The sequence below is a fragment of the Pongo abelii genome, chromosome 19 (assembly GCF_028885655.2).
Source record: "Pongo abelii isolate AG06213 chromosome 19, NHGRI_mPonAbe1-v2.0_pri, whole genome shotgun sequence".
Lineage (NCBI taxonomy): Eukaryota > Metazoa > Chordata > Mammalia > Primates > Hominidae > Pongo > Pongo abelii.
Window position 1 is genome coordinate 30,476,226 of NC_072004.2, and position 72,089 is coordinate 30,548,314.

At 41.0% G+C, this 72,089-nt stretch overlaps 1 long non-coding RNA gene across 7 annotated transcripts; it reads left to right on the forward strand.

The window, feature by feature from the left end:
* Positions 1-37,741: 37,741 nt before the first annotated feature.
* On the forward strand, positions 37,742-46,031 carry LOC129051053 (uncharacterized). Of its 7 annotated transcripts, none has more exons than XR_010138187.1 (3): positions 37,752-38,201; positions 38,566-38,868; positions 40,650-46,031. It is a non-coding gene; the product is annotated as an uncharacterized LOC129051053 (long non-coding RNA). The 7 variants fall into 7 exon arrangements; XR_010138188.1 differs by having other exon boundaries at positions 37,753-38,201; positions 38,566-38,852; positions 40,646-46,031; XR_010138186.1 differs by having other exon boundaries at positions 37,753-38,201; positions 38,566-38,852.
* The last annotated feature ends 26,058 nt before the right edge of the window (positions 46,032-72,089 follow it).

Consider the following 72,089-nt stretch of genomic DNA (forward strand, 5'->3'; position numbering starts at 1 on the left):
CTTAAAATATTATAAATGGAAATATATACAAATGGCTATTAAAATAAGCGTGGTTTTAAATTTCAAAGGAAAGTAAAGTGAAATGCAAGAAAAGCAGGAATCTTGTAGACTATCTTGTGGCAGATACCACCATTATTTCTATTTTAGAGATAAAGAAATAAAAACATAAAGTAATATATATAAAGATATGAAGCTAATCAGTACCAAATACTAGCAAGAATGATTTAAAAAACCCTATCAATATCAGAAATGTAAAATATCAATTTCTGTCTAAAAGCATATCTTTGTTTATGTCTAATACATATCCAAGATATAAGAAATAGAGAAAACTAAATAAAGCGAAATATTGTAATAAAATAATCTTTATATATAAAAAAGATACAATTCAGTTGGAAATATATAAAAAAATTCAAGCTATGGAAAACTTTCCATTGTGGATTTATCTTCAATTTTTAGATATGTATCAAGAAATAATTTATAACCTTAGAGTCTTGCTTAACTGAGGCATGATATTTTAAATGTAAAGGTAAAAAAAAATTATGTGGATCCAGAGTTAAATATTATTATGTTAATTGCACAATCTTACGAGAATTAAGAAACTCAGGAAATGAGTGTTAAATTGAACTATGGCATATAGTCAAGCTTTTAATTAATGTTTCTCTCACAATTCTCATTAAGAATTAGAGCTGGTCTGGCTTTTTACAAATCATCAACATTGCCAAGATGGTTTGGAATAGTGCAGTGTTTCAGGGCAGAGAGGTTCATAAAGTTTTATTAGGTCCCATGGGAGAACATCAACTTGTTCTATTCTCCCCCAAGAAACAAACAAATTCACTCAGTGAAAAATCCTCTGTGAGTGGATCTTTGCACACTGATAAGGAGATGGTACAATAGTTGGCATTATAGAACTTTGATGATGTGGAAGAAACACATGGAAGTCATACTTTCTGGGTAAATCAACAAGGTTAGTTAGACACAAACAAAGATATTTTTCCCTGCGAAACTAATTTTGTAGAATTTAAATTCCACTTGTAATTATAGGGAAAAAAGTGGCAAAATATACACTGTCTGCATTTATTCTTGACCAAGAAAATCCTGAAAAGTATAATACTAAAAAATCGAAAAGGAAATGCTCACGCGATGTAAATATTAGGAAGTTTCCAACTCGGGAATTGAGGTATTACAGAAAGACTAGGAAGCAGATACCTACATCAAATATCATTAATTAGGTTAATGAGGAACCTTCAGTGGACTGGTTCTTATGCTTCTGAGGGGAAATGATATAGATGGAGTTGGAAAGGCCATGGGAAGCTCAAAGGTTTCAGCTGTAGATTTGTTCTTTTAGTCAAGCAAGCTGAAGGAAAGTATTTACCAACCTTTGGTGAATGTCTTGAAAGCTACTGTTTCGCATATGTTGTCCGGTGTTTTAGTTTTGGCAGAACGGCCACTATGGTTTGGGCTGGCATTGGAAGTTTAGAGCAATTTGTCTTAAAATATTTTCATTTGCAAAATTCAACGACACTGAAAGATGCTACAAAATGTAGCTTAGTCCCAGATGCTTATCAAAAATGCTTACTGAATAGCATTGGAGCTAATATAAATTACTAATTTCAATTATCAATAAGTATTAAGATGTAGTAAGAGTTTAATACAAGGTGATTACACCTTTCCAAATCAAACTAAGAACCTCTTAATCATCTTTGGGTAACATTTTTGAATAATTTTTTGTAACATTTTCCAAGAATGGCTAATAGCGTGTTTGCTTCATTTTCATAGTCAGATACCTGTGATTCATGTGAAGAATTCTCATACATTTAGTCAGAGTTTTATCTTATTTTATTTGAAAATAAATAAACATTTATTTGCCCTGGAATTATGTTTAATCTTGGCTCCAGGAGTTATGTAATAAACCATTGGTATATTTGAAGACTTCAACACTGGTCTTCCTATTTCATGTATCTTAGAGTTACTAGTTCCTTCTCACTTTTGAAGAAATTTTTTTTTTTTTGGACGGAGTCTCATGCTGTTGCCAGGCTGGAGTGTGGTGGCATGATCTTTGGTTACTGCAACCTCCAACTCCCTGGTTCAAGTGATTCTCCTACCTCAGCCTACCGAGTAGCTGGGATTACATGCACCTACCACTACACCCGGCTAATTTTTTTTATTTTTTTATTTTTAGTAGAGATGGGGTTTCACCATGTTGGCCAGAATGGTCTTGATCTCCTGACCTCATGATCCACCTGCCTCAGCCTCCCAAAGTGCTGGGATTACAGGCATTAGTCACCACCCCTGGCCACTTTTGACAGATTTTTAAAATTTCTATATGACTTTAATCATCCAAATTTTAACTCAAATGCACTCATGTGTGCATTTGTTAACATTTTGTTTTTTATTTTTGTGGCTACATAATAGGTATTTATATCTGTGGCATATGTGAGACATTTTCATATAAGTATACAATGCACCAAAATCACATCAGGACAAATGGAATATCCATCACCTCAAGCATTCATTCTTTTTTGTGTTACAAGCAGTCTGATTATACTCTTTTAGTTATTTAAAAATGTACAATGAATTATTGCTGACTGTATTCACCGTGTTGTGCTATCAAATTACAATGATCAGAATAACTTCTTAACCTATCTCCATATTTTACACTGACATTGAAAAGTCAGTTCCATAGAAAGCAATATTTCAATTCAAATAATAAATTATAGTCTTGTTAACTGTTATTTAAAATGTTACAGTGAAGAATATGAAGAAATTACATAAAATTTTCCCCTGGTTTAAAATAACACTCAAATGCCTAAATATATCAGAGCTATTTCTAATGATGTATTTAAGTTTGTATATCTTTACTCACAAATATTATTTGAAAAATAAGACAATCTTCTATTCCTTTATACATATTTACATATGTAAGCCATTACCTATTAGCTGGCAATTTTTAAAAAAACATAATAGGAATATATACCTTTTAACTTTATCATTCATTGATACTATTGACTACAAGAATAAAAATATATAAGTAAAAATATAGATTTTATATAACCAACACCAAATTATATGTGCATTTATCAAACTTTTGGAGGCTTTTACGTGAGAGGGCTATTACAATCACTCAAAAAATTTTAGAATATAAAAACTCCCTAATTTCAAGGAATGTAAATCTTTTAAGAGGCAAGCAAGTGAAAAGTTGAATCAAATTCATCAGAGGAAGGCCTATATCAAAATAATGGATAATTATTGAATTTTGAGAATTTTTTATTAGAAATATTACTTGAAACTTTGTCTCTGTCTATGGCTTAATTTTTTGTTATGTTTTTTGAAAAGCATGTTTTTTTTTTTTTAATTTAAACAATATAAGTACAAATTATAAAACCCTTCCATTGGCTAAAGTTATTAATTTATTTTTAATTATTATGGGTACATAATAGTGTCTATATTAATGGGGTACATGTGATGTTTTGATAGTGATATACAATGTGTAATTATCAAAACAGGGTAACTGGGATATTAATCACTTCAATTATTTATTATTTCTTTGTGTTAGGAACATTCCAAGTCTACTTTTTCAGTTATTTTAAAATATACAGCAAACAACTGTTATCTACAGTCACTCTATTGTGCTACTGTATACTAGATCTTATTCATTCTAATTGTATTTTTTTGTGCCCACTAACCATTTCCCCTCTATCCGCTTGTTCTGCTACCCTTCTCAGCCACTGAAAACCATCTTTCTAATTTCTATCTCCATGAGTTTATTTTTTCAGCTTCCACATATGAGTGAAGAGGTATAATATTTGTCTTTCTGAGCCTAATTTATTTCACTTAACATAATGTTCTTCAGTTCCATTCATGTTGTTGCAAATGACAGGATCTCATTCATTTCTATGGCTGAATAGTGCTCCATTGTGTATATATACTAAACTCTCTTTGTCCGTTCATCTATTGATGGAAAATTAAGCCAATTTCATACCTTGCTATTGTGAATATTGCTGCAATAAACAATTGCTGCAATATTATTGCTGCAATAAACAATTGCTGCAATATTATTGCTGCAATAAACAATTGCTGCAATATTATTGCTGCAATAAACAATTGCTGCAATATTATTGCTGCAATAAACAATTGCTGCAATATTATTGCTGCAATAAACAATTGCTGCAATATTATTGCTGCAATAAACAATTGCTGCAATATTATTGCTGCAATAAACAATTGCTGCAATATTATTGCTGCAGTAAACATGGAAGTATAGATATCTCTCTGATACACTGACTTACTTTCTTTAGGATGTACACCCATTAGTGGTATTGCAGGATGATATGGTAGTTCTATTTTTAGTTTTTTTAAAAACCTCCAAGCTGTTCATAGTAGTAATACTACTTCACATTCCAACCAATGGTGTATGAGATGATTCTATTCTCCAAATCCTTACCGGCATTCTTTATTGCCTATCTTTTGCATACAAGTCATTTTAACTGGGATGAGGTGATACAACTTAAAATGACCATGAGAAAACCGTACATATTATTGGAACTAAAATCAACAAAATTGATCGTAGCCCGTGTTGCTGTGGATGGAGAACAAATAAAATTCTCACACATTTGGGTAAAAAATCAAACTTTATAACCACCTTGGAAAATAGTTTGGCAGCATCTTCATACATTGAATATAATACCTGCCAGCTATTTCATCCTTAGATATTAACAAGAAATAAATGATAATATATGTCCATACAAAAACTTGTACACTAATCTCCATAACTAATTTTTTCCTAGTAGCCCAATACTGGAAACAACTCAAATGTCTATGAATAGGGGAATGGTGAAAAAAATGGACATATCCATACAATGGAAGAGTATTTGTCAATAAGAGAAAAACTCTTCATACATGCAACAAAATTGATAAATCTCAAGAATTATACTGAGTAAAAGAAGTCAAGCTATTACCTGCCTCCAAAAAAGACAATATTAAATGGTTTCATGTAGGTAACATTATAGAGAATACAAACTATTCCATACTGACAAAAATCAGGGCAATGCTTCCTTGGGGATGAAAACTAGGCAGCATTAGGAGAGTGAGACTGAAAGGAACATGAGAAAACATTTGAAGGTAATGGATTTGTTCACTGTATTAATACAATGCATTTTTACGTATAAGACTTACCAACTTCTATAATTTAAATATGCACAGTTAATTGTAAAAAAAGTATGAGTAAATAGAAAAGAAGCCACAAAGTCACTTAACACTGAATACATTTTTCAAAAAAGTTATTGTAGAAAAGGCAAAGCCTTATCTATGCTGTAAAAGTTAAAGGACATGCCACTAGACTAGATGCATAACGTGGGAGGGAGGGGAGAGCATTCTAGGCAAAGGAAGCAAATGAAGAATAAAGCATTAATGCCAAGAAGTGTTGAGAAGGAAATGATAACACTGGGATGAAAAACTACAACAGGGTGAAGAGCAGCTGTGAACATAACATTGGTAGATAGATTTATCCTCTAAGGGATGGCAATACAGTAAAGATTTCCAAAAAGGCTCATATAATAAAATGAGTGTCGTTGTTAGTGAAACAAAAGTCCTGGCAGAGAGTAAGACTGGAGGGAGAAAACATTAAGACAAACAAGAATATGCAACTTTAAATAAGATAAATATAAATATTTTATTGTTATAACGCTTTATACCCTATTGACCTTATGAACTTTAAAAACATGTAAAATATAAATCAAGAATATTCTGTATGGTGAGATTATAGAATCAAATAGCAATTCAAAGACCCCAGATTCCAAAATGTATTCTAAGTAGTATAATTTTTTTTGTTAGTAAGTGTAAAATCTATTTCAATCATATCTAATCAGCTTGCTCATTAGAAATAGCGTATAGTGTTTTCAGCTAGTAAATGAGTCTGTCACATTTCATTATTATTATTATTAAAGTATTATTAGTATCTACTTCTTTCCCTCAAAGTCATAACAGCCTATTCACTAGATAAAATCAGCTAATTTTTCCAACATTACACTTAAAACAAGTCTTTTTTCTGAATTGTTTGATGGTGACTTTTGAAAAGAACTTTCATGAGGTAGACAAAAATAAACTACAAAATACACATTTATAAAACCTAATTAAAACACAATGATATATGAATCTGGAATTAGAGAAAATAATCAGCATATAAATAGAATATGAGAAGAAATATCACCCTTGAAAATAATGATTGTATCATTTGTAATATATGTAATACTCATAACATTCATCTTGTGGGTTTTTTTTTTGCTTTTAAACAAACAGACAGTTTTGGATTTTGTTGTTTCATTTTACTTATAAGTGACACATATTTGTACATATTTGTGAGTTAAAGTATCATGTTTCAGTAATGTGTACATTATATAATGATTGAATCAGTGTGATTAGCTTATCCTTAACATTAAACATTTACCATTTCTTTGAGATGATAGCATTCCAGATCATCTCTTCTAGTTATCCTGAAACATACAAAGCATTATTGTCAGCTATTGTCACCTACCATGTGATAAAACACTAGAAGTTATTCTTCCTGTCTAACTGTAACTTTGTACCTAATATTCAGATAGGCAAGTAACTTTGTCATGTATGTAACCTGGTCTAAATGAACAGTAAACAGTGATTGGCCTTGGTTTATTATGTTGACTAATAGAGAGATCAATGGTCATAATAATCTTTTTTCAAATATGTTTCCATGTGTAAAAAATTTTATTTATAATTTGAAAGTGCTCAGCTCTGCTTTTCTATATCGTTTTGATACCATTGTCCACAGTTGTATGCTTTCGATGCAAATATTTCAGATTATTTAAAAGTCTTAGTAATGAAGGTTAAAATTACTACATATTAATACATTATCTGCCATGTTTATTATAACCAAATAAAAAAGTTTGTCTTTTGATAGAATTTTAAACACAAGTGAGTTGTTCTTGTATTTTATGAAAAATGCTCATTTCAAGAGAACACATTTTGTCATTTTTATCAAATATATTATTTAATTAAAATTATAATGTCATTTCAAACTTTATTCAAACCTAATTCTCAACCTCTAGCCTGCTAGTCATGATAGTCTGAAATAATAATGACATAAAATACTCTGATGGGACAAATAAATTACTCTCACCTTTCTTGGGGAATGAGAAAGACAAAACACAGAAAAATCAGTAAAAGATATAAAAGCAGTTTTCTGGAGCTTATTGGTTATAGTTACTTGTTACAATTATCTGTGTTCATCTTAGTCGGTAATTACATAGCTGACTCTCTGAAAAGGGAACACAGTGATGAAAAGACAAAACTTGAATTTACACAATTAATTGCAAACTCTTTCTCCTAAGGCTGTATATTACACCTAAGAGAGCCTGAGCTTAAAGGTTATACTACTAATTCTCTTTTCAAATGGTACTTTTATTAGCCATTAAATATCACTCAGTGTGTGATTATTTTTACCCTTGTCTTAGAAATTGTGAACCTGAGACACTAAAATGGGTTAATGGCTCTAAATCAGACAATATATAAAAATCCCAACTAATTGGTTTTTATAAATTGTTTGGCTCGAGATATATGCAAAAAAAAATGAGTACAGAGCTTCAGGGAAAAACACATTAAATAAACGTGTGCTGTACAATAGGTAAATTATAAAATATCAGCTTTTGTACTCATCTTCTGTTCAACATCTTTATCTTTAGAATGAGTTGGCTACTTGTGTAATGAGGAAAACTCCCAGTAGTTAATCTGTTGCTACTCATATATATATATATATATATATATATATGCCATCATATATATATATGCCATCATATATATATGATGCCATCATATATATATGTATGCCATCAGACTCCTGAAATTTTAGATATATTATTTTATTTTATAGAGCATATTTATGTTAGACAATATTAAAAAATGGGGCTATCCATTGGCTTGTTAAAATAAAGAATAAAATCCAAACAGTACTGCAATGAAAGTTGCCCGCTTAGTAGGGGCGTGTTTTTCTCACTTTTATAAATTCAGAGTTTGAATATAATACGGGCCAATACATTGATACTGCATATAAAATAATTAAAAAAGGAGCATATCATCAGGCAGTATACAAATCTTCCGGGATACGTAGTATTGGGTGTAGGCAGAAGCTACAGAAGAACTTAGGAAGTACAGTGGGTCAGGGACAGATGGTACAAAAAGAGTTATCACAAAATTTGCATTTCATATTTGGGTCCAAACACATACACATACACACACACACATACACACACACACACACACACACTCTTATACAACTGGATTTGATAGTTTTTGATACTTTTTATAAACATTTTTAGGAATGTGCCCTTAAACCACGGACACAAAAGACCTCGCTCAAGTTAACTCAACTTGTCATTACAAGCAGAAGAAAGCAAAGCGTTGTGGTAGTGCATCTTGGAAATATCTGTAAGGTCTTTATCTGATCAGTTGGCTTCTTTTTATGTTTTTAAAACAAAATAGAATTTGGAAAATGCAAGCTGTATATTATATTTGTAATGAATTTTATCCTTCAAAAATGAAAGTGAGTGACTTCCCAGTAGTAAATATTTAAATACTTCAACAATTCTAATACTTAAATAGTGGATTGTAAATTTATTACTGAACTAAATAAATACTTCAAAGGTATTTTATTTACTCTGTAAAATATTGTCAGTTACCTAGCTTTATAATTTAAGGAGTTTTTCTTCATCTATAATAAAAATTTTAGTCTCTGAAACTATTATCATAATAGTATAGTTGTATGTGTTTGATTTTCTAGAGGAGCATATACTCACCAAAAAGTGTTTTACATCATCAAGAAGACTAAAGGAATAATAAAATTATTACCATATTGTAGAGTTGCTACAAATAATATGCTATGCTGCTGTTTCAACAAAACTGTCTATAATTTTTTTAGGCAAGTAACTCATTTCTGATATATCACATTAATGATTATGAAAACTGTAAATATATAAAGCAGGTATGAAGCAATAATTTTTTTTCTAATTCTTAAACTCTGGAAACATCTTTGTATCAGGAAATGTCTTTACTCTTAGTGATGTTTAGAATAGCCACACTTTTTAGTAATGCAAAAGGGATGAAAATGCCTTTTACCTCATGACTTATTTCACTTAGGTCACCATTTTTATACTTGTTTGATATAAGTTATTTAATTTTTTATTTTAATTTTATAATATTGCATGTTCTCACTTATATGTGAAAGCTAAGAAGGTTAAAATCTTGAATAAAGAATAGAATAATGGTTTCCAGAGGCTGGAAGTGTTGTGGAGAGGAGAAGATGAGAAGATATTGGTTAATGGGTAAAAAATAAAGTTAGAATCAATACAACCTAGTGTTCTGGCACAATAGGGTGACTATAGTTAATAATAGTTTATTGTATATTTCAAAATAACTAAAAGAATGAAATGGGAATGTTTCTAATAAAAAGAAATTATAAATGCATGAGGTGATATATATCCCAGTGACTCCAATTTGATCACGATAATGCATTACATTGTAAGCTTGATTTTTAAACATACATACATTTTGAAGAATCAAATAACCTACAAAATTTATCTATTACAAAAAAAAACACACACAGTAGCCAACCCTAGCTCTGTTTTAATGACAAAAACAGAAAAACCAAGGAGCAATGAGTGTATAAGCATGACATTTAGAAATATAGGGATTATATACAAAAGTACATAGCTATCCCAAGGTACGGTGAGTGGCCAGCTCCTCCCTTCAGCTAAGGCACTCTCAAAAGGCTGGCAGCTCAGGGCTGTTTGCAGGTGGCCCTCCCAGCACTGGGAGTAACACATAATCCTGTAGTGAAGGAGGATCTTGACAGTGTCACGTGGCTTCTACCCATTCCCTACTTTGGTGCTGGATCACCTTTTGTTCAGAATTGCATATTATTTCCTTTCTTGGTATCTCCTTTGTTTTGTTGTATGCTCTACTGTAGTTTCCTAAAGAAAAGTCCATAGGAGTTAAGATTTCTGAGACCTTGTACATCTGAAATCTACACTTAACTTTCAAATAATTGTCAGCATGGGACATAATTTAAGTTTGGAAATCAAATTTGCTTCAGAAGTTAAAGTCATTGCATCATTCTCCCTCAGCTTCAGAGATGCTGTTGAGAAATCCAGTGTCAATTTAACTTTTTATCATTACTATATTAGCTTTTCCTCTTTGAATTCACCTAGGATATTCTCTTTTTTCCCAAGTAATCTTAAATTTCATGCTTATTTGCCCCAGGATGGGTCTATTTTTATCCATTTTTTGTCTCTCAATGGGGCCTTGCAACTTAGAAATTTAAATTATTTGTTCAATGATTGTCTACTCTCTATTATATCTATGTTCTTTTTAAGTATTATATTATTAAATTAAATTTACAATAATTAACTATATATTCAATAATATATTAAAATACATATTAACATTATTATCAATGCATATATATTATGCATTACATTATTATATTCTATATAATATACATCGGGGTATTTTATTAAATGTATATTAAAATTGTGATGTATAACATATATCTAAATATATATATGTTTGTTATACAATGTATATGTATACATATACATATATGTATAACATGTATATACGTGTGTGTGTGTGTGCATATATGTGTACATATATGTAGTTAAAGTAAAATGGAGACCAGAACTGGAGAACCCCTGAGTAGACAAACCCATTAAGGCCTCATTAGTGATATTATATTAATCTTGCTATTAAGGCCTCATTAGTGATATTATATTAATCTTGCTTGGTTTGTAAACATAATTTAACTTGAGCTATCTCTCCAACATACCCATATTAAAGAAAACTAATATTTAAGGCTAACCAATCAAAAGTCATCAGTTAATTATAGTTAATTATGAATGTCGCAGCAGGATAGACCTAATAAGGCCTTATTGGTCTATTTTTGTATTGATGATAATGTTAATATATTTGACTTTAATGAGTCAGAAATTGTCGTTACTTGACTTCCATGTTCTCTGTGTAAAAGCCTTCCCCTGGCATTCCTTCAGCACAGCCACTTTTGGTTTAGAGCAGCCTTATTCATGAATCACTGCTTGCTACAATTAAGTGTAGTGTTATTGTGCTTTTCTTTACACTTTAACAGACAAATTTTATATATAGTTATATATAAGCATATATCAATATACATATACTTATCATGTATAATTTGTCTATATTATATATGTATATATGGTCTACAAAAGTTCTGGTTTGGTTTGCAATTTTAAGTTTCACTTTTGTTCTTAGAGTGTCACAACAATATCTTTCAGTTTTTCCACTAAATTTCATTTCTCTGCTTAAATTCTTTTGTCTTCTGAGTATTTATGTAGTACCATAATATTGTTTCACAGACATGATAGCATTTCTTTTATCTCGGAAATGGTGATGAAAGTTTTTGCTTTTTTCTGTTTCTATTTTATTTTTAGTTACCTCCCTTCATAGTCTCTGCTTTTTCCAAGTGGCTTTCTTTAAGTGTCTCTGTTTAATATTAGAACATTCATTTCGTGTCTGTGATCTTGACTCATGTTTCAGAGAGAGTAATTAAATCTTATTTGAGAATATGTACACAGGCATGCTGTTTGGGGATTGCACATGTGGTGACCTAGCTAGACAATATTACTGCAAAATACCCAGAGTCAATGTATCAGGTCATTTTTGAGGGAATAATCAGGTTTCTGAAAATATAAATATTTCACTCTTTAGCTGCCCCTACTTCCTATTTTGGTGTGGTATTCTTCCTCTCAATTGTGGTAGAACTGTGGCCAGAAACATTGTGTTCCAGATACTTTTTCTACCTGATTGGGTAATAAATTTCAATTTTCTAAGATGATGAGAGACAGCCTCTTCTGATTGTTTGAAGTAGAAAATCCAACTTTCAAGCGATCTTCCAAGTTTCACCCTTTCTCCTAACCTACCCCATGTTGCCAGTTACTGAACCCTGTAAATGTTCCACAGTGCACGTCACTTTGCTGCTCAGTTGTCCATGCTGCCACTTTAGGATTTTACTTATTATGGCCAATTGACAGTTACCATTAGGCTGTTTTTTCTTTGCTTAAAATACTTTTGCTATTATTTCCCCTTCTAACTCTCAGAAGAAACAGATGCAAATGTTTGTGTTTAAAGCAACGGCTTCAAACTGGAAATTCACATTTACTAAAATTACCTGATTTAGCTCATTAAAAATAGAGAACAATTTAATTTATTTATATTATTATGTATTTGCAGTAACACTTTAAACTCCTTTATAACATGTGTATGACTGAATTCCAGTTATCTCAGCATCATTTATTGAGAAGGGAGTCCTTTCCCCATTGCTTGTTTTTGTTAGCCTCATTGAAGATCAGATGGTTATAGGTGTGTGGTTTTATTTCTGATTTTTCTATTCTGTTCCATTCATTTGTGTGTCTATTTTTGTACCAACATCAAGCTATTTTGGTTACCGTGGCTTCATAGTACGATGTGAGGTCGAGTAATGTGATGTTTCTGGCTTTGTTCTTTTGGCTTAGCATTGTTTTGGTTATTTGGGCTCTTTTCTAGTGCCTTATGAATTTTAAAATCATTTTTTTCTAATTCCATGTATAATGACATTGGTAGTTTGATAGGAATAGCAATGCAAATTGCTTTAGGCACTGTGGCCATTTTTATGATATTGATTCTTCCAATCCATGAGCATGGAATGTTTTTTCTATTTATTTGTGTTACCTCTGATTTCTTTCAGCAGCGTTTCATAGTTCTCCTTGTAGAGATCTTTCACCTCCTTGGTTAGCTGTATTCCTAGGTATTTCATTTTCTTTGAGTCCATTGTAAGTGGAATTGTGTTCTTGATTTCACTCTTAGCATAGATGTTGTTGGTGTATGGAAATGCTACTTATTTTTACACATCGATTTTGTATCCTGAAACTTTACTTATATTGATTATCAATTCTAGGAGCCTTTTGGTAGATTCTTTAGCATTTTGTAATAGAATCATGTCATCAGCAAAGAGAGTTTGAATTCTTCTTTTCCTATTTGGGTATCTTTTATTTCTTGTTCTTGCCTGATTGCTGTGTTTAGAATTTCTAGTACTACATTGAATAGGAGTGGTTAGAGTGGACATCCTTGTCTTGTTCCCAGTTCTCAAGGGGAGTGTTTCCAGTTTTTGCCCATTCTGTATGGGGTTGGCTGTGGATTTGCCATAGATAGCTCTTATTATTTTGAGATATGTTCCTTTAATGCCTAACTTTTTGAGGGTATTTAATATTGTTTTTGAATTTTATCAAAAGTCCTTTTTGTGTCTTTTGAGATAATCATGTGGTTTTTATATTTATTTCTATTTATCTAATAAATCTCATTTATTAATTTTTATATATTGAAGAAACCTAGGATTCCAGGAATAAAGCTGGTGGATTAGTTTTTTAATATGCTACTGGTTATTTTCATCTCTCTAGGTGTGATTTTAGGTTGTCAATTTCAGATCTCTAACTTTTTCATATGGGTGCTTTCCACTATAACCTTTCAAATTAACATGGCTTTAGCTGTGTCCCAAAGATTTTGGTATGTTGCATCTTTGTTTTCATTTGTTTCAAATATTTTTTTTATTTCTGCCTTAATTTAAATTTTCCCCAAAGTCATTCAGGAGCAGGTTGTTTAATTTGCATGTAATTATATGGTTTTGAAAGAGATTCTTGGTATAAATTTCTATTTTATTGCAATGTGGTTTGAGAGTGTGGTTGATATAATGGGTTCCTTAAGGATCCTTGCAAGGCTGGTCTGGTGGTAATGAATTCCCTTGGCATTTGCAAATCTGAAAAGGATTTTATTTCCCCTTCACTTTCGAAGCTTAGTTTGGCAGGATGTGAAATTCTCGGTTGGATTTTTCTCTTTAAAAATGCTAAATATAGGTTCCCAATCTCTTCTGGGTGGCAGAGTTTCTACTGAAAGGTCTGCTGTGGTCTGATGGGGTTCCCTTTGTAAGTAACCTAACCCTTTTCTGCAGCTGCTTTAATATTTTTTCTTTCACATTGATCTTGATGAATCTGGTGATTATGCGTTTTGGGGATGGTTGTCTTTTCCACTGTCTGACAGGAGTTCTCTGAATTGCCTGAATTTGAATGTCAACCTCTCTAGCAAGTTTGGGGAAATTTCTTTGTAGATCAAAGAACTATATGTTTAAAAAACACATAGCCGGGTGTGGTGGCTCATGCCTATAATCCCAGTACTTTGGGAGGTTGAGGTGGATGGATCACAAGGTCAGGAGTTTGAGACCAGCCTGGCCAGCATGGTGAAACCCCGTCTCTACTAAAAATACAAAAAATTAGCCAGTCATGGTGGCATGTGCCTGTAGTCCCACCTACTTAGGAGGCTGAGGCAGGAGAATTGCTTGAATACAGCAGGTGGAGGTTACAGTGAGCTGAGATTGCACCACTGCACTCTAGACCGGGCAACAGAGGGAGACTCCATCTTAAACAAACAAACAAACAAAACCAATAAACAAACAAAAGTCTGTAAAAGTAGTAGAAGAAAATACAAGTAAATATGTTTACAAGCTTGGGTAAGGAAGAATTTTTTTTTTTTTTTTTTTTTTTGAGACAGGGTCTTGCTCTGTCTCCTAGGCTGAAGTCCAGTGTCTTGATCACAGCTCACTGCAGCCTTGAATTCCTTGGCTCAAGCTATCATCCCACCTCAGCGTCCTGCATAGCTAGGACTCAGGCATGTGCCACACTAAGCTAATTTTTTATTTATTTTTTAAATTAATTAATTAATTTTTTTTTTGAGATGGAGTTTCGCTCTTATTGCCGAGGCTGGAGTACAATGGTGCAATCTTGGCTCACTGCACCCTCTGCCTCCCGGGTTCAAGCAATTCTCCTGCCTCAGCCTCCCGAGTAGTTGAGATTACAGACATGTACTATCACGCCAGGCTAATTTTGTATTTTTAGTAGAGACAGGGTTTCTCCGTGTTGGTCAGGCTGGTCTCGAACTCCTGACCTCAGGTGATCCACCCGCCTCAGCTTCCCAAAGTGCTGGGATTACAGGCGTGAGCCGTTGCGCTGCTAAGCTAATTTTTTTTTTTTTTTTTTTTGAGGCAGAGTCTCGCTCTGTTGTCTGGGCTGGGGTGCAGTGGCAGGATCTCGGCTCACTGCAAGCTCCACTTCCTGGGTTCATGCCATTCTCCTGCCTCAGCTTCCCAAGTAGTTGGGACTACAGAAGCCCGCCACCACTCCCGGCTAATTTTTTTGTATTTTTAGTAGAGACGGGCTTTCACCATGTTTGCTAGGATGGTCTGATTCTCCTGACTTCGTGATCAGCCTGCCTCGGCCTCCCGAAGTGCTGGGATTACAGGCATGAGCAACTGCACCCGGCCCTGCTAAGCTAATTTTTTAAATGTTTTTGCAAATATGAGATCTCCCTGTATTGCCCAGTTTGGTCTCAAACTCCTGGCCTCAAGTGGCTTTCCTCATGTGGCATCCCAAAGTGCTGGGATTACAAGTGTGAACCACCACACCTAGTCCAGAAAGATATTTTCAAACAAGAAATAAATCACAGCCAGATGCGGTGGCTCACACCTGTAATCCCAGCACTTTGGGAGGCCTGAGGCTGAAGGATCACCTGAGGTCAGGAATTTAAGACCAGCCTGGCCAACATGGTGAAAACCTGTCTCTACTGAAATACAAAAATTAGCCGGGCGTGGTGGCCAAGCCTTTAATCCCAGCTACTCAGGAGGCTGAGGCAGGAGAGTTGCTTGAACCCAGGAGATGGAGGTTGCAATGAACCGAGATCATGCCATTGTACTCCAGCCTGGGCAACAGAGACAAACTCCATCTCAAAAAAAAAAAAAAAGAAAAAAAGAAAAGAAAAAAGAAATAAATCACAAAAAACCCAGAAAACCCAAGTCAGAGAGCCATTAAGACAAAAAAAAAAAAAAAAGACTAATAAATTTGACTCCATCAAAAATTAAAACTTGTCGAGGCATGGTGGCTCATGCCTGTAATCCCAGCACTTTGAGAGGCTGAGGTGGGTGGATCATGAGTTCAGGAGTTGGAGACCAGCCTGGCCAACATAGTGAAACCCTGTCTCTACCAAAAATACAAAAAAATTAGCTGGGCGTGGTGGCGGGTGTCTGTAATCCCAGCTACTTGGGAGGCTGAGGCTGGAGAATCATCGGTTGAACTAGGGAGGCAGAGGTTTCAGTGAGCCAAGTCACGCCATTGCACCCCAGCCTGGGCAACAAGAGCGAAACTCCATCTCAAAAAAAAATGCATATCTTTCAACTCAGCAATCCCACTTCTCTATTCTCAAATAATACACATATGTATGTATAAAGAGGTATGTACAAGAATGTTCATTGTCAACACTCTTGGTAATAGCAAAAAACTGGAAACAATCATAATTTCCATGAAAAAAAGAATAGCTAAATAAACTATACCCTCACTATGCTATTCTACATAACAGTTAATAATGAGGATATGTATGGTGACCTGCCTGGAATCACAGTGGCCTCTGCTCCCAGCTTCTTCCTCCTGGGCTGCGCCTGTTCATCACCTCTTTTGCAAGCCCTGCCCCAGACCCACCCACTGTCGGTCCTCCCTGAACCCTTGACAGGCAGCTGTAAGGTTGTTGGCACCTGCCTGCAGAAAACCCTGCACCCTGCCCCACCTTCAGAGGCAGCCCCCTCCCTCCCACGCTCCACCCTGTTCCTGCTCAAGCTCAAGAAGAAAAATGGGCCACTGCTTGGGACCTGTGATGCCTGGCCAAGACGGACGCCCAGGACCTCAGCATTTCCTGTTATGTCTCGTGGAGGCATTGAAACCGCAGGGCCTCGCCCAGGTGCACACAGCACCCCACAGAATCTCCAATCCCAGCCCCTCCCCAACACTACGGGCATGGGACCCCTGGGCCCACTGCCTGGGCAGCTCTTCACTCCCTGCAGTGGGTTGATTTCAGTTGGGTTTGGGGTGGCACGGGGTGGGAGTAAGAGGCACCCAGGTCCGAGTAAGAGAGTAAGACCCAGGAAGATGGTCTCGGGCAGGCTTAGTGCCAACAGCGCCACCTACCCGTCAGCTTATTTGTATAAGCCTCAGGTGGCTCGGGCACCAGAGAGGGAACGGCCCCCCTTAAAGCTGGGTAGGGCCAGCCTGGGGCACCTTTTTGTTGTAGGAGGCCCACCCCAAGTCAGGCAAGAAGAGGCATGGGAGGGAAGCCCAAGAGCACAGCTGGTTTTGGGGTCCAAAGGACTCAAAATCACTCCCTGGTGGGACCTGGGGCAGGATTTCACCTGCTTCTGCTTCAGTGACTCCAGTGCGTTCTATCACTTGGGGGCACTTAGGAAAACAGAAACCACGTGAGGTGAATCAGAGGGATTTAATGCAGGAGTTGAGCTGGACAAGTGTGAGCATCAGTTCCGTGATGCAGAAGAAGCAGCTGTGCCCATGTGGAGGAGAAAGGGCTGAGAGAAGTTTATGGGGACCTGGAGCTCAGGGGAGGGGGCCCGGCTGGGTCTCAGAGCTCTGAGGAGGTACTGGGGATCCTTGAGCCATGAGGAGGGCCCAGATGTGGTGTCAGAGCTGGGAGGAGGGACCTGGCAGGGTGCGTAGCCAGCTGGGGCAGTGGTTTCTTAGTCTACAGGAGGCAGCCAGATGGGGTCTCCAAGCTCAGAGGCGGGGGCTGGGCAGCACTGTCTGGAGCCGTTTTGAAAGTGACAGGAAACCACACTGGAAACGTAGCAGTCACCATGCCACACCGGCTGACCTGTAAGATAACCGGAAGTTATTGTGCCCACATTTCTGCTTTGCGCCCTGACCACAGGCTGCCCCTCTGGGTGGCAGTGTGACTGTGCTGCCGGCGGCTCCTCCCCGCGAGCAACAGGAGGGTCGTCCTGAGGTCAGAGGGACAGCCCTTCCCTGCGGGTCTGATAGATGTCCGAGGTGGTGCCCTCCTGCTGCCACGGACCTGGCTGAGATGTGCCAGGCCTGTGCTGGTCGAGACTTCGTGACCACCCTGGGTGGTTATCTTTGCATCAGGGGTCAGCTTGGCACAGAGAGGTTAAGCTCACACAGGGTCACACAGCAAGGTGGGGGACTGGGGTTCACGCCCCAGTCCTGCCTTCCTGTCACTCACAGGCTGGTGGGAAGAGACCATCACTGTTCCCCGTGGGAGCCCAGCAGAATAGTGCCAGGACCCTGGACCTGGGTGGGGCCCTGGGACTGCCCCCCCTCTCAGCAGGGACAGCAGGCCTCAGTGGTGTGGGGTTTGCTCCCTGCAGCAGCGCCCCTGCTCAATCCTGGGGTGCACTCTGCTTTCCTTTGAGGGGAGGAGTGTTGAGGATCACCTGGCTGCCTGGAGAAGAGGGTGAGAGGGTCAGCAAGAAAGGCAGGGTCTCCAACAGATGTTGTTCCTCAGGCACTGGGAGCCTTTGTAGGTTCTTGAGAAGAGGAAGAGCCACGTGAGGCAAGTGGACTTACCTGTGGGGTGTCTGGGTGATTTCTGCTCATAGTCAACTCTGAAGAAATGGTCAGAGATGAGGAGATAAGGTGTTTGGGCAGCTGCCTGAACCCTGATGCAAAGAGTCAGCTTCAAACGTGACTCTGAAAAGGGAAGTGCCTGGGAGACAGAGGGGAGGTGGGCAGGCCTGGCCAGCAACAGGCCTCAGAGCTGGGCCACCTGGACCCTCAGTCCAGCAGTCCCCAGGGAGAGACAGGCTGGGGTGGATGGCGCTTGCTGACTGCCTCCTTTGGCCCTGCCCCATGGGACACACGGAGGCTACGGGCCGATTCCAGCACAGCCCTTCAGGAAGCACCCACTCTGCCATTCCCACCGAGGCAAATGCACTGACCCCTGACACCTGGGGCTGGTGCTGGCCACTCTGGACACAGTGCAGTGGGAGTGGGAGAAGGAGGCCCTCCAGCCGCTCATTGGTTAGCAACTGACCTTGGGGTAAGAAGGGGTGCTCAGAGACCGGGATGGACAGAGGCCATGTTTGCCACTGTCCTAAAGGCTGGGGCAGCCTGTGGAATGTAGATGAGGTGAGCTCGCTGCCTGGCTTTATCATAGGGCCTGTTGGAGAGAGTCCTTTGCTGAGGAGCAGAGGAAGGAGGTCATGGCAGTCACCCAGGCAAGGGAAGCTGGATCAAGTGGGTGGAGCAGTGGGGCAGCTGGGGGAGAAGCATGAGGAAGTAAATCCAGGTGCCTGATCTGGGGTCAGGCAGAGTAGCAGTGGACAAGGATGCCAGGCTCTGAGTTGGCCACTTACCCTCCAAGGGTATAAGCTGGGCTTTACAGCTTCCAGGGGAGTGGGCATTGCAGGGAGTGTGTCTTCTACCCGGGGCCCTCATCCATGGCCAGGCCCTCTGGAAGAAGTGGGCAGCCCCTCTGCAGCCCAGGAGTTCACACTCCCCAGGGAGCCAGCAGAGGCTGGCTATAGAGAGGAGCTCTGCAAGTGAGGGAACGATGGCCTTTCTGGGCTGACCCTGTGTTCCCTCCCTCCTTCTGTGTCCTCTGTGAAGGCCACTGCCCAGGAAGCCAGCACCCTCCTGGATGCAGGGCATCCTGGGCAGGGCACTTGGCTACTGATGGTTGGCCATCCTGGCTGGTGGCAGCAGGGCCTGTCACCTTCATCTGCTGGTTGCCTGCCCAAGCTGCAGGTGTTTGGATGAGCCCTTGCGGACCTGGACCATGTACTCCAGGAAGATTCAGGGGACCACGACCTCCCAAGATGGAGGGAGACTTCTGCTCTTCGGGTTGCCTGCTGCTGAGCCTGAGCGAAAAGGTGAGTGCAACTAGGATTTTGCCCAGGCCCTTCAGCTGGTTCTCACTTTGGCCAAGAACATTCTGTGATGGGCCCCCACAGCGCAGGTGTTTCTGTGTCATGGGCAATGCTGCCTTTCGGAGCAGTGCTACACAGAGGCCTGGATGAGAGCCGAGATCATTCTCCTGGTGGACCCAACCATCGTGGTCTGAAAAGGCTGAAGGCCAGAATCCAAAGGGAGGCATCCTCTGATTGCCAGCTCCACTGATGGCCGCCAAACCTCCTCTCAGGCCTAATCACAGGCCCACGCTAGCATTTTCATCCAGTGCCCTGGAGTATACCTGGCTCCTTCAAATTGGGGATGTGCCCACCTGCCCTCCCAGCCTTTCCAGCCCTAGGATGGGTCCGTGCTGGACAATCAGCCTCATACCTTTTTGTCTTGGAAGCAAAGGGGCAGCTTCCTGCTTACAAGGAGGGAATGTCCTAGGAGACCTACAGTTTCTTCTACCACAAATAACCTTATCCTTGAAGTTGGAGCCCTCTTGACCCATACCTGGGGCTCAGACCCAGAAGCAGCATCCCCGGGTCTTGTCCCTGACCTGGGATCCTGCAGGATGGAATTAAGGCCTCCACCCTCCCGCCGTGGCCCTTGAGGAGGCGGTGCCATGCCCTCCTTGGGCATGAAGCTGACTGTGATTTGAATCCTTGCCTGAGCTTAGGGCCAGTGTGGAACAGAGCCTAGGACAGCATCCTTCCCCAAAGACAGAACTCCCAAATGGGCCCAGCCAGCTGAGACCCATGGAGCTGACCTTTCAAGGTGCATTCATGGGGGTCCTTCCTGAAGAATCCAGGGCCTGAGCCATCACCTACAGCCATGGGTTTGATCTTACCCTCCTCTGCAGCCTTGCTTCCAATCAGAGACCACCAAGGGTTCTCTTAATGAGCAGGGTTCCCTGGCTTTTACTGGTCTCATCTCCCCATAAAACCATCAGAATGTAAATTGGTGCTTCCAAAGAGCATGAGAACAGCGTTTTCTGTGTGGATTCACCATCCTGTGCAGACTCGCTTGCTGCCAGTGTTCGGGAAACCTCTCTTGCATAGGGCAGAGGATGTCAGCCCCATTACTGTGGGTTTCACAGATGTGAGGGCCAAGCTGGAGGGTTTTCTCTCATGTCCGTGAGGGAGAGATGTGCTGGGTAGGCTGGCTTGGCATGAATCCTGCCTCTGAGGTCCTTCCTGGGTCTGCATTCAGGGACAGGGCCACAGCCACCTGTCCTGGCTTCTCTCTCCTGCCAGCCACTTTAATTTGCCTCCCCACTTGCTGGCCTTCTTCTTAACCCTTCCTTTCATGGTCTTGAACCCAGGAACAAATCCCTGCCCCTACCTCCAACTCAATTCTAGATTTATCTGACAGGCCCCTGAGCCAGTCCATGGGTTCAGGCAGGGAGGTGGCCCTGGTCCTCGACCTGCAACATGCCTCACCCCATGCCTCTGGTACCTGCCTACCCCAGGCAGCAGGTTAGGGGCCAGGTAGGGTTGGTGGCCTTCTTCCTCCTGAGGCCCCACCCACTACTCATCATCCCTTCATGGCGAGGGAGACTTCAGCACTCAATGCCACCTTCATCTTGGCTGGTGCCACCTGGGACCTGCTGGGCTATAGCCACAAGAGGCTGGGCAAAAAAGTGAGTGCCTCCCACAAGGAGGACCAAGGGGTTGGGGACACCACAGGGTGGGAGAGGGCTCTGAGGGAGGCCCTTCAGCCCTGCTTTGCCTCCTCACTTTCCCCACTTGGAATCTTCAAACAGTTTCTGCTCTTCCATGATTCCCTAATGCACATTCCTCACCAAGTCGCGCCTTTGTCTGGCCACCCACCATCTCTCCATCTGTTCTTCTGTCTGTGTTTCCATCTGTGCACTCGTTGGCCCAACAAACATCTCTGACAACCCAGGAGCCAGGTGTAGGCCCAGGTACAGGGGTACAGGCGAGTCCCTTTGGTCAGCTGGGTGAGCTGGAACCAAGGGAATGAGGCCAGGGCTGGTACAGAGGAGCTGATTTGCAGCAGAAGAGCCAGCCCCTGAGCTGCAGCAGAGTGGAGGTAGTGAGGAGCTGTCACCTGGGGGTGCCCACCCTTTCCCTTGTGCCATCACTCCTGTCATCCTCCTCAACTGGGGTGTCCTGCCTGATCCATCCATGCAAGGCCATGTCAGAGCTCATCACACTAAGTGTGCAGATGACCAGCCCGATCAAAACTCCTTCAGGGCCTTCTGGACCTCTCCTAGTCCCTGGTGTTTCTCCCTCACCAGGGAGCTGCACCTTTTGCCAGTGGCTCATCTGGCAGGTGTCTCTGGTCAGCCCTTGCCTGGCCTGGCACCTTGCTGTGGTCTGAATGGGCTCAATTGGCTGAAAGTATTATCAATAGAAAGGAATGTTTGGGTTCTTCAATTTCATTGTGTCCTGGCCTAGAAAAAAGTCCATTCAGATGGTTCAGGGACCTTAGAATTTTATTCTTTGTTTACAGGCTGATGCATTTTCTCCCTAAAATATGTAAAAGCAAGCTGTATCCTCACCACCTTGGGCACATGTTGTCAGGACCTCCTGAAGCTGTGTCATGGGCATGCCCTTAAACTAGGCAAAACAAACTTTCTCAATTAACTGAGACCTGTCTCAGATATTTTTGGAAGTGGAGGTCAGATATGCCTCATTTTACCTCTCCACCATCAACATTAACACAGAACTTAAGTCTCATGAGAACTATTTACAATCTGTTATCTTGGAAGCCTGCTACCTGAAGGCTTCATCTGCATGACAGAACCTTGGTCTCCACAACCACTTATCACAATCCAGACATTCCTTTTTACTGATAACTCTTTCAATCAGTTGTCAATTAGAAAAATTTTAAATCTACCTATAACGTGGAAATCCCTCTTTTGAGTGGTTCTGGCTTTCTGGACAAAACTAATTGGAAACCCCTGTTTTGAGTGGTTCTGGCTTTCTGGACAAAACTAATGTATTTTTTTTTAAATGTATTTGAAGTCTCATATCTCCCTAAAATGTACAAAACCAAGATGCACCCTGACCACCTTGGACACATGTTCTCAGGGTCTTCTGAGGGCTGCGTCATGGACCATGGTCACTCATATTTGGCTCAGAACAAATCTCTTCAAATATTTTACAGAGTTTGACTGTTTTTCTGGTTTGTTGTTGTTGTTGTTGTTTTGAGATGGAGTCTTGCTGTGTCACCCAGGCTACAGTGCAATGGCACAATCTCAGGTCACTGCAACTTCCACCTCCTGGGTTCAAGCAATTCTCCTGCCTCAGCCTCCAGAGTAGCTAAGATTACAGGTGCCCACCACCATGCTGGGCTAATTTTTGTATTTTAGTAGAGACGTGGTTTCACCATGTTGGCCAGGCTGCTGTCGAACTCCTGACCTCAGGTGATCTACCCGCATCAGCCTCCCAAAATGCTGGGATTACAGGTGTGAGCCACTGTGCCTGGATGAGTTTGACTGTTTTCATTGACAAATCAATACATGTATTAGATTTACATTAGTTTGATCTGAGGGTGCAAAGTGGGGGCTTCCAGGTCATAGGTGATTGTCAATTGGTTGAAGGCGTTATTATCAGTAGAAAGGAATGTCTTGGTGAAGATAAGGGGTTGTAGAAACCTAGATATTATCATGCAGATAAAGCCTCCAGGTAGCAGGCTTCAGAGAAAATAGATGTTAAATGATTCTGATCAGACTCTTAGGTCTGATGTTGATGTCTTAAGGTCTGTGTTGATGTTAATGCTGGAGAAATATAATGAGGCGTGTCCAATGCTCTCTTCCATCATGGCCTGAGCTAGATTTTCAGCTTCCCTCCAGAATCCCCTTGGCTGAGAGGAGGGGTACATTCAGATGGTTGAGGGGCTTAGAATTTTATTTTTGGTTTACATTCTTCCCCTTATGGCCAATATTTGCCAGAGTCAACATCAATGGATACTGATTTTTTTTCCCCTAGCATTGCTTCTGTGGCATGGCTGCCTGCCCTGTGTCCATACTGTCCTTCAGTGGAACTCCCTGTGGTGGAGGGATTTAAAAGCAAAAGACTTATAGACAAGTAAGTGTTCTAGGCCAGATAGGAATGGACTCGGACAGGCATTAATTACCCCTTAAAAGATTTATTTAAAGAGCCAAAAACAAAAAGTCAACAGCGAGTTTACCAAAACTGACTTTTCAATAATTTCTATGCATTGAGCTACTATAATCTTGATTTTAATTACAGACTTATGGCAATTAACTATGCAAAACATGAGTATTTTTCTAAAAAATAATTATATATATATATATATATATATATATATATATGTATCTGCAAAACTTATAACTGGGAGGATTATACCCAGGAGGCTTGGTCATGAGGTATCTTTATCATCTCAGTAATTATTTTCTTTTAATTCCAGGAAGCAGAACATTTTTTATGGTTGGGGTGGATAAAAAGGTGCCACATAATAGCTGAGAAAGCAAAGCCCTTTGTTTTATAAGCTGTTTAGGCACCTGTGTACCCTCCTTGATCTGGAGGGTCTGAGCTAACTCCCTCAAAACCAGCCCTTACGATCTCATGCACCCATCTCTTCTGCAACAGTCTCTGGGCCTAGAGGAAGGGTCCTTGCGTAGTCTTAGCAGTAGGACATTTGCAATGAAAAACAGATCGGGTCCAGTGGGATGCCAAATAACGGAGATTTGCATCTTTAATCTTCAGAATGCCATGATTCTGGTTTCCCTTGAAGTAAAACAAGGAGAGATAAATAACATGAATATTTTGACCATCAAGAGTATTTTTGTTTCAAAAGAGAAAAAAAAACATTTCATTAGGTCACCATTAGAAAATATGAAGAAAAATTATAATCTTGCAATCATTGGAAGATTATTATAACTATGAAAAATTTCATGATTCTCAGGATTGTCTTGGCTGTATGCAGTCTTCTTTGATTCCATGTGAAATTTAAAGTAGATTTTTCTAGTTCTGTGAAGAATGTCAATGGTTGTTTGGTGGGAATAGCATTGAATCTATAAATTACTTTGGGCAATATGGCCATTTTTATGATATGGTTTTTTCTATCCATGAGGATGGAATGTTTTTCCATTTGTTTATGTCCTATTATTTCCTTGAACAGTGGTTTGTAGTTCTCCTTGAAGAGGTCCTTCACATTTCTTGTTAGCTGTATTTCTAGGTATTTTATTCATTTTTAGTGATTGTGAATGGGAGTTCATTCACGGTTTGTCTTTCTGCTCGTCTATTGTTAGCATAAAGGAATGCTTGTGATTTTTGCACGTTGATTTTGTATCATGAGACTGCTGAAGTTGCTTATCAGTTTAAGGACTTTTGGGGCTGAGTTGACGGAGTTTTCTAAATATAACAGCATACCATCTGCAAACAGAGACAATTTGACTTTCTCTGTTCCTATTTGAATACACTTTATTTCTTCCTCTTGCCTGATTGCCCTTGCCAGAATTTCCAATACTATGTTGAATAGAAATGGTGACAGAGGTCTTCCTTTTCTTGTACCAGTTTTCAAGGTCAATGCTTCCATCTTTTGCCCATTCACTATGATATTGGCTGTGGGTTTATCATCAATAGCTCTTATTATTTTGAGATATGTTCCATCAATACCTAGTTTATTGAGAGTTTTTACCATGAAAGGGTCTTGAATTTTATCAAATGCCTTTTCTGCATCTATTGCAATAATCAAGTGGTTTTTGTCTTTGGTTCTGTTGATGTGATGGATTAGGTTTATTTATTTGTGTATGGTGAAACAGTCTTGCATCCCAGGGATGAAGCCGACTTGATTGTGGTGAATAAGTGCTTTGATGTGCTACTGAATTTGGTTTGCTAGTATTTCATTGAGGATTTGTACATCGATGTTCATCAGGGACATTGCCCTGAAGTTTGTGTGTGTGTGTGTGTTTCTGTGTGTGTGTTCCTGGTTTTTGGTATCAGGATGATGCTGGCTTCATAAAATAAGTTAGGGAGGAGTCACTCCTTTTCAATTGTTCGGAATAGCAAAAAGAACGAAGCTGGAGGCATCACACTAGCTGACTTCAAACTATATTACAAGGCTACAGTACAAAAACAGCATGGTACTCGTACCAAGGCAGACATATAGACCAATGAAACAGAACAGAGACCTCAGAAATAACACGACACATCTACATCCATATGATCTTCAGCAAACCTGACAAAAACAAGCAATGTGGAAAGAATCTTCTATTCAATAAATGGAGCTGGTAAAATTCACTAACCATTTGCAGAAAATTGAAACTGGACCCCTTTTTTTAAGCTGTATACAAAAATTAACTCACAATGGATTAAAGACTTAAATGTCAAGCCCCAAACCATAAAAGCCCTAGAAGAAAACCTAGCCAATACCATTCAGGACATAGGCACGAGCAAAGACTTCATGACAAAAGTGCCAAAAGCAATTGCAACAGAAGCCAAAATTGAAAAATGAGGTCTAATTAATCTAAAGAGCTTCTGCACAGCAAAGAAACTATCATCAAAGTGGATAGGCAAACAACAGAAAGGGAGAAAAACTTTGTAATCTACCCTCTGATAAAGGTCTAATATCCAGAATTTACTAGGAAATTAAACAAATTTACAAGACAAAAACAAACAACCCAATCAAAAAATGGGCAAAGGACATGAACAAACACTTCATCAGAGAAGACATTTACATGGCCAATAAACATATACAAAACCCTTAACATCACTGATCATTTGAGAAATGCAAATCAAAACCACAAATGGGATACCATCTCACACTAGTCAGGGTGGTGATTATTAAAAAATCAAGAAACAATAGAAGCTGGCAAGGCTGTGGAGAAATAGGAATGCTTTTACACTGTTAGTGGGCATGTAAATTAGTTCAGCCACTGGGGAAGACAGTATGATGATTCCTCAAGGTTCTAGAACCAGAAATACCATTTGATGCAGCAATCCCATTACTGGATATATACCCAAAAGAATATAAATCATTCTACTGTAAAGACACATGCACACATATGTTTATTGCAGCACTATTTACAATAGAAAAGCCATGGAACTAGTTCAAATGCCCACCAATGATAGACTGGATAAACAAAATGTGGAACATATACATCATGGAATACTATGCAGCCATAAAAAAGGAATGATATTATGTCTTTTGCAGGGACATGGATGAAGCCAGAAGCCACCATCCTCAGCAAACTAACACAGGAATAGAAAACCAAACACTGCATGTTCTCACTCATAAGTGGGAGTTGAACAACGAGAACATATGGACACAGGGAGTGGAACAAAACACACCAGTGCCTGTCGGAGACTGGGGGCTAGAGGGGAGGAAACTTAGAGGATGGGTCAATAGGTATAGCAAACCACCATGGCACATGTATTTAACAAACCTTCACATTCTGCACATGTGTCCCGGAACTTAAGTAAAATAAAAAAAAATAGAAAGATTTTATGATTCAATTTGTACTCAAGAAAATAAAAGGTAGAGCTGACATTTAGTAACAAGTATTACCCTTTTCCCTTGAAACAATCTCTCTCTCTCTTTCTCTCTCTGTATCTCTCTCCCTTGCTCTCCTTTTTCATTAAAGAGAAGTCATAGTAAGACCAATTTGCGTGAAAAATGTTTTAGGTTTATTATGATTGGCTTGTGATATGGTTGACTCTGTGTCCTTACCCAAATCTCATCTCAAATTGCAATCCCTCCTGGTGGGAGGTGATTGTATCATGGCAGTTGTTTCACCCATGCTGTTTTCATGATAGTGAGTTATCATGAAATCTGATGATTGTATAAGTGTTTGACATTTTCTCTTTTACACACACCCCCCCCACACACAGTCTCTCCTGTCACCTTGTGAAGAAGGTGCCTACTTTCCTTTCCATCATAATTGTAAGTTTTTGAGGCCACCCCAGTTATGCAGAACTGTCAATTAAATCTCCATTGTTTATAAATTACCCAGTCTCAGGTAGTATTTTTATAGCAGCATGAGAAGGGACTAGTACAGCCTGAGTATTCACATAAAGTGCAGAAACAAGAAATTGGCCACATAGGCTCCTATTAAGTTGGGTTTTTTGGAACTTTACCTAAAATTGTGTTATTCTAGTCAAAGCCTGGGTAAAATAACCAGTGTCCCTACTTGTCCCATTTTATAATAGAAGATGTACTTACTGAAGCAAACAACTATATTGTCATGTAATCAGAATACTCATAGCTTTCAACTTTTGGATAACTTAGAGAAAAGTAAATTTTCTCACAAAAAACATACTTTACCCAATTGTTCTAAACTATAAATAACTCAAAATAAAAACATTTGCTTCACTTTTCTTTAACGAGAGCAGTGGCTTTCAAACACGATGTCATTTGTTCATCTTGGAACTGCTATCCACAACCCAAGCAGCTCCTGTTAGATGGGAACTGCCTATCAAGCACTGTTGAATATGTAGCAGTTCTTCACATAGTTACAGTCAGTCCTATGGGAAAAGAGATGCTGTTTGCTTATGAGTATTATTCTCCTTGCATTCCTCAGGTAGCAAGATGCTATATCAAAAGTATTTGGATCCCCATCAGGGATTTGGGCCAAAGGACTCAGGGTCTTTGGTTGATCTTCATCTTATTAGTCTCAACATTGCCTCAGGCAATATCATTTTCCTCATTATAACTTTTGCCTTTTGATTAAAAAAACTTCTATCTAGAGGAAATAATGAATAAGTATTCAAACATATCTGTGATTCTTCTGGGGCAGGTCCTTTGACTTCCTTTTCCTTCCAATTTTTTTGCTTATTACCCTAATCATTTATCAAGCATCTGTAGGAGCCCTGAGGGACAGCAAATTTGATAAGGCTTCTCTGTCACATGATTGTGCTGAAAAGATGTTACCCAGAGTGCCAATGAAAAAGGGGCCCTTTTAACCCCTATATTTATTATGACCTAAGAAATAGTCATATTTGGTGGGGAAATATCCCAGACATCATAGAAGCCAGTCCCACAGGGCTTGCATGTGAAGCATATTAACTGCTTCATCTGGGGAGCTCCATTTGATATTTTGTAAGGAGAGTTGGGCAGTCTCCTTCTCAGAGCGAATAGACCTTATAGTGGTATTTATCTGGTCCCCTAGGCTGGTTGCAGGAATACCCTCCTGTGCACTTGGATCACATATTCTCATCAGCAATTGTTTAATAGTGACCTGCAGGTCCTGCATCAACCCAAACAATCTCTTTTATTCTGCAGCATTTTTCAGTTAAGGATTTTGTTCTTAAAGTCATTGTGTTTGCAATTTATTATAATAAAGCTCAAGAAACTGATACTAACCTACAATATGGAACAACTTCTTTGCATTGTACCCTATGGTTTAATAGTTACTTGATTTTGCCCTAACCCCACATTGACTATCTTCTTGGTAACCACAGGTCTCAGGTGTACCCTGGTGCTTAATTTTTTTCTTTCATCCATTTAGTTTTATATGTGTGTGTGAGTATATATATACATATATGTATATATATATTACATATACGTATATGTAATATATATTACATATACGTATATGTATATATATATTACATATAAATAATATATATTATTTTAAAGTGACTCTTAAATAGTTTTCTAACTAGGAAAAAGTTACATTTTCTTTAGCAAAATGCACATTTTGTGTTTTATAAACTTCACCAAAAACACATTTTACACTCCTGCTATTTTAACTTTCAGTAACCGAAATTCCCAGTGTAAAAAACTGAGATTTTAACTTAACGTTGGCTTTAAGATTTTAAACTAATGAAGAGAATTTTAAGATTAAATTTACCAGATTAATCTTACCAAAGATTACTGAAGTCATGTGAATTAAAAAGCATCTGAGCTAGCTTCTATCAATCTGATTGGCCCTTTTCTTTAGGTCAACTGATTCACGATCTTTCATGCAGTTTAACAGTGAAATATCACTTCATGATGACACGTATAAACAAGTAGATATAACAGACAAGCAGACAAAAGAGGACCCAAAAGATTTTTCATTTGCCTGTTTTCAAAAATTATCTCATTTACTTCAGACTATTAATTAAAAAGCTACAGCAAATGCTAAAGAGGAGAATTACCATCCAAGGCCTTCTTAAAAGAGGAAAGATGAAGCAGCAGGGTACAGCTTCTGAGATAGCAATTTGAATAATTTCAAAAAGAAATAGATTATAGAATTTAAAAATTAAAAACTTCTTGTATTAACAATATTTTAATGAAATTGTGTTTTATCCAATTATTTAGTTTTGTATGAGTGTATTTATAATATCAAAGTTCAATTTCTAGAAAAACTTTATTATATTTTTTAATTATAGCCAATTAATCACATAACATTTTTAAAATTTTTTTATTGTTTTTTACTAATCTTGATATAATTTATGTCATTCAGAAAATGCTTGGATTTTCTGGCTGGTCATAAATATTTATCTTCCTTGCAAAACCCAGTCATTTTATTTTAGGAAAAAATTTATCATACAAGACTCTCACATAAATTTACTTTTGTTTAAGCTTTCTTACAAAAAAATTCCTTATTTTTTTAACCTTTTTTTAAACATTGCTCTTGTTTCTTGGTTCCTTTTTTACCTTGTTTTATACAAAACATCTAAATAAGTTTAGAATTAGACCAAAATTTGTTACTAAAAACACATTAGTAACAAGAATGTTACTTTACATTAGTAAAACAAGAATGTTTTACTAATACATATACATTTAAATTAGAAAGTACCTAGAAATTCAGACATTTAATAAAATATTTAACATAACTTTAGGTCCTAAATTATGACAAGTTTGTTTCAAATATTTATTCCATTACATTTACCTAGTGTATTAGTCCGTTTTCACTCAGCTGATAAAGACACACCAGAGTCTGGGCAATTTACAAAAGAAAGAGGGTTATTGACTTACAGTTCCACATGGCTTGGGAGGCTTCACAGTCACGACAGAAGGCAAGAGCAGCAAGTCACATCTTACACTGATGGCAACAAGCAAAAAGAGCTTGTGTAGGAAGATTGCACCTTGTAATAATCATCAGATCTCGTGAGACTTACTCACTTTCATGAGAACAGCAGGGGAGAGACCTGCCCACATGATTCAATTACCTCCACTGGGTCCCTCCCACAACAAGTGGAAATTCAAGATGAGATTTGGGTAGGGAGACAACCAAATCATATCACCTAATTATTTTAATAGTTTACCTAGATTATTTATAAAAACTGTGATCATCAACATTTAAGGTTATTTTTCTCTCAACCATTTTTATAGCCTGTGAATTTCAGGTAATTACCTAAGTAAGAACCTTAAGATTAAATATAGTCCAGGTGTGGTGGCTCATGCCTGTAATCCCAGCACTTCGGGAGGCTGAGGCAGGTCAATCACTTGAGGCCTGGAGTTTGAGACCAGCCTGGCCAACATGGTGAAAGCCTGTCTCTACTAAACACAAAAATTAGCCAGGTGTGGTGGCACACGCCTGTAATTTCAGCTACTTGGGAGACTGAAGAATGAGAATCACTTGAACCTGGGAGGCAGAGGTTGCAGTGAGTTGAATTCATGCCACTGCACTCCAGCCTGGGCAACAGAGTGAGACTCCATCTCAAAAAAAAATAAATAAATAAATAAAGAGATTAATTATATGTTTACTTTACAAATTATTTAAGATTTAACTTGAATCTTTCAGTTTTCTGAAACTGATATCTTTCAATTTTCAGTAATAATGATATTAGTGTCTTATTTATTTAAAAATTATACAAGCAAAGATCATTCCAGTTTTGGCTGGGTTTACACTTTTGACGTCTTCTATAGTATTTGGCAAGAATAAGTATGAAATGGCTTAATCAATAAATACAAACAAAAATGTATGCTGCCAATTCTTGACATTTCTAATATTGATTTGCCAATTATTTTAAAGCTAGTTTATTTATTAAAGGTTTTGCATAAGTCTTGTGAGCTTGAAAAGCATTTGGGCTGATTATTAAATTCATGAGTACTCTTTAAGTTTAAGCCAAATTTGGTACTTTGTGGCCAGAAATACATAAAAAAGTGTACATACACATAAACACGCACATACACACTCATACAAACAAAGATTTGTAGCCTATAGTTTTTACATCAGAACTCTAAGATGAGATATTAGTACAAACTCATTGGTTAGCAAAAACAATAACAGAAAAAGCTGGATGAAAACACTAGATTTTATCTCAGTAGTTTCCTTTGATAGTAAAGTCTAGTTTACTTTAGACTATTAGCAGTCTAAGTAAAGTCTTAAAGTAAACTATTGATAGTCTAAAGTCAGAGCAGACTTAAACAGGCAGAAAAAAAAGCCGAGAAGTAGAGAACTTAATAGTTGCAGGTGAACCTTTGAGCTCTGAATTTTCCTTGATGTAATTTGCCTGTCAGTTTAAAATGTGCATAAGATCATACCTCATGTGTAACAATCTGAAGTATTAGAAAACCTGGCATGCCCTTCCATTTACACAACCACTTGTAAGTAGACACACCATAAATCCAAACAGGGTGCCCAAGAGAGGTTGTTCTCCTTGTCTTTCTTCATTCTTAATTTGTTTCCCATGATTTTTCTTAAAAGGAAGAACTGGGCTGCGGCCTAGGATTTAGTGGAGTAGATCAAAAGGTACTGATTGTGGATGGGACTCCACAGTGTGTCAACACTAAGTGATTTCTGGCCTCTTATGTGCCTCAGTTTCTCTCTCTGAAGGTCTACCATCTGCAAAAGAGCTCACAATGTGGAGTGAGCAGCTCCTATATGTGTTTCCTGGATGAAGCTTTTTAAAATTAAATTGTTGGGAGTTCCCTGTAGGGCCATGGCAACATTGCAGGACATCAACACCCTAGACACTCCTAATCAGCCCTCAGTCACCCAAAGGTAACTTTCAGCTGGGAGAATCAAAATGCCTTTTCTCTTTGGACCTGAGGAAACTCAGTCTCTCATTTATCAAAAAAAATGACACTTCAGTTTCTCACCCAAATGGACAGACAAGCCAATACAGATGAATTAGAAGAGAAAAGGCAATGGAAAAGACTCTTTAGAATGCACCTCTGAACTAGAATTAGGATGCTAAACAAACAACGTCCAAGGGGAAATACATATATATATATAAATATATATATATACACATTAGCTGTATATATATACACATTAGCTATATACATATACACATTAGCTATATATATATACACACACATTAGCTGTATATATATATATACATTAGCTATATTATATATATATATATATACACATTAGCTATATATATATAGCTAAGACCACTTCCTGTATACTGTCCTCAGTCACCCCTAACTTTTTAGCTCTCATCTGCCATTACACATGCCAAGGTCAAATCCTCTCACAATGCAAGGGAATCTCTATTACTCCCCAAAACCAAAAAGGTAAAATAATGTGATACCAGAAAGCAGAGCTTTAGACCTAAAAAGAATCTGCCCGTGGCTCTTGAAACTCCACAGAGAAAACACAGCATTTCAAAAAGGGGTGAGTGGCATCTTTGTTTTGAGTTCTTTGAGGAGTTCAAGTCATTAGAAGCCTGCTATAGATATTTTTCTTGGTACAAAAGATTGAAAAGGAGAAGGAGAAATAGGGGAAAGAAAAGAAAGACAAGAAGAAAACACAGAAACCAAGTGCAGGGTTTTTTCTTTTTGCAGCTGTGAGAAATTTCAGACAATTCAGAGGCCTTGTTCTCTATAATTTGGAATTTTCATTTGGATTTGACCAGGTCCAGTAGAGTTGGTCAAATCAGATGGGAGAAAGACTAGAAAAATAACAACAAAAGCCAACAATATGATCACTGAATACTCTAATAGTAAGAGAAAATTAAGACCAGCTGGTTGTCAGTTGTACCCTTTAGTCATTAAGGAGAATTCACAAAACAAATAAAACCCAATTCAGCTAGATATCTAGGAATGGGGCCCTGGCTGAAGACTGCTCTCTGCCATTTTAGAAGAAAGAAGAAACTCAAACTCACCTTTTCTATTGGAGGTGAGCTGAAACCCCAGAAAGGAGTTACCTGCCTTTTATCAGTATGGAAGGAGGAAAACTTGACTTCACTGTTGGAAGAAAGCAAAACTCCATAAAAGAAGTTGTACAGCAAAATAAACTTTAGATGTCAACCAAATTTGGGGATATTAGGGATTCTCTTGAGGAAGGGGGCCCCCAGGCCTCAGCAAATTGTCTCATTGGTTTGAGCCATAAGGATAGATCAAGCTGGTTTGAAGCACTGAGAGGAGATTTGTCAAAGATCAGGGGCACCTGCACTCAGAATCTCTCTGTGGTTACTAGTTGGGAACCCAAAATATCAGAGACAGGTCTCAGTCAATTTAAAAAGTTTATTTTGCCAAGGTTAAAAACATGCCTGTGACGCAGCCTCAGGGGTCCTGATGATATTTGCCCAAGGTGGTTGGGGCACAGCTTGTTTTTATACATTTTGGAGAGACACAGTACATCAATCCATACATGTAAGATTTACGTTGGTTTGATCTGAGTGGGCAAGACAACTCTTAAGTGCAGGCTTCCAGGTCATAGGGAGATTTGAACATATCCTTTTTATTTTATTTTTATTTATTTATTTATTTATTTTTTATATGGGATCTCACTGTGTCACCCAGGCTGGAGCGCAGTGGTGTGATCTTGGCTCACTGCAACCTCTACCCACTGAGCTCAAGTGATCCTACCTCTTCAGTGTTCCAAGTAGCTAGGACCACAGATGCATGCCACAGTGCCTGGCTAAGTTTTTTGTATTTTTTTCGGTGGAGGCTGGGATTCACCATGTTGCCCAGACTGGTCTGAAACTCCTGAGCTCAAGGGATCCACCCTCCTCAGCCTCCTAAAGTGCTGTAATTACAGGTGTGAGCAACCACACTCGGCCAGATTTAAACATATTATGATTGGTAGTTAGTTAGAAGAGTTATTAGCAGTAGAAAGGAATGTCTGAGTCAAGAGAAAGTGTTGTAAAGACCAAGGTTTTATTGTGCAGAAGAACCTTCCAGGTAGCAGGCTTCCGAGAAAATAGATTGTAAATGTTTCTTATCACACTTAATGTTTGTGTTAATGTTAATACTGGAGGGATATAGTGAGGCATGTCTAATCCCCTCTTCCACAATGCCTGAACTAGATTTTCTGATTAACTCTGCAAGGCTCTTGGCCAAGAAGAGGAGTTCATTCATATAGATGGGGAGGGAGGTTCTTAGAATTTCATATTAGGTTTACATTTGCCAAGTTTTTCACCAAAACTAAAAGTTGCCAATAGTTAGCATTGTTCCATGTAATTGAGACTTCTGAAGAAACAGTTTTACATCCAAGGTGTTTAGGTAAAAGATTATAAGAAGGCAAATTTGGGCAGTGGGGGAGGGCGGGCAGGCTTCTTTAGTGGGTTACAGGATTGTTTTAAGTTAGAATAAAGTTGAAGGTTTGAGCAAGTTGTGGAAGGTTTGTAAAACATTTAACATTGTAGAAGAAATTCTGTGTGTATCTATATGTCTATGTTAGCTAAAGTTAAAAAAGTATTCAGATTTTTCATAAATTGAACATTAAAATAAAAGCACAACGTGATTTTCTTGGAACATTGATCTGCTCTTTAACAGAAAATTGTAAAGGGTTATAAGAAAGTTTATTGAGACTCTTACCTCATGGTCAAACATTAAACTTGGATAGATTTTTCTATAAAGTTATATTAAGAATTGAGTTTGACATTAATAGTACCATGATGCAAAGGTGAAATTTGGCTCTCCCTCTAGAACAACATTTTCATGTGATACTCAATAATGATGAAAAGTTTGTTTGCCTTTGAATAAGCTATAAGAAAAATAAGAAAAAGAAAGAGATTGTTTAGAAAGCTAAGTTTTCCCTCTATTAATGAGTATAGGTTTTATCCTTTAAAAAGTTTTGAGTTAACATTTTGACTAAATGGATAACTTATGGTAACCTAGAATTCTATTTTATAATATAAAATGATTTAAACCTTTGATATTTGACAAATGTTCCATAATCATATTATAAATTGTGTCTTTTTCTGACCTAATTGAACTTTTAGCTATTAGGTCTCCTAAAGTCCAAACATGACATATTTGATTTATATAATATAAAAATCATACAGGAAGCATGATCAAATATGAAATGGTGTTAGAATTTCTTTGTGCTATATTTGTAAAAATAGGTTATCATTATATATTCCAAAGTTATGGGAAACTCTTATAATTGTAATATTCCTTAGTGTACATTATAAATAATTATAACTGTTATGTAAAATTCTTGTATGGAACAGAAGTAACAAACTTTTCTATTTAATTTTGGCTTTAACAGTTGGTGTCCTAAAACTTTTTGCCATCCACAGACAATTGTTGGGACTTAATAATTATGCTTTTAGCTGACTCCTAACTCTTGCCATGAATCTTTTGGCTGCCACGGATTTCAGGGAACAAAAGAGACTGCGGGTAGGCTGGCTGCACTCCAGGTTGTGGGTAGTGGTCTAGTTGTGGGGGCTGGGGTTGTTTTCACTTTGCAGGGTGGTCTTCGGTCTTCTGGAAAAATCTTTGAACGTGGTTTGGCCTCCAGCCCAGCCCCTCTGGTTCTCTTCAGCCAGCGCTGATTTTTCTTAGCTACTATCAGAGTTCCACAGTGACCCTCACCAGCACTCCTGGACACCTTCTTCAGCCTTGCAATCACCCCAAGTGGACTCTGAGACACTCTCTCAACTTCACTTGCCCTTGTGGGTTGCCAGTTCCAGTTCCAAGATCGTGTACTAGATTGGACTTCTTTCTGTTGTGGTTCCTTCCAGTGCCAAACAGCTGTGCAGACAAGCAGGAGCGTCTGGGAGGCCCAGGATGAAGGGAGGAAGTGAGCTCAAAGGCCGGCCATCTTTCACTGACATCCGCCTCAGGGGTATCAGGAATGATTCCATTACCAACAGACCCCTCATCAACTCAACAGACTGTATTCCCATCGCCATGGGACCCAATTCCTGCACACAGCCTCTTTCGGAAATGGAATCAGAAGAGCAGTTTCCAGCGCCCACCGCACATGCTTGACACTCCTCGTCCTCCAGCGGGAAGCAACCAGGGAGACTGCCGAGGGCCCCGAAGTGGTTGGCGCAGGCAGCTTTTTCGCGAACCAGGCTGGCTCTGCCTGTCCCGTTTTCCTCTGCTTAGGCAGGCTGACAGCCCTGACAGTTCAGGGGCCGAGGTTGCCTCGCATATGCGCATGCGCCAGTCTCAGGCCTTGCATATGCACATGCGCCAGTCTCAGGGCACCATGTGCAACCGGTGAGCGAAGGCTTGCGTCACGGTGAATGCAACCGTTGCCTGCCGACAAATATCTGTGGCTTGGCGGAAAAGGAGACCGCTGTGGACCTGCGTCCGCATTAGACTCTAGCCTGTCTTCTTTGAAGGCTCCACGTGACATTCCCACAATCCTAAGAGATGGCAGTGGAGAGTTAGCCTGAAGAAATCTCAAGCGCAGCTTCAGAAATACAGCGCGATGTCCCTAAGAATCCAAAAGGGCCTGCAGGATGCGTCAGGCCTGCCTAGACGGTGTTGGTTTGAGTATCCTTGAAAGTTGCCCCCTGTGATTTCTAGGAACAGCCCGCCTGTGTTTCCTGGTGCTGCTCTCTCCCCAATGCGTCTTCGTGGTAGAGCAGTACCGCACAGTCTCAGAAGCTACCGGGCTGTATGTTGCTATGGGAGTGTTGCGAGTGATGTATGTTTCTGTGTGTGTGTGTGTGTAAGTGGTGTCCACTGAAAGCAGTGTGCCTCACACACTGCAGCGCTTTCGTTTTGGACTCGCCCCACCTTCTGGTGCGCATGTCTGAGTGGTTCTGCTTGGACTGCCTCACTTCTTGTCCTTTGTTTTTCTGTTTCCTGAATGCGCAGTGAATTGGGGGGCTGGCCGGACACGCCTGGGTCCAAATCACATTCCCCTGCAAAGAAGCCACTTTTGCAGAAAGAAGAGGAGTACACCACACCTAAGGACAGACACCTCCCTAGACCAGGCTGGATCTGCCTGAACCATTTTCCTCTGCTTAGGCAGGCTGACAGCCCTGACAGTTCAGCTCCCGAGGCTGCCTCACGAATGCGCATGCGCCAGAATCTGAGCACCATGCGAAAGCAGTGAGGGAAGGCTCGCGTCACAGTGACTGCCACTGTTGCCTGGCGACAAGTATCTGTGGCTTGGCGGAGAAAGAGACCTCTGTGGGGTGCGTCCGCGTTGGACTCTCGCCTGTCTTCTTTGAAGGATCCACGTGATAGTCCCACATCCTAGGAGATGGCAGTGGCCAATCAGCCTGAAGAAATCTCAAGCGGAGCTTCAGAAATACAGCGCGAAATCCCTGAGGATCTACCCGCAGGATGCGTTAGGCCTGCCTAGATCTTGTGAGTGTGAGTCTCCTTGAAAGTTGCCCCCCTGTCATTTCTTGGTACAGCCCGCCTGTGTTTTCTGGGGCTGCTCTTCCCGGTAGGGTTTCGTGGCAGAGCAGTACCGCGCAGTCTCAGAAGCAGCTGGGCTGTGTGTTGCTATGGGAGTGTGGCGAGTGTTGTATGTCTCCATGTGTACGTGGCTGTGTGTGTGTGTCTGTGTGTGTCTAAGTGGTGTCTGCTGAAAGCAGTGTGGCTCACACACTGCAGCACTTTCGTTTTCATCTCGCCCCAGCTTCTGGTGCACCTGTCTGTGTGGCTCTGCTTGGGCTGCCTCGCTTCATGTCCTTTGTTTTTCTGTGTTTCCTGAATCCGCGGTGAATTGCAGGGCTGGCCGAGACACGCCAGGGTCTAAATCACATTCCCCTGCAAAAGAGCCACTCTTGAAGAAAGAAGAGGAGCACACCACATCCAAGGGTAGACACCTCCCATGACTTCTTTGTCCTGGGACCAACCGATCGTCGAAACCTCGCAACCAGACCCTCGCAATCCTGTCTCAGGGCCGCTTGAATCCAACTCGAATTCGGTTTTGAGCCAAACAGGTGCTTCACGTCATGAGGTGGGCAATCCTCCATAGTCTTCGGATTTCATCCCGGGACAGAGGGGTGAGCAGCCGTAAGTTCAGATTGGAGTGAGTATATAATCTGGTGAAATGTGGGTGGGGTCCACACCTTTCCCTGCAAAAAGGTGCGGAGAGATGGCAGAAGGTGCTTCCAATTCCATCCTTGCTCTCTTCATTGCACAAGATGTTTACACCATGGCCCTGTGCCCAGGTGGGAGGACTCCAACATGAGGGGAACAGCTGGAGCACAAACTGGGGCCATTTGGGCCAGCTCCCAATTTTGGCTTTCCTTCACGCAGCCACATAGGAGTGGGATGGATTGATGCTGGGTGGGATGTGGCCTCCACCCTGGCCTCCTCTATTCCTCACTTCCATGTTCCTCATGGGTCTAGGGTTTGCTGGGTCTGCCTCAAAGTCTTCCACAGTAAAAGTTTCCCAGTCGCCAGAAAACGACACTCATGGAGATCCATTTCATGAGTGTTTCCTTCTAAACACTGTCACATTTTAATGACTGGGCAGCTGTGATATTTTTGTAATCGTAAATTCGTGTTATATCTACTATCCAGGAACTTATTTTTTCTCTCACTTCTTTTTTTTCTTTTTTTTGAGACGGAGTCTCGCTATCTTCCAGGCTGGAGTGCAGTGGCACGATCTCGCCTCACTGCAGGCTCCGCCCCCTGGGGTTCACGCCATTCTCCTGCCTCAGCCTCCCGAGTAGCTGGGATTATAGGCACCCGCCACCTCGCCAGGCTAATTTTTTGTATTTTTAGTAGAGACGGGGTTTCACCGTGTTAGCCAGGATGGTCTCGATCTCCTGACCTCATGATCCGCCCGCCTCGGCCTCCCAAAGTGCTGGAATTACAGGCCTGAGCCACCGCGCCCGGCCTTTTCTCTCACTTCTATCGGAAGGCGGCATGATTCCTATAGGATGAGAGCGTGCAGCCGTGTCTGGCTTTTGCCTGGTAGTCTAGGCTGTGTTTAATTTCATCTACACATCCTTTCTCATTGTGGAGGCGGTTTATCATTGGGCTGTTGCTGGATGGACCTGACTCTTGCCACACATCTTTTGGCTGCCAGGGGTTTCAAGGAGAAAAAGGGACTTCGGGTAGGCTGGCTGCACTCCAGGTGGTGGGTAGTGGTCTAGTTGTAGGGGCTAGGGTTGTTTTTACTTTGCAGGAGGCTCTTGGGTCTTCTAGCAGAAATCTTTCAACGTGGCTTGGACTTTACCGCAAGCCCTCTGGTTCTTTTAGGCGAGCACTGATTTTTCTTAGCTTCCCTGTGGTGTCAACAATGACCCTCAGCAGCATTCCTGAACACCGTCTTCAGGACTGTTACCACCCCGGATGGCCTCTGAGACAATCTCTCAATTTCATTTGCTCTTGCGTGTTGCCAGTTCTACTTCAAAGACCTGGTACCACATTGGACTTCTTTTTGTCTTGGTTCTTTCCATTCCCAGACTGCTGTGCTGAGAAGCACGAGCATCTGTGAGGCCCAGAATGAAGTGTGGCAGTGAGCTCAAGGGCCAGGCCATCTTTCAGTGACACCCACCTCCGGTGTATAAGGGATGATTTCATCACCCGCAGACCCCTCATCTTACCAGATTGTATTCCCATCCCCATGGGACCCAATTCCGTCACACAGCCTCTTTCGGCAATGGAAACAGAAGAGCCGTTTCCAGTGCCCACCTTAAATTCTAGAAACTTCTCCTCCTCCACTGGTGCCTGACCACGGATATGGCCCCAGGAGGCGCTATGGTGGAGACTTACAGGGTCTCGCTGTGGTTGTCGCAGACAGCTTTATTCCCGAGAGCAGGCTGGCTCTGCCTATACTATTTTTCTCTGCCTAGGCAGGCTGACATCCCTGACAGTTCAGCTCCTGAGGCTGCCTCGCGAATGCGCACGCTACAGCCTCGGGGCACCATGCACAAGCCCTGAGCGAAGGCTCGCGTCAAGTGAATGTCACCGTTGCCTGGCTGCAGGTATCTGTGGCTTGGCGGAGAGGAAGACCTCTGTGGACGTGCGTCTGCGTTGGAGTCTCACCTGTTTTCCTTTAAAGATCCAAGTGATAGTCCTACAATCCCAGCAGATGGCAGTGGGGATTCAGCCTGAGGAAACCACAAGCGGAGCTTCAGAAATACACTGCGAAATCCCTAAGGTCCAAAAAGATCCGCAGGCTGCGTCAGGCCTGCCTACTCAGTGTGGGGGTGTCTCCTTGACAGTTCCCTCACTGATTTCTAGGTAAAGTCCGCCTGTGTTTTTCAGGACTGCGCTCTTGCCGGATGGACTTCCTGGCGAAGCAGAACCACACAGCCTCAGAAGCTGCCAAGCTGTGTGTTTCTGTATGAGTGCTCTGAGTTTTGGATGTCTGCGTGTGTGTGTGTGGCTGTATGTGTGTGTTTGTGGGTCTGTGTGTGTGTGTGTATAAGTGTCATCTGCTAAAAAATATTTGGCTCATGCACCGCTGCCCTTTCTTTTCGAGTCACTCCACCTTCTGGTGCATATTTGGCTCATGCACCACTGCCCTTTTTTTTCGAGTCACGCCACCTTCTGGTGCACCTGTCTGTGTGGCTCCGCTTGGGCTATGGGGCTGCGTGCTTTTTGTTTTCCCGTGGTTCCTGAATCTGCGGTGAATTGCGGTCTAAGACCAACAGGGATCCAAATCACCTTCCCATACAAAGCAGCCATTCTTCAATAAGGAATAGGAGCATATCACACCCAAGAGCAGACACCTCCCAGTACCTCATTGTCCTGCAGCCAACTCAGTGCCAGACCCTAGCAGTCCTGTCTGTAGGACTTCCTGAATCCACCTCAAATTCTGTTTTCAGCCAAGCAGGTGCTTCACTTCGTGAGGTAGGCACTCTTCCATCATCTTGTGATTTCATTCTGGTACAAAGAGAGTGAGCAGCTGTTAAGATAGATACAGGTGAGGGTACAATCTGTTGAGGTGTGGATAGGGTCCCACAATTTCAGCTGCAAAAAAGTTGCAGACAGATGACTCAGAAATTGCTACCAACTCCATCCCTGCATTCCCTTCATTGCACAAGCTCTCCACAACATGGCCCAGTGCCCAAGTTGAAAGACTCCAAATTGCGGGGGAGCAACAACAACAAAAAAGGTTTAACTTAATTTAAAAAAAGGTTTAACTCTGTGAGATGAATCCATACATCGCAAATTATTTTAACAGATAGATTGTTTCTACTTCTTATCCTGGGATATTAGGTTTTTCACTATAGTCCACAGTCGGCTCCAAAATGGCCCTTCATAGATCCTACAAAAGAGTGTTCCCAACCTGCTGAATCAAAACAACAGTTTAAGTCTGTGAGATGAATCCACACATCACAAACCATTTTTACAGATATATAGTTTTTAGTTGTTATCCCAAAGTGCTCAGTTTTTTACATTAGGTCTCACTGTTCACCAAAATGTCTTTTTTGTATATTCTACCAAAAGAGTGTTCCCAACCTACTGAATGAAAACAAAGGTTTAACTCTGTGAGATGAATCCACACATCACAACGCATTTTCACTAATAGATTATTGCTAGTTTGCATCGCGGGATATTCAGTTTTTCTTTTTTTTTTTTTAAATGGAGTCTTGCTCTGTCACCCAGGCTGGAGTGCAGTGGTGCCATCTCGGCTCACTGCAAGCTCTGCCTCCCAGGTTCACGCCTTTCTCCTGCCTCAGCCTCCTGAGTAGCTGGGACTATAGGCGCCCGCCACCACACCTGGCTAATTTTTTTTTTGTATTTTTAGTAGAAACGGGGTTTAACCATATTAGCCAGGATGGTCTCGATCTCCTGAACTCGTGATCCACTTGCCTCAGCCTCCCAAAGTGCTGGGATTACAGGGGTGAGCCACCACTCCTGGCCAGAATGCTTTCTTTTTGTTTTTTTGTTTTGTTTTGTTTGTTTTGTTTTGTTTTGTTTCTGAGATGGAGTCTCACTCTGTCACCCAGGCTGGAGTGCAGTGCTACAATCTCAGCTCACTGAAACCTTTGCCTCCTAGGTTCAAGCAATTCTCCTGCCCCAGCCTCCTGAGTAGCTAAGATTACAGGTGTGCGCCACCACACCTGGCCAATTTTTTTGTATTTTTAGTAGAGACGGGGTTTCACCATGTTGGCCAGGGTGGTCTCAAACTCCTGACCTCGTGATCTGCCCATCTTGGCCTCCCAAAGTTCTGGGATTACCCGTGTGAGCCCCCATGCCTGGCCAATCTTTTTCTTTTTTTAAATATATTTTATTGTGTATATTTAAGGTACACAATATGGTGTTATAGGATACATATACATAGTAAAAGGGCTACTATAGTGAAGCAAATTAACATATCTATAATCTCACAGATACCCACATTTTATTTAGTGTGGCAAGGGAAGGCAAAATCTACTCATTTACCATGAATCCCACACACAGTACAATTTTGTTACCTATAGTCCTCATGTTGTATATTAGATGTATAGGATTGTTCATCCTACATATCTGCTACTTTGTAGCTCTGACCCACATGTTCTTATTTCCTCCCTTCCTCTCTACCTGGTAACTGCTCTGTGTTTTTTTTTTTTTTTTTTTGAGGCAGAGTCTTGCTCTGTTGCCCAGGCTGGAGTGCAGTGGCATGATCTCTGCTCACTGCAACCTCTGCCTCGTTGGTTCAACAGATGCTCCTGCCTCAGCCTCCTGAGTAGCTGGAATTACAGGCACGTGCCATCACGCCTGGCTAATTTTTTGCATTTGTAGTAGAGTCAGAGTTTCACTGTGTTAGCCAGGCTGGACTTGAACTACTGACCTTGTGATCTTCCCGCCTTGGCCTCCCAAAGTGCTGAAATTACAGGTGTGAGCCACCGCTTCCAGCCTTCTATTCCTTTGTATGTGAAAATCGTTTTAACATTCCACATATAAGCAAGGTCATGCAATATTTTTCTTTCTGTGTTTGGCCAACTTCACTTGGTATAATGCCCTCCAGGTTCATCCATGTTGTGGCAAATGGAAAGATGTAGTTCTTTTTTAGGGCTGAACACAGAAGTTATTTTCATGTACAAAGTTGCAGTTGCCATACACACAAATATGTATGTATATGTCATACCCATATACAATTTTAAATACATATATGTGTTCTATGCATGTATAAGTATTTGTTTTCACAGAAATGTCACTCTAAATCAGTACCTAGGGAGGGTCATAGTTTCCTTAATCTACAAATCAATACACAGTATGAGTGGCTGCACCCTAGTTTAATAAGTCCTCTATTATTTAGGATGTTTTCCTGTTTCCCTTTGTCATTGTTGTTGTTGTTTTGTTTTGAGACAGAGTTTCACTCTTTTGTGTCAAGTGGCGTGATCTCAGCTCACTGTAGCCTCCCGAGTAGCTGGGATTATAGGTGCCTGCCACCACGCCCAGCTAATTTTTGTATTTTTAGTAGAGACAGGGTTTTACCATGTTGGCCAGGCTGGTCTCAACTCCTGACCTCAGGTGATTCATCCACCTCGGCCTCCCAAAATGCTGAGATTGCTGGCGTGAGCCACCGTGCTTGGCTGCTTTCACCATTTCAGACTGAGCTTGGAGAAGAACATGAAGAAAAACATGACTTTAAAATTTTGATGAATGGGGAAATCTCTTTCCATTCACCTTCCTTTCCTCTATTTCATTCTTATTTTAACATATACAAACAAAGATATGGATACATCAGTTATTAAAGAAACATCTATGTGATACCTATCCAGGTGAAGAAATAGAGCACTATCACCACCGAGAAGTCCTCTGTATGCCCCTAACTGATCCTAAAGTCTTCCTTCCCCTTATTAGTAACAGATACAACAGATATCCACCTGTGGATATCTGCCGTCCTCTCCTTGGTTCTCTTTATAATTTTATCATGTATTTTCTTTCTTTTTGGAGATGGAGCCTCACTCTGTCACCCAGGCTGGAGAGTATTGGCATGATCTTGACTCACTGCAACCTCCGCCTCCTGGATTCAAGTGATTCTCATGCCTCAACCTCCCAAGTAGCTGGGATTACAGGCACGGGCCATGTGCCACCATGCCTGGCTAATTTTTGTATTTCTAGTAGAGATGGAGTTTTGCATGTTGGTCAGGCTGGTTTCAAACTCCTGACCTAAATGCCGGGCCTTATTATGCATTTTTATATGCCTAAAGTAAAGTCTGATTTTGCCTGGTTTTTCTCTTACATAGTTGGAATAAAAGTCTGTATCCTGGTGCATCTGGCCCCTTTTACTCAATATTAAGTATTTAAGATTCACAGTTAGCATTGTTTCTGCATTCTATTAAAACAGTACACCAGCCAGGCATGATGGCCCATGCCTATAATCCCAGCACTTTGGGAGGCCGAGGCAGGCAGATCACTTGAGGTAAGGAGTTCCCGACCACCCTAGCCAACATGGTGAAACTCTGTCTCTACCAAAACTACAAAAATTAGGCCACATAGTGGCTAATGACTGTAATCTCAGCACTTTGGGAGGCCAAGGCAGGTGGATCACACGGTCAGAAGATGGAGACAATCCTGGTGAACATGGTGAAACCACATTTCTACTAAAAATACAAAAAATTAGCTGGGTGTGGTGGCACATGCCTATAGTCTCAGCTACTCGGGAGGCTGAGGCTGGAGAATCTTTTGAATCTGGGAGGCAGAGGTTGCAGTGAGCAGAGTTTGAGCCACTGCACTCCAGCCTGTGTGACAGAACTAGATTCCGTTAAAAAAAAAAAAAAAATTAGCCAGGTGTGGTGGTGTGCACCTGTAATCCCAATTATTTGAGAGCTGAGGCAGGAGAATCAGTTGAACCTGGGAGGTGGTGGAGGTTGCAGTGAGCCAAGATCGTGCCCTGTACTCCAACCTGGGCAATAAAGTCACAGTCTCAAAAAAAAAAAAAAAAAAGCCCAAGTGCAGTGGCTCCCACCTGTAATCCCAGCACTTTGAGAGTCCGAGACAGGTGGATCACCTCAGGACAGGAGTTTGAGACCAGCCTTACCAACAAGGTGAAACCCCATCTCTACTAGAAATACAAAAATTTACTGGGAGTGGTGGCACATGCCTGTAATCCCAGCTACTCGGGAGGCTGAGACAGAAGAATTGCTTGAACCCGGGAGGCGGAGGTTGCAGTGAGCCGAGATCGCACCACTGCACTCCAACCTGGGTGACTAAGCAAGATGCTGTCTCAAAAAAAATATGCATTTATATTTATATACATAAAATAAATATGAAAAAATAAAAATAAATGAAAATACAGTACACCAGTGTGTTTTCCTTCATTGTTGGTGGACATGTGGGTTGTGTTCATTTTTGTCAGTTACAAATGATGCTGTTGTGAACATGTTTGTATTTCTATTTGGTTACCATTAGTGTGTATTTATGTATAGTATAAAACAAGAGGTGAAACCATAGGTTACAGGATAAACATATCATCAGTTTTACTAGGTATTATTGGTTTCATCCCAATGTTAGCACACCAACTGACAGTCTTACAATGTCTGATAATTCCCAAATCTTCGCATTCTTCTTGACATTTAATTTTGTCAAAATTTTAATTTGAGTCTTTTGGTGGATATGTGGGATGACTGTGATATTAATTTACTGGGCCTTTTCTTCTCTGTAACAGGCCCTGTCAAGATATATGTGTGGTGTGACAGGGGTAGGAGCCCCTAGAGGTAGCGTGGGCTCTGGAATTCTTAATCATCCTATGTGAAAAAGTTGGTGGGGCTGTGATTTTTTTTTTTTTTTGGAGACAGAGTTTTGCTCTTGTTGCCCAGGCTGGAGTGCAGTGGCGTGATCTCAGCTCACTGCAACCTCCGCCTCCCAAGTTCAAGTGATTCTCCTGCCTCAGCCTCCCAAGTAGCTGGGATTAGAGGCATGTGCCACCACACCCAGCTAATTTTTTGTATTTAGTAGAGATGTGGTTTCACCATGTTTGTCAGGCTGGTCTTGAACTCCTGACCTCAGGTGATCCACCTGCCTCAGCCTCCTAAAGTGCTGGGATTACAGGCATGCACCACTGCACCTGAATATTTCCTATGTGCAGTGTTGTAGCCAGGGTACAAAGCCACTTCTTAATGATTCTGTCATCCAAATATTATATCTTCTCGATTCCCCTTGAGATATGCTCATTCCTCCATACAATTAAGCAATCTCAATTACTCTTGAAGGAGCATAAAATCCTCCCTGTCTAATCATGGGTCTTTCCAAATTATTTGTTGGCTTGTGTTTAAAATACGAAAAAGAGAATGTAGATTTTGTTTTCTTCTTTCTGCTTAACCTGAACAAAATGTCATAGATACCTCCTAGCCTGTTGCTAAACCAAGGAGAGTCACTTGAATAATGAACAAGACTGGAGGGAAATCACATGGATAATTTATCATTACACTATCATCATATACATGGAACTCATCAATGAAGCTTATGAAAAAAATTGAGTCATTTGTGGAAAAGTGTAAAGAGAATATAGGAGATGTCTCAAGTGAAGAGAAAAAAGCTGCAGAAAATAATTACAAAAAAAGAGTGTTAAGATGTAAACACAAATTCAGAGATTCAGGAGCACAAAGGGCTAAGTTAAGGGAAAAAAGACTTATCAATATTTTCTTATTCATTATGGAGAGCAGGATGAATTCTTTAAAGGTCAAATAATTGTGAGTCTGATATATCTGATGATAATTTGTATTTCTAATGTTGCAAATGGTTGTGAACTCATAGTCATGATTCCTATTTCCTTTAGACTAGTGGCCATGAGTTTGACAAAAATCCATTGGGTTAGTATTGTTATCTATGTGTGTTCATCATGCTATGTGTTAAAATAAGTCCACCAATTTTTATCTTGTGTTTGTTTTCATTTCATTTTAGTTGAGGTTCTTTGGGACAGTGTCTCACTCTGTTGCCCAAGCTGGATGTGCAGTAGCAAAATCACAGCTCACTGCAGTCTCTACATCTCCAGGCTCAGGTGATCCTCCTACCTCAGCCTCCCAAGTTGCAGGGACTACAGGCATGAGTCACCACACCTGGCTAATTTTTGTATTTTTTGCAGAGATGGGGTTTTGATATGTTGCTCAGGCTGGTCTCAAACTCTTGGACTCAAGTGATCTGCCCACCTTGGCCTCCCAAAGTGCTGGGATGACTGGCATGTACCACTGTCCCCGGCCTGTTTTCATTTTATTAATTGGCTGATTCATTCAGACACATAATTATCAAGTCAATTCTCACTCTTTCCTTAGCACTTCCCTTCAGTTTAGCTTAGAAAATCTATTCCTATTTTAAAACATATATGATTATTCGAGTATGGTGGCACACATCTGTAATCCCAGCTACTCAGGCGGCTGAGGCAGGAGTATCACTTGAACCTGGGAGAGTGAGGTTGCAGTCAGTTGAGATCTCCCCACTACACTCCAGCCTGGATGACAGAGTGAGACTCCATCTCAAAAAAAGAAAAGAAAACAAAACAAAACAAAAGGTTTTCTCCAGATCATTTTTACATTTAATTATTCAGTCTGTTTTAACTATACCTTAATGTAAAGAATTCAGTAAATATAACTTAACACCTACACACTATTAGTTAATGTACCTAACACGGTTTATTGAATAAACCAGTCCATTCCCAACAGCATCAAAAGTAATTACATTTCCCAATGTAAATTAATACAGCCATTATGGAAAATAATATGGAGATTCATCAGAAACTAAAAATAGAATTACTGTATGTTCCAGCAATCCCTCCTGTGGGTGTATAGCTAAAGGAATTGAAATCAGCAAACTGAAGAGATAACTGCACTACCATATTCACTGCAGGATTATTCATAATAGCTAAGATATAGAAGCAACGTAGGAGGCCAGCATTGGATGAATGGATAAAGAAAATGTGATATATATATATATATATATATATATGTCTGTGTACATATACACACACACACAAAGGAATACTATTCACTCTTTATTTATTTATTTTTTATTTATTTTATTTCATTTTATTTTATTTTGGACGTAGTTTCACTCTTGTTGCCCAGGCTGGAGTGCAATGGCATGATCTTGGCTCACCACAACCTCCACCTCCCGGGTTCAAACAATTCTCCTACCTCATCCTCTCAGGTAGTTGGGATTACAGGCATGCACTATCAAGCGTGGCTAATTTTGTATTTTTAGTAGAGACAGGGTTCCTCCATGTAGGTCAGGCTGCCCTCGAACTCCCGACCTCAGGTGATCAGCCCACCTCAGCCTCCCAAAGTGCTAGGATTATAGGCATGAGCCACCATGCCCAATCTTACTATTTACTCTTTTTGTTTCCTTTGAAATGAAGTTTCCCTCTTGTTGCCTAGGCGGAAGTGCAATGGTGCGATCTCAGCTCACTCCAACCTCTGCCTCCCAGGTTCAAATGATTCTCCTGCCTCAGCCTCCCAAGTAGCTGGGATTACAGGCACCCACCACCACGCCAAGCTAATTTTTGTATTTTTAGTAAAGGGGGTTTCGCAGTGTTGCTCAGGCTTCTCTTGAACACCTGAGCTTGAGTGATCCACCGGTCTCAGCCTCTGAAACTGCTGGGATTACAGGCGTGAGCCACGGCACCCAGCCAAAAATACAGATTAGTGTATTAATAGTCTGAAGCACTGTAAAATATTGCTGAGAAAACAGATGACTAATATCATCATCATAGAGCACAAAATAAGTTCTGGTATTATTAGGAATGTCATAGCTCTGACTAACACATACTTGGAAAACTCATTCTATTAGAAATTAAATTATACTAATACTATTGACAATCACTTTTATAGTTATCATTGCAAACTCAAAGACAAGAAATAAATTCATCACCAGAAAACATAAAACAAGTACTTAGCCTTACTGCTGAGAAGCCTGTAGTTGCCTTTTACTGAACGGCACCTCAGTTCTTGGGATAAAATTTGAAATGGCAACTGGAAGGACAGCTTTAACTTTAAAATGGTTTTATTTTTAGGGTTGTCATGTTATAAAAGCTATTCTCACATAGCTAAGCTGTTGCAAAGAGACCAGGTTTTGTGAAAGTTTTTCATCAGATGTTTCATGTTGTCCTCACTGCAACCTCAAACAATGGCAAATGCTTTGTAAGCTGCTGAAATGCAAACTCAGCTGATAAATTAATAAAATTCTGTTTCTTTAGGCCAGTCACGGCAGCTCACACCTGTAATTCCAGCGCTTTGGGAGGCCGAGGCGGGCAGATCATGAGGTCAGGAGATTGAGACCATTGTGGCTAACATGGTGAAACCCCATCTCTACTGAAAATACAAAACATTAGCCGGACGTGGTGGCACGCGTCTGTAATCCCAGCTACTTGGGAGGCTGAGGCAGGAGAATCGCTTGAACCTGGGAGGCAGAGGTTACAGTGAGCCAAAATTCTGCAACTGCACTCCAGCCTGGGGGACAGAAGGAGACTCCGTCTCAATAAAATAATAATGAAAAAATGAATAAATAAAATTTTCCTTCTGTAATGTCCTAAGCCAGAAAATATTTGTTAACATTGTTAACAGGAATGAATGGACATGGATGGACCACCCAAAGATTCTCCTATTTCAGGGTCAACTTCAAAGAGAAAACATCAATTTCACTGTGTTTCTTGCTTACCCAGGTCAAGAGTTACCAATACCGAGACATCCAACTGCACAGAGATTGGACCTAGAGCAGCAGGAGGGCGTATATAAATCACAGATACTAGAGGGAATTGCGAGAGGGAGCAGAAAAATGATTCATCTTTATCAGGTGTGGTCTGCAACTTGTAGGATGTAGAATGTAGCTAGTGGATAGAGAAAGAGAATTATAAAAAAATTAATGCTCATTCAAGTTTATTTTATGAACTAGCCAAAAGTCGCACATGGATATTCACAGTAGGTAGAATGATCAGAGCAGAAGTAGCGCTTTTGGCACATAGTTATTGGGATTGAAGGGGAATTCATTTTAGCTTTAGTTTTAAAATAGATTTAATTACTTTTATTTTAATTAATTATTCTAAAGCTTTTAATTTAAAAAAGTTTGTAATTTTTATTTTGGCAAAATATACATAGCATAAAATTTGCCATTTTAACCATTTTTAAGTGCATAGTTCAGTGTCACTAAATACAGTCACCTGATTGTACAACTGTCACCACCATCCATCATCTCTAGAAATTTTTCTTTTTCAATTTCCCAAACTAAAACTCTGCATTCTTTAAACAATAGCCCTTCCTTAATCTCTTTTCCCATTAACTGGGAACCTTCATTCTACTTTTGGTTTCTGTGAATATTACATGCTACATACCTCACATAAGTGGAATCAGGCAGTATTAGTTTTTTGTATCCAGCTTCTTTCACTTGGCATTATGTCAAAGTCCATCCATGTTGTAGCATGCGTCAGAATGTCCCTTTTTAAGGCTAAGTAATATTCCACTGCATGTCTATACCACATTTTGTTTATCCATTCCTCTGTCAATGAATGCTTCCACCTTTTGGCTATCATGAATAATGTTACTATGCACATGAATTTGCAAATATCTGTTGAAGTCCTTGCTTTCAATTCTTATGGGTTTAACCCCAGAAGTGGACTTGCTGACTCATATGGTAATTCTATGTTTCATTTTTATTTATTGATTTATTTATTTGAGATGGAATCTAGCTCTGTCACCCAGGCTGGAGTGCAGTCATGTGATCTCTGCTCACTGTGACCCCCACCTCCCAGGTTCACTGCAACCCCCACCTCCCAGGTTCAAGGGATTCTCCTGCCTCAGCCTCCTGAGTAGCTGGGAGTACAGGCACGCAGCACCATGCCCAGCTAATTTTTGTATTTTTAGCTGAGATGGGGTGAAACCCCATGGTTTCACCATGTTGGTCAGGCTGGTCTTGAACTCCTGACCTCGTGATCTGGCCACCTTGGTGTCCTAAAGTGCTGGGATTACAGGCATGAGCCACTGAGCCCAGCCTATGTTCCATATTTTTTTAAATTTAGGAACCGCTGTACTCTTTTCCACCATGACTATACCCCTGTAGATTCCACCGGCAATGCACAAGAGTTTTGATTTGGCTACATCCTCACCAACACTTATTATTCCCTGGTTTTTTGATGATTGCCATCTTAATGGGTATGAAGTGGTATCTTATTATGGTTTTGATTTGCTTTTCCTTAGTAACCAGTGATGTTGAGCGTCTTTCATGGGCTTGATGGCCAGTTGTATATCTTTTTTGGGAAAATTTCTATGTAAGTCCTTTGCCTATTTTTTAATTGGGTTGTTTATTTATTGCTGAGTTGTAGGAGTTCTTTATATATTCTGGATATTGATCCCTTATCAAAGATATTATTTAAAATATTTTCTTCCATTCTGCCGGTTGTCCTCTGATTGCACAAAAGTTTTAAATTTTGATGAAGTCCACTTTACTTATTTTTTTGTGTTTTACTTATGCTTTTGGTGTCAGAAAGCTTTTAGTTTATAATTTTAAATATATCACATCTCCTGCCTCATAAGTACCACTGGGCAAGGTCCCTTTTATGTACTCAGCTTCTGTCAGAGGTAAATGTATTTTGAAGTGGAGAACAAAGATAATTGCAAAATTGGCATGGAGAACTAAGGTAATTATGAAAGTTCCAGATACAAAGAGAGAGGGCTCAATATGCCAGCAGTTCTCCACCAATCCATCCTAGAAGTCTTCTTTTAGGATTGCCTAAATAATGCAGGGGATGGGTGCAAAGTGTACAAGTGTTCCAGAAGCGTGTAAACAAGGTACAGAGAAAAGGATAAGATAAAATAAGATGATATAAAAATATTAGGAAAGCCTTGTTCAGAAGATTGCCTACAGAGGCAAAAGGGACAGTTTCATTTTGCTGAGGGAAACAGGGTGGTAAGAAGCCTCCTGGGGAAGACCCCCGCTTACTCTGATACAGAGAGAAGGTGTAAAATAACTTAATGGGAGAGCATTAGGCTGAGATAGCTCCCATGGCCTGGGTTCCTACATAGACAAAATGAAAAGCTTAGCCCATCAACAAGCGGCCCGCTGAGTATTAGCTGTGTAATGAGAGACCTACCACCAGGATAGTTCAAATAATGCAACTGCCCAAATTTTTGCCAATCAAACAATTTCTCTACTCTACTTCTATATTCACCCTATAAAAGCCTTCCCTACAAACACCTCTGGTAGATCCTCCAACCACTTTCAGTTTGGAGCTGCCTGATCCATGAATCTCTGTTTGCTCAAATAAACTCTTTAAAAATTTAATATGCTTAAGTTTATCTATTTTTTTTTCTCATTTTTAAAAATTGAAATGGGATCTTCCTATGTTGTCCAGCCTGGTCTTAAACTCCTGAACTCAAGGGATCCACCTGCCTCAGCCTCCTGAGTCGCTGGAATTATAGACGTGTGCCTCCACACCCAGCTTACATTTATGTGTAAACAAGGGTTTGACCCCTTTTTGAAATGTATTTGTGTGAAGACCTGTACCCACAGTGATATGGCAGGCTCATTTTAGACCATCGAGCACTTTTGTCTCTGGACACCATTTGCCCTTTGTTACCTGCTCTCCTAAAAAATTCAAGTGTAATTCAAGTTAGTTTACCCTCTGCTGATCAGGGGAGGTTGATCTTGGTACAAGTTCAAGACAGGCACTCACACCTTCATTCATACCCCAAATCTCAGCATCACACAATACACCCATGTAATAAACCTGTACAGATACCCTCCAGAATCTAAAATGAAAGTTGAAATTCATTAAAATTGTAAATTCATCTTATTAAAAAACAAAGATAAATATACTTCTTTCCAATTTTGATATATATTATACTGACATACACACTGTATTCTATGGTGAATTATATCGATTAAATTTCACATTTTAAACTAACACTGAGTTACTTTGAAAAACTCTGTTGGGTCATAATGTGTTATGTTTTTAGCATATTTTAATACAGTTTGCAAAAATCTGTTTTAAAATTACATCTATGTTCCATAAATAAATACATATGTAAAAAATAATAAATGTTTATATTATTCAAGTGACGATTATAGCGATCTTTTTGAATATCTACTTAACCTCAGCTAGCTTTAAATTCAGAAGTAGCAACTCCATAGAAATTCAACTTATTTCTACCTTATTACTCATACTTGTCTCCTTGAAGAAGCTTCATTGCTATCACCCAGTTTAGACTGGGATGTCATAAATCTCTAGACTGAGTAGTATAATATTCACTATTCAAATAAAATCAAATTATTATTATAATGTTATGACACCTCCAAATACAAAAAGCAAGCCCATGGATGTTAGGTTAAGGTATAGAGACAGGTATTCCTACTTACTGTCTTTTAGGGCAGACATATCCCAGCCAAGCTGATTGCAAAATGAAATGGAAACCATATGGTGGAAGGGGACTTGGGACTCACACAGATTGGATTTTCATTCCAGCCCTCACATACACAAGCTGCATGACTCTGGGTTGACTGCATATTCTCTTAGACTTTCAATTTCCTCGTCTGTACAGTGGAGGTTAATGCCTATGGTCTACAGCTGATGTGGGGATAAAAGAACCAACATGGATGCATGGGCAGGGCCTGGTCCATAGAGCAGCTGGCATCAACAAATGGAAGCCCCTTCCCATCTTGTCTTTGCGTGCACTACAAAAGCCGGAATATGTGGGTATAAAAATTACTCTTATAAGAGACATAATTGGAAACTTTTGCAAAAAGAGTTTGGAAAGGTGTCACATCTTGTGGCATGAGGAGTTGTGGGCATACACTTGAACTTTGTGCTGTGAGATATCCACAGGACTTCATTCAGTAGCTTAAGAGAACAGTTTAGATGTCATCTTATTCATCTACCATAGAACTTCCTCTTATTTTCTGAGATTTCTAGACAATAACTTTTACAGCTCTAATAATGCAGTTCTCTCCCAGTTGTTTGGACTATTCTAATAGATACAAAGCAGTATTTCACCAGCAGATGCTACTGCAGTTTGTATGATGATTTCAAACTGAGAATCCATTTAAAGTTATGCAATACTTTTTTGGAAATAGGGTGAAAGTAGTTTAAGTTTAAAATCCTATAAAATAGGTTTACAGTAAATAATTATTTGTTGCAATGTATATCATACTACCTTATATTCACACATGTGTTTGTGTCCTAATACATATGTATGAGAGTGAAAGTTACCTGAGGTCAGAGACTGTGCCATATATTCCCTGCACCACTGTTGCCTGTCTCAGCACATGATATACAGTAGATGCTCAATAAATACTTTAACTTAAAAAATGCACTAAGAATAAATCTTATTAGACATCAAAATATGTACAAGTACAATCTAGGGACATGATCAGGAGCTCAAAGGTCAATCTTATTTATTTGTTTATTTGGAGACACAGTCTCACTCTGTCGCCCAGGCTGAAGTGCAGTGGCACGATCTTGGCTTACTGCAACCTTCGTCTCCCCGGTTCAAGCGATTCTCCTGCCTCACCCTCCAGAGTAGCTGGGATTACAGGTGCACACCAACACGCCCGGCTAATTTTTTTGTATTTTTAGGAGACACAGGGTTTCACCATGTTAGCCAGGCTGGTCTCAAACTCCTGAGCTCAGGGAGTCTGCCCACCTTGGTCTCCCAATATGCTGGGATTGCAGGTGTCAGCCACCACACACAGCCACAAAATGTTTTAAAGTAGCTTCAAAACCCCTCTGCAAATAGGTGTTTTCATAACAAGATGAAAACAAGAAAACATTGAGCTTCATATAATAGAAGGGTTCTGCCTGGATTTGCATGTGGCCCCATCATTTGTTTGCTGTTGGGCCATGGTCAGGTTACTTAGCTGCTCTCTGCCTCCACATAGGCTTTATGCCTGTGCATCCCTCATCTACAAAATGGGAATAATAAGAATATCTAACAATTAGAAGTGGAGAAAATATATGTAAAGTCCTTTGAAAAGAGCTTGTCAAAGCTCAATAATTGTCCTCAATAATTGCTCTCAAAAATTGTCAGCTATCATTCAACAATAATCATAATGATAAAAATGTATGACTCAAAGAAAGATTCCTACCTCATATCCAGCTTCCCAAAAGAATATCAGATGTTGGACCTGTGAAAGGAATGACATTGAGATGTATTTTCACAATGCTAAGTTGTTTTTTTCTCTTTGCCATTCAATTTCTGCAGTCCCCACTCTAAGCCCATGGTCCACCTTTTTATTTTTCCTCCTAAAATGTCTTCGCTTCTCATAAAATTTACTTTTCCTTAAAAAGGGCCCTTATCATCCACTCACTCTTTTGCCCTTCCCAGAAGTTGGCTAATGGGCACAAAAATACAGTTAGATGGAAGGAACAGAAGATTTTCTAGTGTTCAATAGCACAGTAGGGTGACGATCATTAACAATAACATATATTTCAAAATGACTGGAGGAAAGATGTGGAATGTTCTCAACACAAATAAATGATAAATGTTTGAGGTGATGGATATGCAAATTATACTGATTTGATCACTACACATTGTATGCATGTATCAAAATATCACATGTACCCTAGAAATATGTATAATTGTCATGTGTCAATAAAAACAAAAAGGCCTATTTCTCTTTCCTTACTCCCCACATTCCCTCCTGTCCAAGATATGTGTTGTTCCTGGTGCTCTCCTACCCCACGTTAGCGAGCACTCAGCCAGCAGGGAGGATCTCACAGGTCATATCCTGAGATCAACCCTCCACCCCTTCAGGTAATAATCCTCCTGCTTTTAGTCATTTATATCCTTTGGTTCATAGATATTTTGAGTCAAGTGCCTTCTAACTACTGACCTACATAATATCCCTTGGTTTTTAAAGATAATACAAAGTGGATTTTAGTAACTATCTTGAGGTGTCACAGAAGCTAATGAAGTTGGGGATTCCATGAAGCCACCCAAGCACTTAAAGCCCATCTCCTGGGTACCTTTTCCTTAGCTCAAGGCCACATAAAATCAGAACTTGAATTCCAGCCCACATTTGCATCATGTCTAAATAATTATGAGTTATAAATGATGTTAGCAAATAGTTAAATATGTTCTATTCTCCTACTTCAATAAATATACTGCCATAATAACCCACAAGGTCAAAGTCGAGTGTAGAATTCTCTGATTTCTTGGTGCTCTGCACGGGAATGTGGTAGTAAAGGGAGAGCCGATCCTCAGCCCCAAGCTAAACTTTTTTCTTTCATCATAGCTAGCCCTGTCCTCTCTTGAGAAGCCTTGCATACCCCTGTGTGGGGGACTCCCTAGGCCCCATGCAAGCTCCATTCACAATTTTCACCCCTTCAGACAGCAGAGCCTTGGGCACCATTTGGACAAACACAGTTTGTGCTTTGAAATGGACCCAGGGAAGAGGCCATGCAGGCTCAGGCACATTTGGCCAGGGGCCTGAGTGCCAGGCCCATTGTGTGCCCTAGAAGACAGGGTGAGAGCTCTGAGTGGGCCGGAGTACAGTCATTGGAGGACCAGAGAGGCACCTTCTCAAGCGCAGGATTCAGGGCAGGGGTCTTCTTGCCCAGATCGAAGGCTATGATTGCTTAGTGCAATGGCGCCTGCATCATGTCTTCTCAGCTCACCTTTCATTCAGTCTCAGCCACCGTGGGAAGTTCCATGGAAACGCAGGCTTCCCTTGTGCTGCCAGCAAACTCAAGCTACACTTTCTGCCCTAGGGCATCTCCATTATTGTAGGATTTTTCCTGAGCACAAATACAGCCCAGAAACACTTGCAGGTTAACAGCCTCAGGGGAAGACTTCAACCAGTGTGGGACAGATGGACGAATGCTCCAGGCTCATGTTTCAGGTGGACAGTTCTGGATAACTTTCCGGAGCCTCTAGGAAGGTCCTGCAGAAAAAATTGCATGGCAGGAGCCTCAATAGCATGCCATTATTTTGGGTTTTCTTTCTTGCCTGGCTCACTCTTCCCACTTCTGACTCCTGCTTCTTGGAATCACTTCCCAAATAAACCACCCACACCCAAGTCTTTACTCCAGCTCTGCTTTTAGGGATACAGACACACCTTGGAGATATTACACATTCTAGGTAACCAGAATAAGGTGAATGTCACAACAGTGCAGGTCACACGAAATTTTTTGCAATTCACACAAAATTCTTTGCTTTCTGGTGCATATAAAAGTTATGTTGCCAGGCATGGTGGCTCACGCCTGTAATTCCAGCACATTGGGAGGCCGAGGTAGGTGCATCACCTAAGGTCAGAAGTTCGAGACCAGCCTGGCCAACATGGTGAAACCCTGTGTCTACCAGAAATACAAAAATGGTGGTGAGTGCCTGTAGTCTCAGCTACTTAGGAGGCTGAGGCAGGAGAATTGTTTGAACCTGGGAGGCACAGTTTGCAGTGAGGCAAGATCACACCACTGCACTCCAACCTGGGCAACAGAGCCAGATGCCATCTCAAAAAAAAGTTATGTTTAAACTACTGTAGTCAATTAAGTGTGCAATAGCATTATGTCTAAAATTTAATATATATACCTTACTTTGAAAATATGTGATTGCCAAAAAATGCTAACCATCATCCGGGCCTTCAGCAAGTCATCATCATTTTGCTGCTGGATGGTCTTGCCTCAACGTTGATAGCTACTGACTGATCAGGGTGGTGGTTGCTGAGGGCTGGAGAGGGAGTGGCAATTTCTTAAAATAAGATGACAATGAAGTTTGCTGCATTGACTGACTCTTCCTTTCACAAAAGATTTCACTGTAGCATGCTCTGCAGTTTGGAACCATTTTACCCACAGTAGAATTTATATCAAAATTGGAACCAATCCTCTGAAACCCTGCCACTCCTCTATCAACTAAGTTTATGGAATATTCTAAGTCCTTTGTTGTTCTTTCCACAATGTTAACATCTTCACCAGGAGTAGATTCCATCCTAAGAAACCACTTTCTTTGCTCACTCATAATAAGCAATAATAATACATTATTTTATACATATTATATATAATTATATAATATACATATTATATATTATATATTAATTATATTACATTATCTATTATAACATTATATATAATAATATATGATATGTGATATAATATAAGCAAAAATAATATCGCTTGGTTTTTAAAGATAATACAAAGTGGATTTTAGTAACAATCTTGAGTCGTCACAGAGGCTAAAGAAGTTGGGGATTCCATGAAGCCATCCAAGCATATAAAGCCCATTTCCCTGGTTCCCTCTTCCTTAGGTCAAGGCCACAAAAAATCAGAACATGAATTCCAGCCCACATTTGCATTATGTCTAAATAATTATGAGTTATAAATGAAGCTAACAAATAGTTAAATATGTTCTATTCTCCTACTTCAATAAATATACTGCCATAATAACCCACAAGGCCAAAGTCGTGTGTAGAAATCTCTGATTCCTTGGTGCTCTGCACAGGAATGTGGTAGTAAAGGGAGAGCCTATCCTGAGCCCCAGGCTAAACTTTTTTCCATCTAATTCCATTTATTTCCATTATGATTGCAGCAATTCGGCCAGGCGCGGTGGTTCATGCCTGTAATCCCAGGCTGAGGTGGATGGATCATCTGAGGTTGTGAGTTCGAGACCAGACTAACCAATATGGTGAAACACTATGTCTACTAAAAATACAAAATTAGCCAGATGTGGTGGCACATGCTTATAATGCCAGCTACTCAGGAGGGTGAGGCAGGAGAATCACTTGAAGCCAGGAGACGGAGGTTGTGGTGAGCCGAGATCATGCCATTGCACTCCAGCCTGGGCAACAAGAGCAAAACTCCATCTCAAAAAAAAAAAAAAAAAAAGATTGCAGCAATTCACTCACATCTTCAGGCTCCACTTGTAATTCTAGTTCTCTTGTTATCTTCACCACAACTGTGGTTACTTCCTCTGCTAAGGTCTTGAACCCCTCAAAGTCATTTATGAGGGTCAGAATCAACTTCTTCCAAACTCCTATTAATGCTGCTATTTTTACCTCCTCTGGTGAATCATGAATGTTCTTAGTGGCATCTACCATAGTGAATCCTTTCCAGAATGTTTCCAATTTACTTTGCCCAGATCCATCAAAGGAATCATGACCTATGGCAGTAACAGCCTTATAAAATATATTTCTCAAATAATAAGACTTGAAACTCAAAATGATGCCTCAATCCATGGACTACAGAATAGATGTTGTGTTGGCAGGCATGAAACCAGCATGCGTTTCCCTGTACATCTCCATTAGAGCTCTTTAGTCATCAGGTACATTGTCAAAAAGCTAAAGTATTTGAAATGTATCTTTTTTTCTGAGCTGTAGGTCTCAACAGTGGGATTAAAATACTCAGTAACCCATGTGGTAAACAGCTCTGATATCATCCAAGTGTTGTTGTTCCATTTATAGAGCACAGGTAGAGTAGATTTAGCATAATTCTTAAGAGGTGTCCTAGGATTTATGGAATGGCAAATGAGCATTGGCTTGTAACAAGAAAGTCAGCCTGTCTTTTAAATCTTTTTTTTTTTCCTGAGATAATGTCTCACTCCATTGCCCAGGCTGGATTGCAGTGGCATGATCTTGGCCCACCCCAGACTTGACCTCCTTGGCCCCACAATCCTCCCACCTCAGCCTCCTGAGTATCTGGGACTAGTAGCATGCACCACCATACATGGCTTATTTTTATTTATTTATTTTTTTTGTTAGAGACAGGGTTCACCATGTTGCCCAGGCTGGTCTCAAACTCCTAAGCTCAAGCCATTCTCCCACTTCAGCCTCACAGAGTGCTGGGATTGCAGGCATGATCCACCCTGCCTGGCCTCTAAATTCATGTTATGGAGACTCATTTTCATGGTTAAAATGTCCTGAATTGACTGTGGCCTGTTGGGAGGCGGGATGGAGGAAGCTACTTATGGAAAATGAAAAAGGGAAGCCTACCAGAAGCAAGAAAGTGTCATCAATTTTTACATCAAGGACTCCATGATAAAGAGAAAGTACAGGTGGCCTGTTATCATGGCTGATCATTGGACTGTGGACTGCACCTGCATCTACCAGGTTCTTCTGGATAGTCCCAGTTTTAAATTTTTGACCTGATATTCATGAACACAGTGCTACTGGTCAGACCTTTGTCCAGGTTTAAGCTTCAGAACATAATGTCTTCATGCAGTGGGAGGCCTGGTTAGGGTTATGATTCTGCCCTGGGACATCTGCCCCTTCTGACCTGGAGGTAAATTTGGCATCTACTGTTTACCTCCACACTTGAACAGCCAATGATGGGCTGAGCACAGAGGCTCACATCTGTAACTCCAGCACTTTGGGAGGCCAAGGCAGGAGGATAGCTTGAGGTCAGGAGTTCAAGACCAGCATGGGCAATATAGTGAGACCTTGTCTCTGTAAAAACAAACAAACAAACAAAACCGAGGATGGGTGGGTGGCAGGGAGCAGTTCAACATGGGAAACCATTAATCTGAGAGCTGGAAGGTCTCTTAGACCAGCCCACCATTAACAGATGAGACTCTGCCCTGAGATTATAGCCCAAAGTAATGCATTGAGCTTTTCTAGAGATTTGAAAATAATCAATCCTAAAACCCCCAAGCATACTGCTATTGTTTGCTATTGAATAATGTTTTCTAGTCTGGGTGTGGTGGCACTTGCCTGTAATCCCAACACTTTGGAAGATTGAGGTGAGTGGATCACCTGAGGTCAGGAGTTTGAGACCAGTCTGGCCAACATGGTGAATAACTGTCTCTACAAAAATACAAAAAATTAGCAGGCCATGGCGGTGCACACCAGTAATCCCAGCTGCTTGGGAGGCTGAGGCAGGAGAATCCTTTGAACTTGTGAGGCAGAAGTTGCAGTGAGCTGAGATCACACCATTGCACTCCAGCCTAGACTACAAGAGACAAATTCCATCGCAAAAATAATAATGATAATAATAATGTTTTCTACAAGCAAGGGGTTACTTTGTACTGGGAACTGGTGTGAAGGGATTCACCATGAGTAAGCTTTTGGATTGATGACAGTTATTTCTAGGTCACGGAGGTGGGAATGCTTGTTGATCACCTTCTATGTTCTTTGTTATATTGATTGATTTTTTAATTATCATTTTTATAACAATAAAGTCATAAAAATAAGTAACTAAAATAAAGTAAAATAATCTAAAAAGGCCAAGTGTGGTGGCTCATGCCTGTAATCCAAGCATTTTGAGAGGCCGAGGTGGGTGGATCACCTGAGGTCAGGAGTTCGAGAACAGCCTGGCCAACATGGTGAAACCCCATCTCTACTGAAAATACAAAAATTAGCCAGGTGTGGTGGCAGGCACCTGTAATCCCAGCTACTTGGGAGGTTGAGGCAGGAGAATCACTTGAACCCAGGAGAAACTTCTTGCAGTGAGCTGAGATTGCGCCATTGCACTCCAGCCTGGGTGACAAGAGCTAAACTCCACCTCAAAACAAAACAAAACAAAAATCTAAATGTAATTGAGTTGAATATTTAAACTTTTAACTGACATTTCAAATTAGATTCTAATTCCATTTAAAAGAGCATCTCATAGAAGCAAAGGTACTCAATTATATTAACTCTGTGGTTTCATTTAAGTAATTTGTTTTGTGAAGGGACACAAATCCAACCAGATTTTAACAGTGTATAAATATGTATTTATTAATTTAATTACAATGACAATAATCTATCCATTTAAATAAAGGAGAGCATCTGATCTGTGTTCTGGGACAGTGTGCACTATAGGTGTGTGGAAATACCGATGCCCTCAGCTGTGTGGCAGGCTCAGTGGGACCTGGAGTGCAGGAGCCCCTGGGCCATTCACCTCTGGCCACAAAAGTCATTGTTCATTTACACCCAACTTCTATAGAAATATTATTTTCAGTGGTTGTTATGATGCAAAAGAAAAGAAGCAGGGAGATTTATTAAATCTTTACGTATAAGTTATGTTAGTAAATAAAGTCTACTTTCTTCTGGCTTAACTAAAAATCTATATGAGTATTTATGCCTTTTGGAAATTAGAGATGCCAATTTAAATATTATGAAGCAAAGCAACTGATTATTAGGTAAGACAGCCAAGTACAACTGCAGAATTGTAGAGGTTATGTGTTACATGTATAAGAATATTTCATAGCAATAATCTTTTAAGACGCTGTGAAGACACTCCACAGTGAAGCAGAAATTAGAACAGAATTAATAATACTGTGTATGCTCTCAGTTCACCAATTTATCAAAACCAGCTTTATGATTCAGGAGGGTGTCTGCTCTTTTGCAACTGGAAGAAAAGAAAGAATATTTTATTTTTTGACTCTTTAGATTTTCTTCACTAACAGTATTTCCAAGGCTAAGCAAGGGAGTTGCAAGTAACACCAAGAGAAAAAAGCAGTCTTGAGCAGCTTTTTAAAAATAGTCTTAAAATATGGAAAATGAAGCCAGGTGTGGTGGCTCACTCTTGTGATCCCAACACTTTGGGAGCCTGAGGTGGGAGGATTGCTTGAGGACAAAAGTTTGAGACCAGCCTGGGCAGCATAGCAAGATCCTCATAATTGCAAAAAATAATAATTTTTTAAGAAATTAGCTGGATGTGGTGGTGCATGCCTTAGAGTCCCAGTTACTTGGGAGGCTGAGGTAGGAGGAGCTCTTGAGCCTAGGAGTTCAAGTCTGCAGTGAGCTATGATTGCACCACAGTCCTCAAGCTTGGGCAACAAAGTGAGACCCTGTCTCTCTCTCTCTCTCTCTCTCTCTCTCTCTGTGTATATATATATATATATATATATATATATATATGGAAAAGGAAAGGGGCCAAGAATATCAAAGACATTATTGAAGAAGAGGAAAGATTTGTCCTGCCAAATATAAGAACTTTTATAAAGCTACAGTAATTAAGACAGTGTGGTCTTCACTGATAAACTGACTAATGAAACAGAATAGAGAGGTCCCAAGCAAATCTCCACAAATTTCATCTTTGATATGTGATGTAGGTGACATGGCAGATCAGCAAGGAAAGAAAGGACTTTTCAATAAATAGAATAGAAAAATAATGGTTATTGATATAGGAAACAAAATGAAATTATAGTCCTAGTTTACTCTATATACAAACATTAAATTCCAGATGGACAAAAGACTTACACGTCAGAAACAAAACTTCAAAACTTTTAGTAGAAAATGTAAGTGAATGAGACACAAAAAGCCACTTAACCATTAAAAAAGATTAGACATTTTGACTATCACAAAATTAAGAACTTTTTACATCAAAAAATGGAAAGATAGGCTGGGCATGGTGTCTAAAACCTGTAATCTCAACAGTAGACCACTTGGGGTCAGGAGTTTGAAACCAGGCTGGCCAACATGGTGAAACCCCATCTCTACTAAAAATACAAGAAATTAGCCAGGCATTAGTGGCAGACACCTGTAATCCCAGCTACTTGGGAAGCTGAGGCATGAGAATCCTCTGAACCAGGGAGGTGGAGGTTGCAGTGAGCCACTGCACTCCAGCCTGAATGATAGAGTGAGACTCTGTCTATAAAAAAAATAGAAATTAAAAATAAAAGTAAAAAAGTGAAAAGATAAACTATAAATTAGAAGAAGATATTTGCAGTACCTAAAACCTACAAAAGATTAATATCATATCAACTAAGTGCTCCTATGAATTAATTTTGGATAAGGAGCTCTTATGAATTAGTTTTAAAAATAGCCATCCAACAGAAAATTGGGAAAAGACATTAATACGGATTTCACAAAAGAGAAAGCCCACAAAATATAAAAATTTTCTTAACCTCATTAGTAATCAGGAAAATGCACAAGATACTTCACATCTATTCTCTCCACAAATATTAAGAAGTTTGACAATACCAAAGGTATTAGTCCATATTCACACTGGTGATAAATACATACCTGAGATGGGGAAGAAAAAGAGACTTAATTGGATTAAGGGTTCCACATGGCTGAGGAGGCCTCAGAGTTATGGCGGTGGATGAACAGCACTTCTTACATGGCAGTGGCAAGAGAATATGAGAAGGAAGCAAAATAAGCAAAAGATGAAATCCCTGATAAACCCATCAGATCTTGTGAGATTTATTCACTATCACAAGAATAGCATAGGAAAGACTGACCCCAAAGATTCAACTACTGCCCCATGAGTTCCTCCCCGAACGTGTGAGAATTCTGAGCAATACAATTCAAGTTGAGATGTGGGTAGGGACATAGCCAAACCATATTATTCTGCTCCTGGCCCCTCCAAATCTCATGTCCTCACATTTCAAAACCTATCATGCCTTCCCAACAGTCCCCCAAAGTCTTAACTCATTTCAGCATTAACCCAAATGTCCACTTTCCAAAGTCTCATCTGAGACAAGGCAAGTCTCTTCTGCCTATGACCCTGTAAAGTCCAAATCAAGCTAGTTACTTCCTAGATACGATGGGGGTACAGATAATTGAGTAAATACAGCTGTTCCCAATGGGAGTAATTTGCCAAAACAAAGGGGTTACAGGCCCCAAGCAAGTCCAAAATTCAGCAAGGTAGTCAAATTTTAAAGCTCCAAAATGATCTCCTTTGACTCCATGTTTCACATCAAGGTCATGCTGATGCAAGAGGTGGGCTCCCACAGCCTTGGGTAGTCCTGCCCCTGTGGCTTTGCAGGGTATAGCCCACCTCCTGGCTGTTTTCATGGGCTGATGTTGAGTGTCTGCAGCTTTTCCAGGCTCATGGTGCAAGCTGTCAGTGAATCTACCATTCTGGGATCTGGAGGAGAGTGGCCCTCTCCTCAAAGCTCCACTAGGAAGTGCCCCAGTAGGGACTCTGTATAGGGGCTCCAACCCCACATTTCCCTTCTGCACAGCCCTAGCAGAGGTTCTCCATCAGAGCATCACCCCTGCAACAAATTTTCACTTTGACATCCAGGTGTTTTCATACATCCTCTGAAATCTAGGTGGAGGTTTCCAAACCTCAATTCTTGACTTCTATGCATGTGCAGGCTCAGCACAACGTGTAAGCTACCAAGGCTTGGTGCTTGCACTCTCAAGGCCATGGCCTGAGTTCTATGTTGTCCCCTTTCAGCCGTGGCTGGAGGGGCTGAAACGCAGAGAAACAAGGCTCTATGCTACACACAGCACAGTGAACCTGGCCCAGCCCAGAAAACCATTTTTTCCTCCTAGGCCTCCAGGCTTGTGATGGGAGGGGCTGCTGTGATGACCTGTGACATGTCCTGTAGACATTTTCCCCATTATTTTGGGGATTAACATTCAGCTTCTCATTACTGTTGCAAATTTCTGCTGACAGCTTGAATGTATCCTCAGAAAATGGGATTTTCTTCTCTATCACATTATCAGGCTGCAAATTTTCCAAATTTATATGCTCTGCTTCCTTTATAAAACCGAAGGCCTTTAACATCACCCAAGTCACCTCTTGAATGCTTTACTGCTTAGAAATTTCTTCCAGCAGATACCTTAAATTATCACTCTCAAGTTCAAAGTTCCACAAATCTCTAGGGCAGGGGCAAAATGCTGCCATTCTCTTTGCTAAAACATAACAAGAGTCACCTTTGCTCCAGTTCACAACAAGTTCCTCATCTCCATCTGAGACCACCTCAGCCTGGACCTTATTGTTCAAAACACTATCAGCATTTTTGTCAAAGCCATTCAGCAAGTCTCTAGGAGGCTCCAAATTTTCCCACATTTTTCAGTCTTCTTCTGAGCCCTCCAAACTTTTCCAACCTCTGTCTGTTACCATGTTTCAAAGTCACTTGCACATTTTTGGATATCTTTTCAGGAGCACCCCACTCCACTGGTACCAATTTACTGTATTAGTCCATTTTCACACTGCTGATAAAGACATACCCAAGTCTGAAAAGAAAAAAAGGTGTAAAGAAAAAGAACTGTAAATGGATTTACAGTCCCACATGGTGGAGGAGGCCTCAGAGTCATGGCAGGAGGTGAAAGGTACTTCTTACATGGCAGCTGCAAGAGAAAATGAGAAGGAAGCCAAAGCAGAAACCCCTCATAAACCCATCAGATCTCATGAGGCTTATTCACTATCATGAGAATAGCACAGGAAAGACTGGCCTCCGTGATTCAATTACCTCACCCTGGGTCCCTCCCATAATATGTGGGAATTCTGGAGATAGAATTCAAGCTGAGATTTGGGTGTGGACACAGCTAAACCATATCACCAAATATGGAGAGACTGTGGCTCAACAAGATCATCTCGAACTAATACAGCAGGTGAGAGTTTAAATTAGAACAACCACTTCGGAAAGCGATTTGGATTATCTTATAAATTTGAGCATTCTCATATGTTATGGCAAAGTAATTCCTCTAATATAGGCCCTGGAGAAACTCTTGCCCATATGCACCAGAAGTAGTAAAAAAATAAATGCTCATGTAATGCCATTCATAATAGCAAAAATCTGGAAATAAGCCAGATGAATGAACATTTGTTCATTAATAGGAGAATGGGTAAATTGATAGAAGAATGGGTAAATAAATTATACCCTTAAATACTAAATAGTATGTCATTTAGGGCAATCATATGTATGCAATAAAACAATGTTTTTTTTAAAGGAAGGGAATCCTAAATATAAATTCAGGGTAGTACTTACCCTCGGGCTGAAGGGTATAAATCAGGAGAAAGGACAGAGGAGGAGCAGATGTTAGGGTCAGAATCCTAGTTCTTGGGTTGTGTTCTGGGTTCACAAGTGATTACCATATTGCTCAAATACATTTACATAGAGGCCCAGGCACAGACAAGGATGAAATAGGAGCCAAGGTGTGCTATGAGCCAAGGATTATGATTAATCCAATTTTGTGCACTTTAAGCCCTTTGAAAAACAGAAAAGCAAAACAACAAAATAATTTTTAAGAAATTGAATATAGGGCGCTATGTCCTGAATGTGTCCTCCTAAAATTAATTACCAATGTCATAGGATTAGGAAGGAGGGCTTTTAGGTAGTGATTCAGACATGAAGGGAGAGTCTTCACAACTGGGTTTAGGTCCTTACACAAGGACTGGAGGGAGTGGACTTCCCCTGTTTTGCCCTTCCGCCTTCTGCCATGTGAGGACACGGTGCATCACCTCCTGAAGACACCGTGCACAAGATACCATCTTGGATGCAGAGACCAGGCCCTCACCAGACACCAATCCTGCTGGCGCCTTGATCTTGGACTTCTAGCCTATGGAACTATGAGGAATACATTTCTGTTCTTCAGAAATTACCCAGCCTAGTGTATTTTCTTATATACTAGCACAAACTCATTAAGGCGTAATGCCTCTTGTCATTTTCTTCTAAAATTTTCTTTGTTGCCTCTTTAGCACCGGGGCATTTTATATTTGACCCTTCATAATATCTCTTACTTTTGGTTTCTCACATTTCTGTTCCAAGTGTATTCTTAGATACATATTTTCCACTATTTGTTAGTATCCAGGTCAGAAAGTCCAGAATACCTTCTTTTAAGGCTTCTGTTTCTGCAACAATGAAATATTAATGCCTCCTGTAAACTAGGTGTTTCCTTTCCAATTGTAACTGCCATCTGAAAGCAAAGTAGAATTACAGTCTATGAGTGTGGGGTTGATTTTTAATGTATCTAGAGTATGGTTAAATGCTGATTTTTAATCACACAGATACATGGATTGCTTGGCACACTAGGGTATCAGTTGCTAGTTATCTCTGTATTTATCCATGCTGTTACAAAGGGAAAGTACAGACCATGAAGTTGGACCAGCTGTCATACCCACAACATTTGGGGAGCTTTGATTTTTTTTAACCTTCAGCTGCTTAACTATCATACGTAGCAGCTCAGGTGAAAAGCACCTTTATTGTGGGGACTTTCCCTTAGTGCTCTGTGGCAAAATAGAGCAGACCTATGTAGAAGCATTTAAGTATTTTGTGCAACAACAGGAAAATTAAAGGAACAAATTCTTATTGTATCCTTTAGTCCCTGAAGACAAAACCACAGTGACAGTAACTAGGTCATGGCATTGTATTCAGAGAGGGTCAGCCTTGGTCTTTGAGAATGAGTCCGCTTTACCCCACTATCAAGACTCACTGAGCAAACGGGAAAGTTCAGGTGGAACATGCAGTGAAGAGCAAACACGGTGGGGGGCGCTCACTGTCATGCGCTGCCATTCCTGCCATGGTCAGCAGACCTGTCTTATACTTGACAACAGGAAAGTTGAAAAACATTTTCTTTTAGAGTTTCTTGATTCTTCCCAGTTGTGGCAGGATGGACTGACTTAGAGGAGCTCAGGAAGGCAGTTAAACAACACAGAAACACAAGATGAATTGTACTCCTCAGCAGGCCTATGTTAGAGCAGCAGGTCCTTGAAGCCTCGGCCACTCCTGGGACACAGCATAATGCCCCTAATGATTTGAAAATTGGTGGAGAGTGGGCTGCTAATCCCTGTGTCCAGGGACAAAAAGAGACATAAACAGCAAAAAGTTATAAAATAAGTGTGCCTAACATCTGCTTATTGTGGGAGGAAGGGATTTAAGATATAAGAATTTAGCTGCAGGAGCAAACACACACCTGTAATCTCAGCACTTTGGGAGGCCAACACAGGAGGATGGCTTGAGCCCAGGAGTTTGACATGAGCCAGGCAACATAGTAAGTCCCCATTCGTACAAAAATGTTTTTGAAGAAAAGTAGTTGAGTGTGGGGGCACATGCCTGTAGTCCAGGTACGTGGGAGCCTGAGACAAGAAAATTGCTTAAGTCTGGCAAACTGACGCTGCAGTGAGCTGTGATCACAACAATACACGCCAGCCTATGAGTCCGGAGACCCGAACCGGCACCCTGAATCAGGGTCCACCTCCACCTGTAGAAATCGGCTCAAGGAGGTCCTGAGAACAGGACTCCCGGGGCTCCGGCTCTGGGGGTCCCGAAGCCCCCTCTCCCACAATGCCCTCTACTACATCCCAGCTCAAGCAACCACCGCGACTGCAACAGAAAGGCCCGTCCACGCATCGCAGAACCTGTTTAAAGGAGCCGCAGCCGGACTTTGAAGAGCAAAGCCCCAGTCAGCATGGGAAACGCGCATGCGCGAGGCGCCAGCCCATTCTGTCACAGTGACTCCACCGGTTGGCTGAGACCACTCCTTAAACCTTATCAAAGCAGGAGCCCTTCGGAGCAGTGCGTCTGTATTGACGCTCCAGCCTGACCAACCCAGGCGTTCGAAAAAACAGTTTCAGGACACCACGATACAAGGAGGGATAAACAGGAAGCAGAAAAAGCAGACGGAGTCCTGGCAAAGCAGCGCAACAACCCAGACACAGGCCTGCCCGGACGGTATTCGGGTGAGTCTACCCAGAAGTCGTGCCCCCGTGATCCCGAGGACAGGCCCGCCTGCGTGCCCGAGGGCTGTTCTCTCACCCGAGTTTCCTTGCGGTCGAGATCAGAACCCGGCAGCCGCAGTGGTTGCCCGGGGGCGTGTATTTCTCTGCCACCGCTGTAGGACTGTGTGTGTGCGTGTGTCTCCCATTCTCGCTTCTCTCTCTGTCTCACCCTCTGTGTGCTTCTTTCCCTCTCTCTGTCGGTGTGTGTGTGTGTGTGCGCGCGCGCGCACGCGACCCTGTGCGTGTGTGTCTTTGGACGAATGTGCCCTGTGCGTCAAAAAGGGATGTCTTTTATGTCGGCCGGTCTTTGGTGAGCCTCTTTCTGCGTCTCTCCCTGGGTCCTGCGGCCGGCTGTCCATCGCTTTGGCGCCGGTTCCACTTTGGGTCTGTGAAAGCCTCGATCACGTGAGGGGATGCTTGGGGCCGGAGCAATGGAAGTCTCATCCCCATCCTGAGCGGCCTCTTCTCTAGGATCAAGGGGACCACACTCCAGCCCAGGACAAAAGCCCCGCAGGAGCACATGGTCCCGCAGGAGAGGATCAGACCCGAGTCCAAGAAGACGGTTGTACCTTTCCACGGCTCTTCTCTGCGAAATGAAGCCACACCACCACACAATCTTGAAGAGGAAGCCGGGAATGGGAGACGGCAACAATCCCTGTCCCTGGAACGCTGGCCTCTCTGGACAAGCCACCCGCTTCCCACCCCTCCCCTTATGCCCGTGGCGGTGGCTCGGCGCCGTATCCTGCCTGGGCTCTGGCCTCTGCTCTGTCCTCCCTCTTGCTCTGTCTCCCCTGTCTCTGAGCGGCCTAGATGCCTCTTGGTCTGGCTGAATATCTTCTACGAAGATCACCTCCCCGTCCATCAGGGAGACACTCGCTTCCTAGAGATCCGTGTCGTGACTGTTTCTCTCTCCAAACCTGTTTCTGCTGCGTTGGGCAGGTCTGATGACCCTGGAGCTCTTGGCTTCCATACGTGTCTCAGACAGGGAAGCTTCCTTGGTCTCCGTGTTTCACCTCATGGCTGGGTGGATTGCCTAGAATGAGCGCGAGGCCACCGTGACTGGCCTTGTCTTGTAGGACAGGTGGTGTCGCATTTCCTCTGCTCTTCCTGTCTCACTCTTGAGGGACATCCTCTCCTCTGCTCAAAGGTGGACCGACTGCCTGAATCTTTTGGCTGTAACGAATGTCAGGAAACAAAGGGACTAGGCGGGGGGACTGGGGCTGGGGCTGGGTGCAGGGGAGGTTGCGTCAGGGCTAGCTGGGCGGTGGAGGGTTGGGAGTGGGGTGAATGTTGCAGAAACCTCCGTGCTCCTCGGGCAGGCCTTTCAAAATGTGGCTTGGACCGAGGCGCAGGCCCCGTCCAGGTTCCCAGGTCTTCTTCGAGTTCCCTTGGCACTCAGGGAAAGGCCACACTTTCCCCCTATCCACCGGGCACATGCCTGGACCCCATTGTTGGTTTCGCCATCGCCCCATATGCCTCCGGTGACATACATTCAGGCTATCTGCTCTGGGATACGCCAGTGCCACGCGTGATCGCATTGTCTCCACCTCGGATTCGCCCCGTCCCCGTCTGCACGTGTCCTGGAAAGCAGTGTCGGCTTGCAGGAGCCCCAGGGCTTCTAGAAGCGGGGCAGGCCACTGCTCTTTCAAAGGAGGAGGGAAGCAGAGGGCTCACGGATCAGTGAATTTTCAGCGACACCACGCCTTGAGGGCCATGGGATCATTGTGTGCGGCAGCCAGGCCCTGCCTGCCTCACCACATGTGGTGAGCCCATCCTTTGTCACCCGGAGGGGTCCAAAATCGCTTCTGAAGAGGAGTCCAGAGAACCCAGCAGGCGCCCTGAAGCTCCCCCTCCAGCGGTGGAAGTCGGCTCCAGGAGGTCTTGAAGACGGGACTCCTGGGGGCTTGACCCTGGGACACCTGCGGCCCCCTCTCCCGCGCGGCCCAAACTGGACCCCGGCTGCAGCCGCAGCCGCGGCTGCAGCAGGAGCCCCCACTGCCGCCGCGCAGCCGCCGTTATTTAAAGGGGACGCAGCCTGCCTGACTGCCAGGAGCCCAGCGCCTGGCGGCCCAGCCAAT